This window comes from Schistosoma mansoni, chromosome 6 (genome assembly GCF_000237925.1).
Source record: "Schistosoma mansoni strain Puerto Rico chromosome 6, complete genome".
Classification (NCBI taxonomy): Eukaryota; Metazoa; Platyhelminthes; class Trematoda; order Strigeidida; family Schistosomatidae; genus Schistosoma; species Schistosoma mansoni.
This window is the reverse complement of record NC_031500.1, coordinates 3,771,707-3,843,795: the sequence shown is the minus strand read 5'-3', so window position 1 is coordinate 3,843,795 and position 72,089 is coordinate 3,771,707. Positions and strand designations below refer to the sequence as shown.

Here is a 72,089-nt window from a genome sequence, read left to right as displayed (position 1 = left end):
TTCATTATGAAACACAACTACACAAAGACAACAAACTAACCTGCATTTCGTGTCAATAGGACCCGATAAATTTTTGTTTGTAAACCAGTTAATGAGTGATAGATCAAAATGTCTGCACGTGGTGGTAAATCAGTTAAGACATTTTGTTTAATACGCCGTAAAAGGAATGGACGTAGAATTTTCGCCATATCCTGGTCTGTTTCATCTTCTTGATATTATAAAAAATTAAAAAGAATCCAATATAGTGATACATATATACTACTGAATAAATTACAAAGCAGGATATAATCAATTGAATACCACTAAAGTCAGAGGACAGAACAGAAGTATCCTACATGGTCAAATTAAATCATAGTACATTGACGAAGCCTCAAATGTGTCTACTTTTGAACAGTGTTGAAACTATAGGTTTATTGAGTGGATTTCTTTAGAAATATCAGATTCGAACCCAGGACCTACCAGTCTTGCGCCAGAGCACTTAACCGATAGACCACTGAGCCGGCCGGCATCCACGGTGTTAATGTCTAACTTCAACCAATCCACGAAATTGAGCAACCATTCACCAATGTCATCAGTGAGTTGATATCTCCCGAGAGACCTGGTTGAACTCCACTGGTTACTGCTTCTCACTAGGACTCCAGGAAATACCTTATGGAGCCAGTCACTAGTGAGCACATGATCATTATCAGAAGGGGGTTTTGTGGAGATTTTAGTAATTTTATAGAGTTGAGATCATGAGTCAGTTGAAGCTAGACCACCATGGAAAACCTGGAAGCACTGTACGGCCGTTTCGTCCTATTATGGGACTCCTCAGCATTAGATTAATGGTCGAAGTTATTTATGTGATAAGATTTCATACTGATTGCAGTGATTTAAAAATTTGTATCCTTTGTTTATCTTTATCTTAAATTCTGATCACTGGATTTATTTGCTGTTTTCCACTATGTTACCTCTACTGAAATTAGTAGTATGATTTGATTAAAGCTCCTAGTATCTATTTATTGTTTTTATATTAACAAAAACTTAGTACCTATTCCTCTACTGAAACTAGTAGTGTGATTTGATTAAAGCTCCTAGTATCTATTTATTGTTTTTATATTAACAAAAACTTAGTACCTATTTCTTCAAATTGTTGATACCCGGTCACCAAGTGCCAGGTTTTGTGAGGTTAATTCAAATAGTAGTCTGTTTAACACGTACGCGAACTGAAGTCATAGAAACTTTATTTTACGGAATCTTTTGTGAGGTTAATTCAAATAGTAGTCTGTTTAACACGTACGCGAACTGAAGTCATAGAAACTTTATTTTACGGAATCTAAGGTACATCAATCCGATTCCCTTCAAATTACTCCCCATTTGTGAACAATATGTTTTTTGTATCTTTATCTTCGCTGTCTAGAACATCCATCAAAGCCTTCGAAAAAAGACTTGGATGTATTATTACTTTATACATCATTCTGAACCATTGGACCAATAGAGTCCAATCATGTCAAATATGAAGAAGGTACCCACTGAAGACAATGGAAGATGGTCAGTGGATATCATAAGCTGACTCTTGGTCAAGTGGTCTAGAGGTCAGGCGTTCGTCACGAAAATAGAAGTTCTTGGTTTCATCTTCGATGGTGTGGTCATAGACACATACTCCTGACGAGTGCCATATTAGGACAAAATAGCTATTGAATCCATCTAGGTTTTTAATAGTTATCGGAATCAGATCGGTTCATGTATTCAATAAATCTAAAATGTTTTATTAAAATGATTAGGCTATAGTACTTTATACTATCGAGTCAATGAGGAACAAGAAAAGTTGTAGGGCAAATTTCGAGTAAGAGTTAAGAGCTTATGTTAGGGGGGTTAGATGTACAATAAATCATTTATTTAATTTTACTGTCTCCTGATTGATAAAAACGATTGGCACCTCAACATAGATCATTAGTATACTTTAGATGTAACGTAAGAATTATGCGCGAAAACAATTTTTGTTCAAGGTTTTGTTTGTCTGAAAGATTCATGAATTCCGAAAATAAGATAGTTTTTGGCCATAATTCTTACGGTTACACCTAAAGTATATTAATGACCTATGTTGAGGTGCTCATCGTTTCTATCAATCAGGAGACAGTAAAAGTAAATAAATGACTTATTATACAATGAGTTAGGATTAGAACATCTTTTCTAGGATTCACGTGTTATAGTTGATGTTAGTTTGTGATAAGAAATCAAACTAACATTTAACCCCCCCCCCCGAAACACTAGTTCTTAACTTTTCTTCGAAATTTGTGTTACAACTTTTATTGTTCCTCATTGACTCGATAGTATATAGTACTATAGCCTAATCATTCTAATAAAACATTTTAGATGTATTGAATATATGAACCGATCTGATTCCGATAACTATTAAAAACCTTGGTGGATTGGATAGATATTTTGTCAGAAGTATGCATCCACGACCACACCGTCAAAGGTAAAATCAAGAACCTCTATTCTCGTGACGAACGCCTAACCTTTAGATCACTGGACCAGGAGTCATTTTATGATATCGACTGACTATCTTCCATTGTCTTCAGTGGGTACCTTCTTCATATTTGACATGATTGGACTCTATTGGTGTAATGGTTCAGAAAGACGTATAAAGTAACAATACATCCGACAAGTTTGATTTTCGAAGACTTCGATGGATGTTCTAGACAGCGAAGATAGAGATACAAAAAACATATTGTTCACAAATGGGGAGTAATTTGAAGGGAATCGGATTGATGTACCTTAGATTCCGTAAAATAAAGTTTCTATGACTTCAGTTCGCGTACGTGTTAAACAGACTACTATTTGAATTAACCTCACAAAACCTGGCACTTGGTGACCGGGTATCAACAATTTGAAGAAATAGGTACTAAGTTTTTGTTAATATAAAAACAATAAATAGATACTAGGAGCTTTAATCAAATCACACTACTAGTTTCAGTAGAGGGATTCGATAGCTATTTCGTCCTAATATGGCACTCATTATCAATATGTGTCCATGACCACACCATCGAATATGAAACCACGAACTTCCATTCTTCTGACGAACGTCTAACCTCTAGATCGCTGGACCAGCAGTCAATAACAGATTATATAATAAGAATAAAATTATTATTATTATTTTATAATAAATATACTACTTACTTACTTACTTTTATTTGAATGATTAAAATAATTTATAAACGTAGAACATAAATTTTTATGAAAATAATTTGGTGATATAAAATGTAATAAATTATATAATTCTTCTAAATTATTTTGAATAGGTGTACCAGTTAAGATAAAACGTATTCCTGGACATGTCTACAAGAAAAAAGAAAATAAAAAGAAGAAAGAAAAAAGTGAAAAATTTGATTATAAGCAAAGATAGATAGTGGCTAGCAGTGGAATCCAGTTTGACGCGCGTTTCGTCCTATTTGGGACTCGTCAGCTGTTTGTACATGCATCTCAGAGTTGATGTTCACTCTGGGACTCGAACCCAGTACCTGTCACTTCAAATGCCATCGCGTGCTTGTGTAATGACTGACCAGTTGCAGTCCTAAACATCAATGGGAAGATTCAAACAAACTATACTAAATGAATTTAAGCTTCACCTCATTGCACAAGCAGGCGGCTATCAGGACCCAGTACCTGAGTGGATAACGCGATGGTGTTTGAAGCAAAAGGTACAAAGTTCAAGTCCCAGAGTGAACATCAACTCTGAGATGCAGGTACATCCAGCTAGTGACGAGTCCTAAATAGGACAAAACGCGCGTCAAACTGGATTCCACTGCTAGCCACTATCCATCTTTGCTAATAATGCTCGTGAATTAAGGCTATATCGAGGCAATACGCACAGGATGCACATATGCCAATAAGAGACTGACCAGTTGCAGTCCTAAGCATCAATGGGAAGATTCAAACAAACAATATTAAGTGAATTGAAAAATTTGATGTTGATAATGTTTGTTTTAAATATTCAAATATACAAAGGTATAAAAACAAAAATCTTTAAGAAATTATAGGGGGAAATAAAAGTGCGGGAAAAAAATTAAAACTCTAGTTAGTTTATATCTTTAGACTAAAAAAAATGTAGTTCGAAGATCGTGTCAAATTGTTAAAGCTGGGGTTCGAATTGCACGTATTGTAAGTAGGTGAGAGCTTACAACATATTTTCGGAAAAAAATTTAGGTTAAAGATCAGTACGTCCCTATCGACAAAGGTGGCAGTCACTATAAAATATTTATTTACTTATTTAAACACATAGATATGCGTCACATCAATCATTCGATTTGTGTGACGGTTGTGATACTAACGGGATGCCCAAACCGAGGCAGGTGGTTCTCTTAGGGAGCCACACTCCAAGCCTTTGACCTAGGGGTTTAATCTACAAAACAGTAGAGTAACGTAAGATGTAGTATCATGGTAGTCAGTGACCAACAATAGGTTCATACGCCATTTGGTCCTTCAGGATCCTGGTTCGGAATCAGGGTTTTCCAACTCCCCTAAGTGGATCACCCGTATCCACCAACTCGGTCAAAGCGCCGAACATTCGCTTTTCGTCCTCCCAATTTCGTAAACAACGCCCCCGCAGAAAGAAGGCAGTGGGTAGGACTTCCCTGGCAATGGTTGTATGCACGTGCCCATGTGAGAGCATTTCAAGAGGGAAGTGGAATGTCTGCCAACAGAAGGATGAATTATAGAGAGGATAGGAAGGGTAACAAAGAGAGATTGTAATAACAACAGAATTGAAAGAATCATGAAGCGTGTATAGGACAACTGTATGGTTTTTATATTTTACCAAGGCACTGTGTAATTTCGCATGAAATAATAAATTGATCTTCCCCACCTGAGTTCTCGTTCACATTTATTATTTTATTATTTAAACACATAAATATTGGTAAAAAGGGGCACCAGATACATATGAGCCACAAAAATCTCATTTGATTTGTGTGAGGGCTGTGATACTGCACTGGTGCCAAGACCGAGACAGGTGGTTTTCTTGGGGAGCTACACCCGGAGCCCTTGACCTAAAGGTCTGATTCACAAGACAGTGGAGCATCGTAAGGAGATGTAGTCCTATGGTAGCCGGTGAACAACAATTTATTCATACACCATTTGGTCCCTCAGGATACTGGAGCCCATGTGCACCATTGGTTTGGAACGAGGGTTTCCCAACTCCTCTAGGTGGACTTTCCGTGTCCACCAACCCGGTTAAATTGCCGGATATTCGCTTTTCGTCCTCTCAGTTTCGTAAACAGTAATACCACGAGAAGGCAGTGAGTAGGACTTCCCTGGCAGAGGCTATAAACGCGTGGCGATGTGAGAGCATTTCGAGAGGTAGAGCGGACTCTCCCCACTCTCGGCCGTACCAGGGCATTTGGGGGCTTGTTCACAACAGTTAGACGAAGCAAAACCAAATATATGAATTTTAATGTACTTTATGATAATTGTCTAAATCAGAATTTACCATCTTAATGTAACTTAAAAATTAAACTGACTTGCATAATCAACTCTCAGTTATGCAATTTGTGTTAGAAAATTGTCCAATTACCGAAACCAAGGTAAACAGAATTAGATTTATACGTTGAAACTGAATAGACCAAAATTCAAGCATATCAAATTCAACAATCTAATTAACAGTTCAACATATATATAAGAAGACTTACCTCATTTAACATTGCATATATTTGAGTATTGGAGTTTTTAAGACGATGCCCTTCATCAACAATAACATAGTTCCAATATACTGTTTTAAAAAATGCTTCATCATTAATACAAATCTACTTATCAAGGTAAGTGAAATGAAATAGTTTACCTCATAAGTGGTCAAAAGAACTTTAATCGATTTATTATAATCAGATCGCAAGTTATGACGTGCTACCTTGTCACCGATATAAGTCATGAATGAAATATTAGGAGCAATACTAAGATGTATGAAATGGAAAAACAAAATCTATTCAAACTTTTGAAGTTCACATCTCCAATTTTCTATGACAGAAAGCGGACACACAATCAAAAAGGTAGAGTTAGATTTCCAATTGCTAACAGCTAAAATAAAGCAAATAACCTTTGTATAATCAATAAATTAACCACAATACAAACCTGACATGTTTTACCTAAACCCATTTCATCACATAACAGTCCACCATGACCTTGTGAGTCACAATTTATCAGCCAGTTAATTCCTTGTAGTTGGTATTCACGAATGACGATCCCAGTCAAGCCAAATTCCACAAGTTTTTCGAAGTTAATAGAATAAGTAGGGTTGGCTAAACTTTCACATGATTTTATCAAATGGTCCATTGAAAAGTAAAATTGTGAAAAATCAAGTAGTAGATACTGAAACATGAAATTGACATAAAGGTTACAGAAACCCTATTGGACAAGTTCTAACTACAAGTCTAAGGTGAAAAGAATAAATATAAGTTACAACCAACCTGCGCAAAATACTTTATCAATAAATAATAACACAACCTGACCTGTAACCTTTCTAGAGTTACTACCGGTCTCAAGCTCGGAGAAAAGAGGGTCTGGAATGGGGTTAACAACCCTATCCCCTAAAAAAACGCCAACCAGATAAAGATTTTTTAAACCGATTAAACTCTTCCCTGAGAGTTGAGGGATCTTTATTTAGAAAAATTATGAAACCTTATGGTTACACCCGAGATTCTCTGGACCAACACCACCTCTAAGAACCAGGGCAACAATTAATATAGGTATATGGAATGTTCGGACAATGCAGGAGACCGGGGAGACCAATCAAACAGTCACAGAAATGTAGAGATACAACTTGGAGATTTTTGGAATAAATGAAAACCAATGGACGCAAGTTGGACAGAAAAGATAAATTCGGGAAAAATGCTGATGTGCCCTCGTCATGAAGAAAATACTTTGCACACACAAAGACTTGCACTGATGCTGACCAAAGACGCACGAAAAGCACTTATAGAATGGGAATCTCATGGATTCTGAATCATCAAAACATTCTCCAAAACAATAAACATTATCCAGTATAATGCACCTACCAATAATAGCAATGAAGACAATAAAGATCAGTTTTATGGGAAAATTCAATCGATCGTAGAGAATTGCCTAGGAAACGACCGGACCATCCTGATGGGGAACCTAAACGCCAAAGTCGGAATGGTCAACATCGGATATGGAAATATCATGGGACAACATTGACTGAGAGAAAAAGAACGAGAATGCTGAAAGACTTTCAAATCTCTATGCCTTCAACTAAATGGTTATAAGTGGTAGTATATTCCCCTACAAACGCATACACAAAGCTACATAGGTCTTACCGCGTCATACTACAGAGGACCAGATAGATCATATTTGCATCACTAAAAAGTCCAGAAGGTCAATGGGAAAAATGAGAACCATGAGGGGAGCTGATATAGCTACAGATCACCACCAGGTTGTGGCCATGATGAAACTGAAGCTAGAGAAACACTAGACAGCTGGAGAAACAGCAGTACAAAGGTTCAATACAGCCTTTCTTCGAGTTACTAACAAACTCAACGAATTCAGGATAATCCTCAACAACAGGTTCCAAGCCTTACAGGATCTCCTGAAAGAAGAAACTATGATAGAGGACAATTGGAAAGGGGTCAAAGAAGCAGGAGGTTCTGGGTCGCAAGAAGCATCATCATAAGGAATGGATCTCTATGGGAACTCTGGACATGATTCAAGAAAAGAAGAACGAGAAGACAGTAATTAACAACAGCCGAACAAAAACAGAGAAAGTCAAGGCACAGGTCAAATACACTGAAGCAAACAAGTAAGTGAAGAGGGGAATTAGAACTGTGTGATACGACAAAGAAACTGAGAGGGAAATACAGTAAATCAGAGAGACCATTCAAGGACAAAGAAGGCAAGACAATCACCGAAATTTAGGAACAGAGGAATAGATGGGTGGAACACTTCGAGGAACTGCTGAATAGACCAGCTCCATTGAATCCACCGGATATCGAAGCAGCACACATAGACATCTCTATAGATATCACTTCACCAACGATCGAATAAATCAACATGGCCATCAGACAAATCAAGTGTGAAGAGGTTGCAGGTTCAGACAACATACAAGTAGGGCAATGAAGTAAGAAATAGAAGTGACTGCAAACATACTCCACGTTCTATTCGGGAAGATTTGGGAGGAAGAACAAGTGTCCATAGACTGGAAAGAAGGATACCTCATTGAGACACCAAAGAAGGTTTGAGCAAATGTGAGAACCACACAGGCATCACATTAATCTCAGTACCGAGAAAGATCGACTCACGAGAAGCGGGCTGGTTTTTGGTCTGGTCGAGGATGAATTGGTCATATCTACACTCTCCGCCGAATGTTAGAACACAGTCATACTTGTCATAGGCCAACAATCGTAGTGTTTCTTGAAATAGGAGACACTTTCAACTAGTTGGATAGGATTGTTCTCTGAGATTGCCTATTAAAGAAAGGTGTCCCTGAGAAGTTTATTAACATCTTGAAAGGTTTATCTAATAACACCTCGGGCAGAATGAAAGCATAAAACCACTTCTCTCCATTCAAGCAGTGGGTTAGGTAGGGTTGCAAAATATCACCATTCCTTTTCAACTTTGCCATCAATGACGTTCTGGAAATAACCCTGATGGATGTAGGCAATGGTGGTGTGAATCTGTGGTCTGGCGAAAGAATTTCCAATCCTGAGTATGCGAATGATATTGTCTTACTGTGCGATGATATCCAAGCCATGCAATCTGCACTTAATCTGTGCTGTATCTGGCGTCTCTTTGTACTAATGTTGGTATATAAACAAACAAACATAAATAAATAAAAGAGTACCAAGAAAAGTTTTAAAGAGTGTTATTGAACCGAATTAAATGTTCAGTAGTCACCCAACTTTGAGATCAACAGGTTGAATTCCGTAAGGGTCGGTCATCTATAGACCAAATCATGACACTACGTATCATTGTTGAACAGTCAATTCGATGGGACTCGTCATAATACATCAACCTCATTGACTATGAGAAGTCATTCGATAGAGTTTATAGCAGAACCTTTTCGACAATATGGTGTAACTGAGAAGATCTTCAACATCATACGGAACTCATACGACGAACTACACTGCAAAGTCGTTCATGGAAGACAGCTGGCAGATGCACTTCAAGTAAGAATTGGTGTCAGACAAAGATTCCTACTCTCACCCTTACTCATTCTCCTGGTGTTTGACTGAATTATGAAGACTCCCCACACCTCAAGTGAAGCACAGAATACAGTGAACAACTTGGATAAGGATTGTGGAGATCAAATTGAATTACGAGGCAAGGCCTAACTTGGAATCAAAGCAAGAGGTAAAGAGGCAGACCAAAGAACATATTGAACCAAGAATTGAAAGCAGACATCAGAAGACTAAATAGCAACTGTAAACAACTGGAAAGAGGAGCCTAGTACATAGTACGTCGGAAATTGTTGGTCGGCAGCCTACGCTATATGAGGTGTAACAGGCGTAGGTAAACAATAATACAGTCACGAACCTGAGCCAAAAGCATAGTTCAATCCCAAGTACCAACAACTAAATTGGATTTCATAAGTTAAAAAGCAGACGGACAAAAACATGGAAAATAAGGAAAGTGAAATTATGAGGGTGAAGAGATGAAAGGTAGACTCCATGTTAAATAGTTGCAAATAATTCTAGATTGATTGAACAACCAGTTAAATTATCTTCAAGGTCTCATTGTCTCATATAGGTTGGTTGACAAAATCACAGCGGACTCAAAACCCTTGTTTTGCCTTCAAAAACCTGTCCGACAAGTGATACATGCGAGATACAAGACTGTCATTATTAGGAGAGTAAAATGCACAGAAGAATGAAGTACTGGTCGTGTGTGATGGAATGCTGAGACCATTCGGTGTAATACGCTATCAGCCGAAATAATTGAGACGGGTATCACTTATGTACAATGAATTCTGGGCTCGAATACGAATGGTGGTTTAGAAAAGAAGTAGGTTTGAAGAAAACAACACAGACGTAAACAAAAACACGGCATATGTCGATGAGATCAGTGACATTTGAGTTGAGCAATGTTAGCTGAAATTACACGAAACTTTTGACGTATTTGTGGACAATGAGTGATACCTTAAATGAATTTTACCTTTAATTCCATCTGAATTTGAGGTTCCGACAAACCCATATACAAGTACTTTTTAAACCACATTTCAGCATTTAAAAAACTTCATTAACACTGTAACCGGTGCGATGTCATGTCCAACTAATTTTCATCAACTAAAATTGCATGATTTCTTTCTTAAAAACCGCTTAGTGGATGAACATCGTCAACTCGTTGACTAAAAACTAGCTCAAGGTCGTTCCAACCCTTCAAATCTATGAAACAGCCCTGTTTAGAACCAAGGAAAACCAAATAACAAAGTCTTAACAGCATTTTGATAGTCAATAACAATATTTTTTAAAACGCGAACTCAAGACAATTTGAAAAAAAGAGTTAAAAGTACTATTTACTATATATCTGTAGCTTCGACCCTCAATTTTTAAGTAGACCGCGCATTTTCTGAGCTCTCCCAGTATCCAATAGCTCGAATTCCGACCAAAATGGTTCAAATGGTTGCGTAAAGGACTGAAAATCCTCCCTCGAGAAGATAACTTATATGATAAAAAGGAATTCTTATGCGAACTTACATATTTGGATTAGTTTTTGAATAAACCTAAAGCCCTAATAACGGCCTGTAGCTGTAAATAATTCCCCAAAATCAATAGCCCATCAAGTGTTCGACATTGGATGCTGACCACGTTGTTTAAGTGGACTTGTTTAGCTGAAGGCTTTCGGTCATGCATCCGCACCAGATCACGTTTCAACACAGCGTGGGACACAGCTCCTACGTTTCATTAGCCAGCTTATAGAAAAGGTCCTCGATATATTGGTAACGAATCAAATATATCTTTCCTGCCTCTTCTCGTCTGACTTCTGATTTCTATCTGACTGGGAACGATCGAACATAGAAGGTGCTACTGGTATCCAGTTGTAAAACTAGAATATCCGTTGCATCATCAGGCCTATCGTTATTGGAGTGATGTTATTACATCAAAACGCATCGTTCTTTGAAGAAAATCATTATTAAATACAAATGGATACTCATGATGTAGCATTAAGCTTGTTTTCACTTTCAGATGACCGGGACAAAAGATGAACTGCTATATGATTATTAGAAGTATTCGAATTACTGCACCAACAATGAATTTCTGAAATTGTGCAATTTACAGCAAGTAGAGCTAAGTGAATACAAATTAATGTATTGAATTTTGAATTCGTAATAAGCTGTTCACAACGTACAAACCAAATCATTAGCTCATGCAAATGCAACAACTACACTGTGAGAAAGGTCAACTGTACTTAAGGATGAGTAGTTATTTAATACCTTACAAAAGAACTAATAACTGAAAAATATTCGGCTACACTAATTTTTTGAAAGGATTCGTAGGTAAATTGAATCAAATGATCTTATTGGTCATGATGAAGCCAACCACTATTTTTTAAGAAAGGATGTAAGATTACAAACCGTTGAATGTTCAAATTTTGTTTATAGTTAAATTGTATGCGAACAAAACAGCTATTGAAAAAACATCCGTCCGCTGACTGTTACACGTTCTGACTGAGTTGCAGATTGAAACGAATTTCAACAATGAAATAGCCTACCCTTAAGTACACGGTATTGCCACTGGAATAAAGGACAACTAAAAAAATAGTAATCTCCCTTTACAAGCATCAAAGTGTCCAGAACAGTTGAATCATATCGAGTTTGAGATTTCGATCATTAAAAATAGTCTGCGTAACATTTTTGGCAGCTCACTATTGTCCTAATCACGATAAAGAAAATATCGATTTGTACTGAACTGCTCTGAAACATCAGTTTTACTCTCAGTAAGTTCACTTACTCTTAATCTGAATCCTGTTTCCATTTCCTTGGATTAGGGATTAGAGTCAGTTTACTGTTACCATAACAAACTTATCGGGTAAATAAGCTTGACCTTAGTCTCGCAAGGACGGTTCTAAAATTGCAAATGATTTGATCGAGGAGATCACAATTGCACTGTTAATATTGAGTGACCGATGGTAAACTAGAAAAACAAAACAACTCTCGTACTCATGATTGGCGTAAGTGAGTGAAAAATACTCCAAAGATGACTGATGGCAATACAGACTATTTGAGTCTATCGTTGGTTTGGTGCAGATGGTCGCCATGTTAGACGATGTCTTCTTTATGCTTAAAATCGGTGTTTGCTAAGAATAAACGATTGTCTGAGCACAGTTGCAACAGACTAATAAACGAAACGGCAATTAAAAGTCAAGTGTAAGCTAGATAATCTCGGAAAAAGACAGAACTCGTACCTGCTCTCTGCCCAGGCGTTTAGAACGAGTGGAACAGTTTATCTGGCCTTCAGCTACTCTACAGTTAATCACCATGCTCAGACAGTCTAAATGGAACATTGAAGTTAGCTCCGTACTTGTTGGCACCTGACCGCCGGAGACGGATATCCATGGGATAAGTCGAGGTGAAGCATTTTTAGGGTCGACCTTTTGTAACCACACCCCTCCTAGTGGGGAGTCAGCACTAGTGTCATGCTGGTTGTCCGAAGGGAACATTTTACTGCCATCACACCCCTGTACAGTCAACAGTACGACTTCGCCTTCGAATTAGCTGCGTTTAGCCTTACCGCTCTTCAACCGACCTGTCTGGCATGGTAGGAACGATTGTTCGAGCCAGTATAGCTCGGTTGGTTCATTACGATAAGCAAGCCCGACAGCCACGTCAAGGTAGTATCAACAGCCAGGTGAAACATTTGGCTGTTGACAAGAATCAACTTTAATGAGATCAGTCGGAGAGTGGGCGATGACGAATAGAGATCGTATCTCACACCAACTTCACCTCACTGATGCATTTTCTAATCTAACAACATATAAGTGACTACTCACGGAGATTCAATCGACTAGCGCTGCCTCAACTCTAGCGCTTAATGCAACACTAAAGCCAGTAGGCATGTGGCCATGGAGGGGAGCGGACTCTCCCTATCCTTGGTCGTACCATGATAACTTGGGTTTCCTGAACTATAACTAGGACTAGATATAGTTAGCGGATTCGAATGGCAAACAACTGAATCATCACCAGGAAGCACGAGCACCCACCTAGTTTAAAGTTAAAATGATTAGATGGTTAAGCAAGATACTTGCATAACTGTTTCGAAACGTCTTTTTTATTTACTTAGTTCCTTATACCACTGCTGATGTCTATTATGGGATTCGTCATGAAGTTAACAACCCTATCCCCTAAAAAAACGCCAACCAGATAAAGATTTTTTAAACCGATTAAACTCTTCCCTGAGAGTTGAGGGATCTTTATTTAGAAAAATTATGAAACCTTATGGTTACACCCGAGATTCTCTGGACCAACACCACCTCTAAGAACCAGGGCAACAATTAATATAGGTATATGGAATGTTCGGACAATGCAGGAGACCGGGGAGACCAATCAAACAGTCACAAAAATGTAGAGATACAACTTGGAGATTTTTGGAATAAATGAAAACCAATGGACGCAAGTTGGACAGAAAAGATAAATTCGGGAAAAATGCTGATGTGCCCTCGTCATGAAGAAAATACTTTGCACACACAAAGACTTGCACTGATGCTGACCAAAGACGCACGAAAAGCACTTATAGAATGGGAATCTCATGGATTCTGAATCATCAAAACATTCTTCAAAACAATAAACATTATCCAGTATAATGCACCTACCAATAATAGCAATGAAGACATTAAAGATCAGTTTTATGGGAAAATTCAATCGATCGTAGAGAATTGCCTAGGAAACGACCGGACCATCCTGATGGGGAACCTAAACGCCAAAGTCGGAATGGTCAACATCGGATATGGAAATATCATGGGACAACATTGACTGAGAGAAAAAGAACGAGAATGCTGAAAGACTTTCAAATCTCTATGCCTTCAACTAAATGGTTATAAGTGGTAGTATATTCCCCTACAAACGCATACACAAAGCTACATAGGTCTTACCGCGTCATACTACAGAGGACCAGATAGATCATATTTGCATCACTAAAAAGTTCAGAAGGTCAATGGGAAAAATGAGAACCATGAGGGGAGCTGATATAGCTACAGATCACCACCAGGTTGTGGCCATGATGAAACTGAAGCTAGAGAAACACTAGACAGCTGGAGAAACAGCAGTACAAAGGTTCAATACAGCCTTTCTTCGAGTTACTAACAAACTCAACGAATTCAGGATAATCCTCAACAACAGGTTCCAAGCCTTACAGGATCTCCTGAAAGAAGAAACTACGATAGAGGACAATTGGAAAGGGGTCAAAGAAGCAGGAGGTTCTGGGTCGCAAGAAGCATCATCATAAGGAATGGATCTCTATGGGAACTCTGGACATGATTCAAGAAAAGAAGAACGAGAAGACAGTAATTAACAACAGCCGAACAAAAACAGAGAAAGTCAAGGCACAGGTCAAATACACTGAAGCAAACAAGTAAGTGAAGAGGGGAATTAGAACTGTGTGATACGACAAAGAAACTGAGAGGGAAATACAGTAAATCAGAGAGACCATTCAAGGACAAAGAAGGCAAGACAATCACCGAAATTTAGGAACAGAGGAATAGATGGGTGGAACACTTCGAGGAACTGCTGAATAGACCAGCTACATAGCGCTGCCTCAACTCTAGCGCTTAATGCAACACTAAAGCCAGTAGGCATGTGGCCATGGAGGGGAGCGGACTCTCCCTATCCTTGGTCGTACCATGATAACTTGGGTTTCCTGAACTATAACTAGGACTAGATATAGTTAGCGGATTCGAATGGCAAACAACTGAATCATCACCAGGAAGCACGAGCACCCACCTAGTTTAAAGTTAAAATGATTAGATGGTTTAGCAAGATACTTGCATAACTGTTTCGAAACGTCTTTTTTATTTACCTAGTTCCTTATACCACTGCCGATGTCTATTATGGGATTCTTCATGAAGTAATTCCAACACATTGTGCTAACGTGGAATGTCGAAAATGTTGATTATAACTAACTTACTACAATGGTATCACAGTCTAAATACAATGTTATCGAACAGAAAGAAAACATTTATGGAGGTAAACGGGCATTTTGTAGACTGCAACATAAGTGCAATGCAATGGAGAGACAAAAAATATCCTAAACCAGGACTACTCTCGCTTGGATTCAACTAAAATATTTTGGGGAAAAAATGGATACAAACCTAAACTGATGACGATAACGTCCGGCAAGTGACGATTAAAACTCACAAACACAACAACTAAGGATGCATCTAAAAAGATCCACAAACATAATGAAAGACATGTAAACTTCGATCAAGTGCTATTTTCGATCCTAAGAATGTATTTGTTAGAATAGTGAATGAATAAATGAACAGAAAATTGTTGATAAAAACCACCGACCTTTTCATCCTTAAAGCATGTGGTGGTACCGTCAACATTGTGAAGTTATGCCATTGTCTTTTAACATGCAAAATAGTCAATGAATAAAGAAGCAACTAAAAACAGAAATTAATACATTGCAATTTAATAGGTACATACATTTCATTTTGTGTGAGAAATGAATCAACAGTAATTCAGTGCGCAAATAGATTATTGTTACATTAAAGATGGAGGGGGGAAAGTAAATAGTATCTTGGAGAAAAAGAGCATTCAGTCACTTGAAATGTAATGTTAGACTTAGTAACAGAATCACAAACGGTAATGGAATATGCAATTCGGATATTGTAACGTTTATACTTTTAAAAATGATAACATGTAAAGAGAGAAGGCATGAAGAGTTATTTATTTATTTGGTATTGGTGTAAGTAAAAAAAATAAGAATAGAACAATGAGAACTGCAAAAATACAGAGAACAAGGATTGATGATACATATAAGACAATAATCCGCAAACGCTTTCAATGTTTTACAGGCATACAAATTACCAGCAACCGTGTGTGTTTGACATGGTGCAACAACAGTGTAACACAATAGGAGTGTTTTGAAAACACGAAAAGTCTTCTCAATGTTTGATATGCTTATAACCACATACAAACTGTAAAAAGGAAGCATTTCACAATCCTATTTTATGGTATCACAGTAAATCTTTGACAAAAAATCTAACCAACAAAAATGTTGTTGACTAGATTACCTTCATCACCTTGTGGAATCGGTGAACGGACAGTCGGATACATTTGAAACATGATTGATTCAGTGAAAATTGTTAAACATTTCATATTATTTATGTTATTGATTTGTGTCAATAAAATGAGTTAGAAACTATAATTTATGATTTCGTTGTAAATTAGTGCTTAATTCTTCTTCTTGTCGTAGATCACGGCGCCATAATGTCACTTTATCTGTGAAAATAGGAAAAACAAACAAACAAAACAATTTTCTGATAAGATAATCGAGAATGAACAATGATGATAAACAGAGATGATATGATAATTTCCAGGTACTGAATTGCTTTTTTGTCTCCTTAAAACAATGTCATCAACCATGTCTGATACTTTAATTTCGCATATAACACCAGTTGTATATAAAGACATATTATTGACTAATAGTTATCATATTCTGATTTGAGTTATTTACTTATTTATTTGAACACATAAATATTGGTAAAAAGAGGCACCAGATATATATGCGCCACACAAATCTCATTTGATTTGTGTGGGGGCTGTGATACTGTCCAGATGCCTGGACTGAAGTAGGTGGTTTCTCTAGGGGACCGCACCCGGAGCCTTTGATCTAAAGGCCGGTGACCAATGATTGGTTCATACGTCATTTGTTCGTTCTGGATCCTGGAGCCTATGTGCACTATTGGTTTGGAATCAGGGTTTCCCAACTCCCCTAGGTGAACTTTCCGTTTCCACCAACCCGGTTAAAGCGCTGGACATTCACCTTTCGTCCTCTCAGTTTCGTAAACACCCTCGCTACGAGAAGGCAGTGAATAGGACTTCCCTGGCAGAGGCTATATATGCGTGGCCATATGAGAGCATTTCGAGAAAGAGAGCGGATTCTTCTCACTCTTGACCGTACGATGGCAATTGTTAGATCAGAACCATATAAATCCACTAAATGAAAAAAATGTATATTATAACGATTGAAAGTTTCTGTTCCACTTGAGGGAGAGAAATACTACATCAGAACTAGTGAGTGATGAAATTATCAAATTTGAATAAGATTTGATAAGATGTGTAATTTAGTTTTCAGACAGTCAACATAAAAGAGTTTGGATTTCTCCCATTAGTTGATATCACATCAACTGCATTGAATCAGTCTTTATTTAGTCACATTAACGAAAATTCTGAAAAATGTTGCTGAAAAACAATAGGTTATTTAAATAGTAATGTTATATCCTGGTGAAGACATAAGTACAGGTAACTTCCGGGACCTATTAATCTATCTATCTATATATATATATTCTTATTGTTTAACTATTGAGTAATAAGATTATGTGATATCTATATTCATCTCATTGTAAGCTTCCTTTTGACCTATGAATTATTATTACATGAATTACTGTCCCTAAATTATATTCAGTTTATTGGTTATTGTATCCCACCGTTCACAGCCACATTTGGCTTGATCTTGTACGAATATTATTTTCTATTTTATGGTGCGATAAGGTCTATCTGTCTGATATATAAACCAAGTATGCTTGAAATAAATGATTCGCGTAGCAGAAGCTGTTATTGGTGTTCTGCATTCAACTGGAAGGGTTAGGCGGATAAAGGACCAATAAGGACACTAGACTGCTTGTATCGGTCGAACGTCATTGATTTGGCACAGTGTTATAATCAGACAAGTCGTATTCCGATTGGTGGACAAGTCACGTGATCAAAAGCCGGACATAAAATCATAACGAATTGGATACGGCCTTCTTATTTTACAGTCATATCAAGTAACATAGACGACAAACTGATTACCGATGAGTAAATGTTGTTATATTTTTTGAACTGGATTGTGTAGTTGTGATACTGAAGGGTGACTGATGAAAATAAGATGTAACTGCCGAAAAAACTTGAACAGATAGACACAGCTAGTTGACTACTTAATCTGTGATTTTCTTTCTTCTTATTAATTTCAATTCGGAACTAACTCACTGAGTGTAAACTGCTTGTAACTGTGCTGAGTAAAGTATTGTCTCGTTTATATTTTGATTCTCTATATTTGATCGCAAATCGCGCATCTAATAGATCAAGAGCCTAGCCTGTTCACAGACTATTAATCGAAATATCTAGTCCACGGATAGTAGAATCTCAGTCATAAGCTCTATTATTGAGGTAAACAGAATTTATCTTAATTCAACAGTTATATCAAAAGCATTTATCAAAGTTTTAGACATTATTAACGTCAACTACAAATACAATAAGAACATCAAAAAAGACCACCCAGCTGAACTGAAAATGACAGTAATAAAATTAAGGATAATAACAAATAGATGATTAACAATATATTAACTTGCCTTTTAAAGAGGATAAAACTTTAATTTGTTTGCCAAGTAGATATTCTAAACGAGCACTGTATTCTGTTTTAGAGGAAAAGAATAAAGGATGGAGTAAGAGTAACAATTGATTTTACAATATAACACAACCAATAACAAAAACGGTCAACAGTAAAGCAAAGAAATGAATAATAATGGTCTATTTATAACGGTACAACGAACATGTTATGCCCCGATAACAATAGTGAATGGTAACGTTGGGATCCATTTATGGACCAATATTATGCATATAATTTTTATTGTATATTTGCTAATTAATTAAACTATTATACGATTTACCATTCCTGAGTTATACCCAGTCTATTAATTACTGCTCCCCCTGTTCACAGCCAGATTTGGCTAAACTCTTGTACAAATGCTATATTTTCTATTTTATTGGTTCGATGTGGTCAGTCTGTTTGATATATAAACTCAGTATGTTTGAAATATAATGATTCACACCGCAGAGGCTGTTCTGGACTTAACTGGCTGAGCTAGGCAGAAGCAGAACCGATAAGTATTGCTCGTACGGTTTTCTTGTGTCACTGTTCCAATCGATAATTCACTGCTCTCTGACTGGCGGTTTTATCACGTCATACATTAACTGGGCATCCATTCAGCAACAAGACATAACAGAACAGAACATGAACCAGTAAGAAAATGACAATTTTATATAATCTAACCAAAAGTAGGCAAACAGATATTGGTGAAATATGAACAAAATTAATTAATGGTTCTACAAGGGTGACATCAAATTTATATCACGGGCAGTAATGAATGGAAAAAATAAAAAATAAAATTCGAGACGCGAGAAAATTTTGAAAAAAGTTGATAATGGTATCATTACAGTATCAAGGTAGTGGTTAAAATTTGTGGTTAATGTGGATGATTTTGGTGTTATTTTGTTTGCTGAACTCGACAATGTTGTTCAGAAGAACAATGAAAGATTCATGACTAAATTACCTACTTAAAAGAGAACTAAACTACACTGACATTATAGCAATGTGACTGTACATCTAACAGTGGTTGTTTACGAGCTTGTCATCAGACAGTAAGATTACCGTTCTTACTGATTAGACTTAAACTCTTGAAAAATTTATGTGATTGCGAATTACAAAACGGTTATGCGAAGGCTAAAGTGAGATGACATAGAAAATATTAAACTTGAAACAACAAAGTAGCTCAAAAGCCAGAGTTTTGAGGACTTCTATGGATATTTCAAACAACAGAAACGAAGATTGAACAAGTAATATTTTCACAAACGCGAATACATTCTGAACACAGATGTCTCCTAAATCTCGTGAAATAAAGTTTAGATCATGACAGTTCACGTATTTATTGAACTGATTCACAGTTGACAAAAAATGAGTAATAAACGACGACCATTGAAAACGAAGATGCAGTAACTAGTCGTTTCGTCCTAACCCAAGAGATCTCAATCTGCGGTCGTGCAGTAATACAGATTGATAGAAGTTAGAAACGTAAACCACTGGGTGACGACTCAATGGTAAAGTGAGGTGTCCACCACAAGAGGCCTGAGTTCAATTGCTGGTGGAGTTGTGGTGTATGCTACTTATGTTGATAGACATAAGTAATATGTAACACAAATTGGAAGTGGAAAACCTAGCAGCACAGGATTGGAATGATCGAATCGAAAACAATGGGAACAAAGAGTAATTGTTATGGCAATGAAGGAACGATAAAGTTTGAGACAATTGCTGGATGATTTGTAAATGAAGCATTGAACGTACGATTTCCAAACTTTACAAAAGAACTCAGTAATTTTGTATCAAAATACAACTTGGTTATCCCCGTCTGCGTTCTTGTTCACAACAGGGTCACCCGATAGATGTACATAGCTGATGGACGAAAAATCCATCTAGTACTTCCTGATTTTCAATCGTTGTCCAAGTTCTGTGAAGTATGTTATAGAAAACAGCAATCTCCACAAAAAATCAATGTAATGGAATACACACATTTTAAAAATCTACAACATAAAACTAACCTTCAGCATCGAATTCCACTTGATTTGATATCTTGTATAAAGAATAATGCTCCTTAGTCCAATCGCTCATGGACTATAAAAGCAAAATTTAAAAAAAAAATTTGTTTGAAAATACTGATGGTAATTTCAATAAAAAAGTGAAACAAAGCTTAGACAAATAATGAGTAAATCACTTGAGTGCGTAAAACTCTTATCTTGAAATTCTCATCAGTCTTGTTAGGTTTGGTAGCAGACGAAATTTCAGTGTAATTCAGAAAGTTCGGATGCCTAACCACCATTTGACATGATTGGTGATATCAGCTGGTGTAGAAGAAAGAAAGTTAGGGTTGACCAACTCAAAAAGTGGCATTAGTCCATAAATTTAATGACCACTGGTCGAAGTCATGTTTATAGATACCGACCACCAGATTAGGTCCAGAGAGATAACCGAGACCGGTGGTTGGTGATGTTGCGTGACGTGGCAAAGATGGATTAACTCGTTATCCTTCTCTAGATCTTGAGTTTTAGTATTCCTTTACACATACCTTTTCCTTCTAATTATTTCAGAACATATCTCAAAATTTAGTCTCAATCACTATTATTACTGCTACATTATTTTTATTTCTTCCGTATTGATTGCGCTAACTTGCCATGGTAACTTGAGCCGAAGTACATATATATCAGGTTCTACGCTGATTATGACTGACTTTTGCGTCCCTGAACCGATGATAGGAAGTTGGGCAGTGAAAACCATCGATTGATTTGGAGTACAACCATAAACAGGAAGAGACGAAGAAGTTTGAAATATAATAAATTATGGAATAAACCAGTGACTGTGTGTGATGATAAGAATTCGACTTCACGGAAGATAAAGCTCAATATATGAAGTAAAATAGCTAAGACTTAATCCAAGTGCATCGAAGCACGATATTTCCCTTGTCAGCTGCTTCATTCACCTACACTTAACAAGTGAGTCGACACAGATTAAACAGTTGAAAAGGGTGCTTCTTGTAGAATCCCAACTCACTGAACTCCTTGACTACTGATATCCCTTACTGACCATTGAAAGGTAGCAGGAAACCAGCTTTATGCCGATTCCTTAAAACCATTTAAATGTATATATCCATATAGAACCATTTTTTAAACAAAAGTTAAGATTTGTAAACAACGGAGGCAAATCAAGATTGCTTACATGACAAACAGCTTTGTGATCATCACAAATTTCTTCTTCCATGCGTTCAATCTGATCAATAACTTCATGAAAATGAAGAACTTCTTCAGGTACTTCACCTTCCTATTGAAGAGAGCAAAATGAAGTACAAACAACACCTACAAAGGTAGATTTACAATTTACTAAGATTACTAGTAAATAATTAGTATTATGAAATGTACACTAATTCAATCACATTGTACTAAAGTTGGTACATAATGAGTAACACACAATATGGAATCCATTGATTACTTTATCTTCACATTACAAGGAAAAGATGATTTCATGAAGCTAATTATAGTAGTAATGATAGCTGCCTCACATTTAATGTCACATGATGATTGATTGTAGTCAACAATTCTCAGCAAAAAGTATATGTAATACTTAACCTAATCAGGTTAATATTCATTCAACTTTACTATTTAAAAGGTGTGTGTGTGTAAAAAGACTTTAACAACAGTTCTGTTTAAATGATATTCCTTTACATTGAATAATTGATATAGAGCATGCACGTCGTCACATCATCACTGATGATTCCAGAAGATTATGAGAAGCAGTATTTAGAAAAGGATCTTTGAACAATATCAAGCAAAAGAACAGGTTTGTTAAGGAGGTGTGTTTATTTTCTAACATGTTAAGTGGGAAAATTACAGGATACATACATTTTCAAATTAGTAAACAAATATGAAATAGAGCAAATCTTAAACAAAAACTTACATTAGCTGATCGAAGCATAGCTAAATCACCATCACCGCCAGCAATTGAATTGACATGATTGTTTGTCAATGTATCATTCTGCCAGTTGTTATTACTAAAATCATTATTATTGGATGAAAGGTAATAATTTTTCGACAAGATATTTCCGCTTGTTCCTATAATTTATTTTTGTGGAGAGAAAAAGAGATAACACATTACTAAGTTGACAAACTCACCTATATTAGTATTTGGAGGATTCCGAAAGTTGATTTGTGGAGTCACTGTGCTTCCAGCAACAGTACAGTTTGAACTACGAGATGATAACTGTGGTTGATTTGTGTTACCAGTTGCCGGTAGATCAGTATTACTGTTACCTATAAAGAATATTTTAGTCAAATAAAAAAGAACGTAAGATACCCAATAAGAAATGTAATAATTCCTGATGAAATGTAAGCCTTTAAGTATGTACACAAATAAGAACACACATCTTGACTGAGGGGTGCTTGTTAAACATCAAAATTCTGAGAATAAATAGTCGAGCTCCACCAACTAGGCATTATAATCATTGAAATAAGATTTCAAGCCTGAACATTAATTGGATGATACATGATACACTGAAAGCACAAGTGATTACTTACAAACAATAACAGTAGATAGAAGAACTATCTACATGTCAGTTAGTAAGTTAACAGTAACAGAAATGCTTCAAAAGTGGTCACTTGCTCACTGGTTAAATCAAGTCAACTTTCAACTAATACGTGATAGGTTTGAAAATCACCTACTGCGATGCGCTTACTTCAGTTCAGGCTAGCCGATGATTAATGTTGCTCAAACCTCAGACATAGTGTCTGTCTTAAAGATATGTTAAAGAAACTGGTATTTCGCAATAATGTTAAATAACTTGTAATTAAAAGAACTTTTAAACAAAAACAAAACATACTTGCTGACAAAGTTCCTGGTCCAAGTTCTTTCACCCTAAAAATAAAATATATTGCAAGGAACTTTTTAAAAATAGCTAAATGGATATATATATTAAAACAAGGTGGTGACAATTCTTTGACGACAGTAAATCACATAAACATACGTACACACAGAGCATGAGAAGAATCTTACCGATCAGCGTAACGTAGTGTATTTAATGTATGTTCACAGCTGGACATACCAGGTGATATCATAGCAATCATACACGTTCGAGAACGATCTCCAATAAATGAATCACGTAGTACTTGAGTTAATTTACTTGCACGAAAAGGTAGATGTGCACCACGCCGACCAAGAGCACGAATGCATTCCTACACACGTAAAAAAAGAGAAGAAACATTTCCAGCAAAAACACTTTTCGTTGAAATAAAATGTTTCATATGAATTTTCACTAAACAAACATATCGAAGTGATCTGTAAAACCTAACAAAACATTCTTGTTGACTCATACATTCATGTTATACAGTCACATTATTCAGCTGATCATTTAGACGTTTATTGTATGAGCTTGATAGTAACGAGAGCTTACCATTGATCATTTTAGTCAAATTTGAAGTACTAACTTCAAGCTTACAGTCTCTCCTAATACTCCCACACTAACCATGAGAATACGTACAACACAATACATAACATAAATACAGAAAGCAACGAATCACGCGAAAATTTGTTCATGTGGTCATGTAATAGTGATTAGTCAAGAAGATAAGGAAGGAGCGTTCAATCAAAGGTATTGATTAGTATTAGAAAGATACACTGATTAAGTTCCCTTAATAACAAAAACCAACTCTGTTAGTAATGAGGGAGTATTACGAGTACACATATCAAACAAATCCTACATAATAGATATGAGAAAAGGCATAGAATGGAGTCCATAAACATCTTTGTTTGTAACGAATGCAGTTAAGTACCATTCGAATCAATCAATGAGAGTAGTGTATGTAAACCAATTAAGATAACACATGAGATATTTACAACAAGTTGGCTTCAAGTATTATGAATTGATACAAGTAGATCAACTGAATTGAGCAACTTTATCCATCAAGAAGAGATAATGAATAAAACAAAACGAATCATGTACAACCAAGAAAAAACAGGAAGAACAATGGAATAATATGTAATTTGGTAGGGACTGTGTGAGAAAACCTTTTACATAATAAGTATCGCAAAACAAATTTTGAATAATATATGTCAAAGGATAGCGCCGCCTGAAGCCCTTCTAAGGTTATTCCGTCTCAAGTCCGGATAACAGAGGAGAGTTGTGTATGAGATTAGTTGTCCCATCCCGTAAGAAAGAACCTTACTAAAAGAAAGAGTGTTAACCAGATAAATGTAATGTATCCTACTCAGTTGATCGTCTCTATTTAAGATAGTTTCAAATATAGACATGATGATATTCATGTAAGCAACTAATAATCATATCCGACTCAGTGGTCTACGCGTTATGTTCGAATGTGACTGAAGGTCCTGGGTTATATTTTCTGATGCGGGGTCGTCGATCCCTACTACTGACGAGTTCCATGGCAGAACGCAAAGATCACCCAGCGCTGTCAGGTTCCTAACTGTGGTGATTTGCCGACAAGTGCTAGATAACACTTATGTGATAAATTGATGAATGTCCTACGAATATTCTCAAGATAATACTCATATCTTATACCTCAAACACAAAAGGTGTTCTTAACTTACTTTTAAAGCTAAAAGACTTTTATTAATTTCAGCACCTTCCATTCGAGTATGTCGATCAGAACTACTTGTATCCACACCACGTTCATTACCCGCCAAATCGATAAGTGAGAATTTACCATGAATTTTTCCCGTAGATTGTTTTTTTAAAATCAACTAAATTTAAAGTAGGCAGTGAAAAAATTTTATTTACACAATCACATGACAATTAAAAAGACAATAATTATTGAAGACTTTACAGTCAGTTTGTCATAAATCTTTCGACTTCGGTTTATACAAATAACTACTGTAAATCGAATCCAGGTTATTAAGGTGTTATTTTGAATGTATACACATATGATTCTACAAATCGAGATTGATACGGAATATATTTTCTCAGACTTGTACATTACTGGAAGATTCTTAAGCCCATTAAGTCAGTCAGTACATATGGGCATTGGTTCAAGTTGTCACACAACATTAGCACAATGAGATGGACTTTTCCAGATAAATCTTAGAGAAGTAACAGTAATAAAAGCACCAGTGGTAGAAACGACTAGGTATCGAAGAAAAAAGTATAGACAAATTCTGAGACTCACGATGTAAAATAGAGAGTGAATGTATCTACACCAGTGAAACAGAATCTCAGCTATATAATACATCATTAACCACTCATCGTGATTGTTGTATAGATCCCAACTAGATAGTCTGTACCAACTAACACGGCTCAGTCCAACAATCAGTGTCTCTATGGACTGGTGCCACGTCTATGATCAAATGCTAGCAACCTACAAATCTTCATTAAGATCACTGAACCTACAGTTTATTGTTTTGATTATCATTATTAGGCTATTACAAATGATGAGCATTTTATCGATCAGTTACAATCAAAGTGGACATTGCAAAAAGCTTGTATTATGTAAACAGACATAAACTACACTAATTCTGAATTGTAATGAGGTCAGTTGGATGTGAGATAAACTTGAAGCCTTATGTGATGTTACAAAAATGTGTACCCGGAATTGAACAAATCTGTGATCAAAAAGTTTACAGCCATACCTCAAGATTGAAAATTTCAGTTTAAGTTATTTTTTGCTTACAGCAAGTTAATGTGAATCGGTAGCAACTGATACTACAGAGTTCCACAGTTCTATAATAATAAAGTTTCTATTGCTTGGGAATAGACATGATATATATATATATATATATATATATATATATATATATATATATATATATATATGCCCCCAAAGGCCCTAGTACGGCCGAGAATGGGGAGAGTTAGCTCTCCCTCTCCAAATGCTATCACACGGCCACGCGAATATATAGCCTCTCCCAGGGAAGTCCTACTCACTGCCTTCTCGTGGCGGGGGTGTTGTTTACGAAATTGAGAGGACGAAAAGCGAATGTCCGATGCTTTAACCGGGTTGGTGGACGCTCTCCATGTCCACATAGGGGACTTGGAAAACCCTCGTTCCAAACCAATGGTGCACATCGGCTCCAGTATCCTGAGGGAACAAATGGCGTATGAACCAATCGTTGGTCACCGGCTATCATGAGACTGCATCTTCTTACGATGCTCCACTGCCTTGTGGGTTAGACCTTTGGGTCATAGGCTCGTAGTGTGCCCCCCTAAGAAAACCACCCGCTTCAGTTTGGGCACCTGAGCAGTATCACAGTCCTCACACAAATCAAATGAGATTTTTGTGGCGCATATATATCTGGTGCCCTATTTGTATTAATATATATATATACAACAAGAAAAGAGAGAAAACTATGAAATCCTAATATGCTTTACTTGAAAGACAGCATGGGAACGACTAGAATGTTGATTAGCTGATGTTTGACCACTAGTTCGAATATGTGCACCATGTTGTAGAAGTTTTAAAACACAATCAACTGAATTCACTTCTTCTTCACGTAATCCAACTATTTGTACTTGACCTTTAGCATCTTCCAGAACTCGAAGTTTGGCTTTTTTATTTAACAAATCAAAAACCTATTCATAGGAGTTTGAGTGAAAGTAAACAAAAAAGACAATTATTTGATATGAACATTTATTATATCCTAACGAAGAATAAATGAATGGTAACTGCTAGGAACTATTAATAGACTATTATCACGTATATTCTTATTGGATAACTATTAAGTAACCAGACTACATATATTTACCATTCTCATATTATAAATAAGCTTTCACTTGACCTATTGGATATTGCGATATGACTTACCATTCTTAAGTTATTTCCAATTTATTAGTTACAGTCTCTCACACTTACAACCACTTTTGGCTTGATATTGTATAATTGTTACTTTTTATTTTATGGTGTGATCTACTTGTGGATAAACTATGTATGTCCGAAATCCATGATTCATACAGTGGAGGCTGAGATTGTGTCCTGAACTCAAACAGACAGGGCTAAGGAAGAAGAACCAATAACGACTCAGAGTTGACTCTATGTTGCTCGTGCTGGTTAACGCTTCACAGGTTTGACACATGGCCAAGATCGTATAAGTCGATGTTCTGTTTGGCAGTCTCATCACATGATAATTGACGGGCTATACGACATAACAAAACTAGAAAATCCTCTCCTCCCCCATAGCCTAATACTTAAAACGAGTTTTTTATGAGTACTGCAATTCATAATTAAATTAAATACGAAGAAAAACTGATTTTATCTCCCACAATAGGACGAAACGGCTGTCTAGTGTTTCTAGGTTTTCCGTGATGGTCTAGCTTTAAGTGATTCATGATCTTAACTATTAAAATATAGGTCCCTTTATTGATCATGGTGAATTCTAATGTAATTAAATTCTGTTAGTGAAGTGTGATATATATTCATGGGATGGAAGGATTGAAACAACAAAATATAAAAACAAAGATGAAAGCAACACAAAATAAATTAATCATAGAACACAAAAACACTTGTTACTTATCAATGTTTGACTTATATATTCTTAAAACAGTGAAGTGCATTATCCTTTTTTTTAAGAGATAAGCTCATATATATATGAGGTGAAACATTTGAACTAAGAAATAGTTTTTGTAGTTGTCAACGGATTTTAAGGTCATCAGATTATAGTTCATTCATTTGTACGTAACACCAATAGGTGGTAATTAATTGTATAAACATTTCATATCATAAACATTCAAATATATACCCATTTTAATTATGCTTTTTGTAAACACACACACACACACATAAAAGGCAATTTAAGCCGTTCATTCAATCTATAGATAAGAGTTGTATGCAAAACAGTTACAACTGTATCCTATCCTTGCATAGTCTTCTTATCATTCTCTTACATGAATGATCTACTTGTTATTTCTTTTTCATGACCTCCATAGGTCATAATAATGAAATAGTGTATAACTTTGCGATGATTATTTTGTTTTACTTTCACTAGTCGCATGGTAGTATTGTACAGAAATCAAAATGTCAAAGGTAGAGAGAGACAGAGAAAGAAGGTAACAAGAATATTAACATTAATAATAATCCAAATTAAAAGGAAAACCAAAATATCCAGAGTAACACTGGTAACATCACTGTTTATGAAATAACTTCGTACACAAATTGAGTGGGCTATAAAGGCACAAGACCACGAATACAGCTCTTTATTGATGGGTCGGTGAAAAAAGACAGATTTTCTTGTTCAGTTTATTTGGGCCCGTGAGATTGGACCGCAAGACAGGAAAGTAGTTGTATTGATCTAGTCTGAATACTAACTAGCTCGCCTTGACTGTCTACCTAATACCATTGGCACGATAAATGTGAGATAACAGCCGAGAATAACATTAAACAACCATTAGTCCAGAATTCAGTTTCCAACACTGACTTGCCCGATAGCCAGAATAGAAGACAACTCAACAACCAAACAACCTCTAAGTATACAGTTCGAATTTATGAATTACTCATACCATAAAATTGGGCAAAATCCCAACCACATATTAACATAATTAAGAAATTACAATGTGGGTACAGCCACGCCGTAAGAGGAAGAGGATTAAGTGATGGGTTCTAGAGGTAAAACATAAAAATTTCTGTATCTAACAAAAGCTTACAAGTAGGGGAATACCAAAATACAATAGTTTTTAGTAATTGTACAATACAAATATAAACAATAACCTCAAACAGGAATGTTCCGAACGTTCATCATTGCTTAATATTTATCCCAACATAGTAATGTATGGTAACTGCAAGAATACTATGCACGAATTTATTTCCCCCTAAATGTAAAATACTCCGAGAATGATCTACAAACTCATTTATCTACTGAAGGGTCGGTATACTACGTAGTCCGCTCTACTTCAGGCCCATGAAACGTAACCTCTAAATGTATAGGAGACCAATGAATTACTAGAATTTGATAACACCTTTGAAATATTTCTCCCGTACAGTGAAATAATTGGAGTATTAAAATGAGATGGCATGTTGGTTGATAACACCATGACTCACCATCAATTGGAGTGGCTGGGACATCTGTTACATATTCACAAGCATCGCCTACTTCGACACAAAATGATAACTTTTGTAAAGCAGATTGCCAAAAGCAAAAGGTAGTTAAGTCAAGATGCGATATCAATACATGAAGTCGTCAATTGTTAATTTCAATCGTGTTGATAGATGTAAACTACAAGGTAGAGGTTCCCACACGATAACTCTGATCAATGGTAGGTAAAATAGCTTGAAATCGGTTGCGGAGGTCCATTCATTAATCACCATGCAAATCTTGAGTCTAGACATTAAAACTATTGTATCCTGCCCGACTCCGTAGTCTAGCAGTTAAGAGTTCGCACGCGAGATTGGAGATCCTGGATTCGATTGCCCATGATGGGGTCGTAGACGTGCACTGCTGAGTCCCGAAGTAGGACGAAACGGCTGTCCAGTGCTTCCATGTTTTTAATGATGGTTTAGTTAAGATCAAGTCATGATTTGAAAACCGCGAAAATCCTACAATCTCTACAAACCCCCTATTAGCGGGATATAGATTGGATTAAAGCATGTTTCGTTCACGATTGCGTTGGCGCACGCTGATTGGCGAATTCTTATCCAGTTAGCGCTAGTCGATACTTGGAGAACACTCTAGAATCAATCTTCTCATGTAAAAACTTTGAAAATACTAACTTATCTCTTATTGTGCTTCTTACTTCCATCTACCCTTGTTATTCGGAATATAATTTCTTTCCTGTTCAACCGGGTTCTGATTTAGGGACTTGTCGAGTGAAATGGTGTCCGAGAAAACTAAGCAATAGGAATAACTGGGTCGTAATAAGCGAAATTCATAACACGCTCCCCCCCCTATACTAATAACAATCATGTGTTCACTGGTGACTAGCTTTGAAATTCAATTCCCGAAGTTCTAGTGAAAAGCTGTGACCAGTAAAGTTCAAACAGATCTTTTGCTAAGCCTTTCAGACTATACCTGACGATATTATTTTTCCTATCCTTTCATCGTCCGTCTTGTCCATTTCCTATCATTATGTCAGAGTGGTCTGGCAGCCTCGGCCAATATATATTTACAGCAAGTTAACACTGATTATGAATGACTGATTAAATGTAAATGAGGTGTATGAACAAGTATGCATATTATGAAAATAATGAAAAAAGCATGGAATGAATAACTCATACTTATTAAAAATAGTTTTAACAATAACAATAATAAGAGACACATACTTTCCCGCTGTATATTTCAAAAAATGTTGCAACAATTCGAAGATTCTCATTCCTATACGTAGTTGTATTCAAATTGAAGACATCAGCAGCTGAATACAAATAAAACAAAATAATCATTAAGGACTGTTATCTATGTAAATAATTAGGAGGGAATAATAACAAAGAAGATTTGTGGTTCATCATTGTGGTTGCATACATTGTGCATGGATCGGCTTTATATATTATAGAAATACAATTATAAGAATGAAGTCATCAATGTGTACCTGTAACATTGAATAGACAGATGCTCCCTGGCAGATTTGGTCTCATATCAACAGCCTTCATAGTCATGGACATAACCACTGAACTGTTTGAGCAGCGAGTGGCAACCTGTAGGACTGAGGAATATTTACAACTGGTTGATCACTGAGTAGTTACCAATGTCATGTATGTCAAGTCCTTCTTATAGAAGATTGAATTCCATAGAACAAGTCGCTATGCGGCCACTAGTCTTAGTGACTCGATATCATGTCTACTGGGTTGCACGTCAGCACGAAACCTAGGACAAGTAGGGTTTTCTGTCAACAGCCTCCATTTGCTACCTAGAATCTCAATACAGTGTACGAGATGTCACTTAGACTAGTAGGCACATTGCAACTTAATTGATAGAATTCAATCAGCGTAAAGAAAGAATTTATGTGCATGACACTGGTTATCACTCAGTGATCAATCAACTGTAAATGGAAATATACTCTGTTTATTTTACCTACGTAATTATGCATGTTAACCGCAAGTGTTCATGCACTTATCATGAAACCAATTACCTAAAAATCCACGTAGAAGGACCATCCTTATCTGTTTTGGTTTTGATAAATGAAAAGTAAATGAAAAGAAACTTAAGCGTCAAATATATGTAACCCTTCATCATGCCTCCCAGAAAATCTACTTCTACAATTATTATGGTGGGCTTGGCAGAGTATTGCAGAAACCCACTGAGTGCCATCACAGTTACGAAATCCTTGCAAAATTTTTTTGGAAAATGATAGAAGGCCAATTTGCCATCAAGTGAAATAAACAGTCTAACTATTGACTAAGGTGATTACCATTGAAACTCATAAAACCCTTCAGAAAAATATTCACCAAGTATAATTAAGATGATTATCAATGTGAATAGTCAGAAGTTTACCTGCTAAGGCATAAATTCCATTAGAACAATTTTGTTGACCACGAGCATGGAATTCGCCACCCATTGTATGTGTTTTTCCAGATCCTGTTTGGCCATAAGCAAAGCATGTGGCCATACCACGTTGAAATATACATTCCACTAAGGGTTTCGCAGTATACCGATACACCTGTATGATATGTAAGCAAATAGAAATAGTTAATTACTCTAATTACATAAGTCTTTTTATTCTTCCCATCACACAAATCTCATTTCATACACATTAGGTCCGTTGAACATGTTTTGTGTTATTTCCAAAATAAACATGTGAATAATCTAATAAGATAAAAATTCATCTAACCATGCATCACAAGGCAAGGAATAACCTGGAATCCTGAAATGAAACGGAAAAGAGAAAGGTCAAAGAACACATAGCGTCGGGATTCGGAAGCAGACATGGAAAGGATGAATAACAACTGGAAACAAGTGGAAAGAGTTGATCAGGACAGAATTGGATGGAGAGTGGTGGACGGCCTACTCTCATCAACGAGGGGTAACAGGAGTAAATAAATGAATGTATTGTGTGAATTTGAAAGCGGTTAGTAGCTTACTCTGACTTAAGCATCAAAGCTGACAACACACAAGAAAATAAAAGCAGTCATTTTTACTAAGGACAGTGAACTATTGAAAACATATGCAATGTAACAACAAGAAAAATTACTCACAGTTAAAATGTCATTTGAAATATTTCCCTACGTGTTTGAAACTCTTATGTAAAGTGAAGCGTTTTAAGGAAATAAATGGAATCAGAGTTCGTTTACAGTATTATGATGAGTGGACAAGTAACTGTGAACTTCAGTTTTTTTTCTACAATGCTAGAGCAAAAGGGTTTACATAAGTGACTAAAAAATAGCGGCAGGCAATCAAGTACACATTTGTGTTATCTATGTGGCGCATATACATCTGGTGCCCCCTTGTACCAATATTTATGTGTTCAAATAAAAAAATAAATAGTGTTATCAGTAAATGATAGCTGATGATGACCAGAAACATGAGTGATTTTTACAAAACTGCAGAAGGCGGTTCCCACTAATTGAACGACTCTTCTTTGTCGCTAGACACATGAACTATCTACTGAAATCCCCAACTAATACAATATCTGTCGAACGCGCTTTGATAATATTTTATTATTGATGGGATCCATTCTTCAGTTCATTTAAGCTGCAATCTGTCGACGTATAGACGAAAACTGTGAAAAGATAATCTCCTATACGTCTAATTGATTGAATACAACTGTTGTGAATGAGAACACAGGTGAGGACAACCAACTATGTATTTAGCACAAATTACAACGTTACTTGGTAAAATACAAAAACCATGCTATGATACACTATTTGCAAAATGTTCTTCAATTGCCTCAGGCTTCATTGTTCCTGGATTTTCACACAAATTGCTTTTTATTTCTGTTCTTCTCTTCTTGATCTTCTCAATCTTCTGCTGTCAGATATTCTATTCCTTACTCACCATATATACTACTTATGTTGATATCAGTAGCTCACACCACACTCGTCCCCCCTTTTAATAAGCTGTTCTCGCAATCTTTCTGATCGGCGTACCATTGTCTCCTTTGGTGCTGTTCGTGACTCGTGCTCATGATGTTCTTGAAACCATCTCTGTAGTTGACTGGCATTTACACGCTTCTGCTTGTCTTCTCTCCGGATCGTGTAAACTGGGCCGCGTCTCTCCGTGATAATGTACGGTCCCTCCCATTTCGGGATCAGCTTTCCTGACCCTGGTCCTCCTTCAGTGTTAGCTCTCCGTTCTCTACACTTTACCAGGTCCCCCACTCTAAAAGGCTTCCACGCTCTTCTCTGCTGTTCCGCCTTCTTGATGTCTGATATTTGTTTCTTTTTCACGTTCTTTATTGCCTCCGTCCTCTCTTTCCTTAATCTTGTTGCTGTCCACTTCTGCTGCTGTGGCCACGTTTTACTATGCATTGGAAGTCGTGGCTGTCTACCATACATAAGTAGGAAAGGTGATTTCTTGGTTGTTCCTTGGATGGAGGCACGATGCGCCAGCAAAATTAGTGGTAACTCTTTCTCCCAATTCCCTCCTTTAGATGCTAACCATTCCTTTAATGTCCGGTTGTTTCTTTCCGTAAGCCCGTTCGTCTGAGGGTGATACGGTGTAGTTCGTATCCTCTTGATGCCGAACTGCTTTAAACGGGCCTTAAACTCGTCACTTTCAAAACAGGGACCCTGGTCGGTTAGTATCATCTTCGGTACTCCATGACCCGCTACAATGTGCCGGATTATTACTTCGGTCACTGTTTTCGCCCGCTGGTCGGCAATCGGTACAGCGTCGACCCATCGTGTAGCATGTTCCGTCATTACTAGTAAGTATCGGTTGCCGCTATCCGTCTGTGGAAATGGTCCCATCACATCTACCGACCATAGATCACCGACTGCGGTTACTGGGACCGACTGCAATGGCGGTTGCATGTATCTATCGCTTTTCATTAATTGGCACTGCTGGCACGTCAACACATATTGGGCCACATCGTCTCTCATGCCTGGCCAGTATGCACTTTGCCGTAGTAAATTTGTCGTTCTTGCGATACCTGTGTGCGCTACCTGATGGCATTCGTGTATCATCTTACGCCGCCAGTCTTTCGGGATCACAGCCACCCAATTTTTGTCATCATCCTGCCAGACCAGAGCTCCATATGTGTTCACTTTCAGTCTTTCCTTTTGCCGAAGCAACATTATTACCTCCTTGTCCATTGCTCGTTTGTCAACATCTGCCCCCTCTCTTATCACTCTGATTACCTCTCGAAGTTTAGGATCAGATTTCTGTTGCCGGACGAGTTCTAGTGGGTCTCCCTCTATACTGTTCACTGCGTATGCTGTCAATGGAAGCTCGGCTTCCATGTCTGGTCTTGACAGGTAGTCCGCCATTACATTTTCCTTCCCTGGAACATGCCCGATACTGAAGTCATACTCCTGCAGACGTATCATCCATCGCGCCAACTTCCCACGTGGGTCTCGTGCTGTTTGTAGCCACTGCAGAGGTTTATGGTCAGTCTCGATGTGAAATCGTCTACCTAACAGATATGGTCTCCACTTGTCTACTGCCCACACAATCGCTAAACACTCCTTTTCGATCGTTGAATACTTCTGTTCCGCAGGCGTGAGAACGCGACTTGCGTATTCCACCACTCTATTAGACTGACTTAAAACGGCACCTATACCATGGTCACTTGCGTCTGTTGTCACTGTAAACGGTTTCTCCAGTTCGGGCAGTCTTAGCGTCATCTGGCGGTCGTCCAGCACGTTTTTGATTTGATTAAACGTTTGTTGGGCGGTTTCAGTCCACGAAAATTTAGTGTTACTCAACAACTTATAAAGGGGTGCTGCTATTTCGTTGAAATTCTTGATGAACCGACTGTAGAACGCCGCCCTTCCCAGGAACTGTCTCAATTTCCTTTTCGAATTCGGTACTGCAACGTTCTTTATAGTCAGAATTTTCTCCGGCAGTGGTTTTATTTCTCCATTTCCCACTTTATGCCCCAACAACGTGATGCTACTTTTAGCCATCTGTGACTTGTCCTTATTAATTCGAAGTCCGAATTCTTCAATTCGCTTTAAGACCGCTTCCACATGCTTGACATGATCTGTTTCTGTCTGGCTGTATACAACTACATCGTCGCCATACACTTCGACATTATCTAGATCCCTGAGCAGTAGCGACATTAATCTTCTGAACGTAAATGGTGCACCCGCCAATCCAAACGGCATTCGTCTAAATTGATATTGTTTATCACGTATGGTAAATGCTGTTTTGCTTCGATCGCTCTCTTTTATAGGCAGCTGCCAATAACCTGACCGCAAATCCAACACTGTAAACACTGTGGCATTCTGCAGCCGATCTAATGTTTCCACTACTGTTGGCATTGCACACGGCTTTAGTTCTGTTATATTATTCAGTTCTCTAAAATCAACACAAAATCTATATTTCCCATTCGGTTTCTTTACCAAGAGTACCGGTGAGCTATATGGGCTGTCCGCCTCCTCAATTATTCCTTCTTTCAGCATCTCTTGGACCTGTCGATTTACTTCAGCCTCTAAGTGCACAGGGACACGACGTGTTGTGAATATACTTCCTCCATCGTTCTTTATCGGGATTTCGTGCTTTACTTTGTCGCAAAATCCGTACGGTTCTCCTTCTCCAGTGAACAGCTTCGCATACTTTTTGCACAACTCGGTGATGTTTGGTTTCTTCGTCGGAACGGCTGTTGCCACTCTAACCTCAGCCACCTCGCTACTTTCATGTATTGGGAATGAACCGTACTTCGTGACCACCTTACCGCTTCTTAGGTCAACTATGGCTTTTACTTCTCTTAGGAAATCTGCTCCTAATATTGGTCTCGACAGGTTTGCGGTTACCACGAACGGGAAACTTATCGCCGAACCATCCACTTTTACGATACTGTTAGACACGCCTAATACCTCTAACATATGCCCTCCTATAGTGTGAACTGCGACTTTACACGGCTTGAATCTCTTACATTGCTCTTTACCTATTAACGAAACTGCTGCCCCTGTATCGATTAGGCACACTAAATCTAGTTCATTTACGTTCACTCTTGCATAGACTGCCCCTCTATCTACTAATGCAACAACCCCCAGATCCCTAGAGTAAGAAGGAAACACGTAACGTCTAAAATATCTCCGTTTTCGTCGTGTTGGACAGTTTATCTTCCAGTGTCCTGTCCCTCCACATGCGAAACACTTATCATTCCTTTTACGAATCACTCGTAATGCCGCAATCTCGTGCTGCAGTTCTTCAATCTTCTTCTCAATGCTGCTTATCTCCTGACTTTCGCACGCGACCGGAGCTACTGTTCGTGTCATCAACTGCCGCGTCACCTTTGCAAGCTCACTGATATCCATAGGTTGCGCGGCGTGTACCAGTCTCAGCTGCTGGGAAACGGCAACTGGCACGCTCTCGATAAACTGCGACGCCAACAACTGTGCCTCCGACTCCTCATCCAGATTTGGCAGCGCGCGACGCAGCAACTTGGTAAGCTCGACGGCCAGCACCAGCGGATCACCATCGATCGGCAACTTCGCCACTCGGAACTTCTGCAGTGCTTCTTCTCTGTCCACTGGGCTATCGAACTCCACGATCAACCTCTCCGTGACTGCCTCCCATGTCGTCTTACCGCCCGCACCATCCAGGCTGTCATATACAGCTTTCGCTCTGCCTCTCAGCAGCGTCCCCAGCACCACCGTCTTCGCCTTCGGCTCCTTCACTCCCACCAGCTCCGCCACGGCTTCGAACTCCTTCAGGAAGCTCATCACATCTCCGTCCTCAAATTCCTTCGGCCATGGGATCTTCATCCTTGGAGGCAGCGACACCAAATGTTGTGAATGAGAACACAGGTGAGGACAACCAACTATGTATTTAGCACAAATTACAACGTTACTTGGTAAAATACAAAAACCATGCTATGATACACTATTTGCAAAATGTTCTTCAATTGCCTCAGGCTTCATTGTTCCTGGATTTTCACACAAATTGCTTTTTATTTCTGTTCTTCTCTTCTTGATCTTCTCAGTCTTCTGCTGTCAGATATTCTATTCCTTACTCACCATATATACTACTTATGTTGATATCAGTAGCTCACACCACACAACTACCATTAATGATGAGACGAATATGACAGTGGTTACTACTATCCAATGATTAATCAATTTAAAAAATCATTCGTGAAGACTTTTGTTGTATTCACGAGTATGGAGTTGCCTAACGAACTCCAAGACAATGATTAATAATACTAATTGAAAATACTAAGAATACAGAACTTACAAGTTCATTATCCGATGTATCATCAAATGCATAATCAAAACGGAATTGTTGATTTTCAAGATATTTCGTTAGATCAACTTTAGTTTTTGGTTCATGGACAAGTACATGTTGTTTATTCGGGACTGTGATCACATCGATTTCACGACGACCAAGTTCTATTAAGATTATAAATAAAAAAATTGAGAGAACTACTTTATTTTTACAATCAACAGTGCAATCAGTTTCAAAATAATAGAATTGTGTCTCGTACACAGAACTCTCGATATATTGACAGTCTAACTAACTCCAAAGCTTTAACAGTTTCGATACTTGAACTTTGAAGTTTTGGAAGCATTGACAGGCGGTACTATAATCAGTCATAAACTTGGTAATAACTCAATCACACTTCGGAAAAGCATCACGTGTTTCTTTGGACAGTATCAGAGCAACTCACTGAGTGTGATGAGTATTTGCCTCTACGTGCCGGGAGTACAACAGCATCTCTCCAGTATCTAACCTTTAATATCTAGCTTGAGTCCAATGCGTTTCGGTGATACAGAGTCAGTCAGTCAGCTACAACGTAGGACCAGGCACATATATGCATCGGTCCAAGTTGCCATACCTCGTTAGCACAACAAGATCAACACCGGATTCATAGTAGTTAATTTAGTGGTGGTGGTAGTATATAAATAAATACAAAGTACAGCCAAGTTGTATCTCTTTATGTCCGTTGCTATTTGACTGGTCCTCCCGGTCTCCCACATTGCTCCATGAATCTATGAAAATTGTTGCTCTGGTTTTTAGAAGGAGCATCGGTCTTGTGACTTCCGAAGAATCTCGGTTTTCATCATGAGGCGTCATTATTCTTCCTTCAACTCCCAGGGCAGAGTTTAAATGGTTTGACTTGTTTAATCTGGTTGGCGTCTTTTAAGCAAGATTTTTCTACGGGATTGAGTTGCAGACCCCATGCCCAACCCTACTCCATTACCCAGGCTTAAGACCGGCAGTAACTCTAGAAAAGCTACAGGCGGAGTTCTATAATCATTAATACATATAATTTTGGGAAGAAAATCTTAAATATGAGGGATACGATGTATTGGATCCTGACTTATGACAATATATATAAAGTAAACAATGGCTGTGCTTCAAAAAGTATCTTTGGTTGTACAAAATGAATGTGAAGGCTTGAAGTATTAACAAAACATTGAGTCATAAAGACAGACATACGTACGGTCACATTTTATAAGTCCTTCGCAATACTGATCATATTAAACATGGATGGAAATGAATAATGATCGAATGATAATTCACGTGTTTTTAAAGATAAAACAGTAAAACTTACCTTTTTTGTTCATAGGACGTTTACGTACACAAACGCATATTTGATGATCTTCTATTAAATCTGTATTGGTTAAGGGTCTGTATTCCAATGTATTTCTATATTCACTAAAAATTAAAAGTAAAAACTATACCTTATGAGCTTAGTTATCTACTTGGCATCAGATTAATCATCTTTTTTTCAATGTTCAATAAAAGTAAAATATCCAGCATTATCAAGTACCTTTCTGTTGACTTAGTGGGTGAACATGATTTTTATTGGGGGTTTTATTTCAATTATCTAAAGCTGTGAACACATGCATTCTATGAACACACCACTGTAGAGTATCTCAACTTGGAAGTTAGGCCCGGAAGTGAAATCGTCAGTGAAAACTATGCTCTTATATTCAATATTTACCAAATATATGAACTGAAAAAAAGGCTTGAAAATGCTAGATATCGCACATGTAGTAAACATTGAAAAATGGATACGCTACAAATTTAAGGACACATATACTATTACAATATTGAACGATATACAAAGTGAGATTGATATGAAGAATACTACAACTAGCAAGAATACAAGTGAACGTAGAAGATAAATAGATAGAGAGGCAAAAGGACATACGGATGAATGGTGGTGAATTAACAGCTAATTATTGTCAAACAACTTTTACAGGATGTCAGAATTTGATCCCAAAAGTTTGAAAATTATAGTCAAACTAATAAGCAGTACTTTTTGCTTTCAGTACTTCAATTAACTGACAACAACTCGTAATGAAACAATATTGATGTGTGATACTATGATGATATGAATGGTAAAATGACAACATATTGACGGTAATTAGTAGGACAAACACAAATACAACACAACACTTACTGGATCATCATATGAAACTCATAACTAGGATTGGTTGGGTCTAAATCAATTTGATCACGAACTGCTTTCTGGGCAGCACGTCGTTCTTCACGTCGCTGTTGTATTCGCTCAATTTCTTTCACACAATTAGACTTGCGTAGAGTTCCGCTGCCACCAGCGGCACCAGCGTTAATACCAGGAGCAGTAGTAGTCGAACTTGTATTCAGTGCAGACAATGTGCTATTTACAGTAAGTGCACCTAAATTAGAATTTGCGCGACCTAAGTTGAAAGTAATAACCAAATAACTATTAGGCAACTCTACACTGAGAGCGTATTGATGTCAAACTGTTTCAATGTGGAAAAGTAAACACATATGTACAAGATAGCACCCAAAGATCAAATAGCATGTATACCGAATTCACATACACAAGCATAATGTGAAAATTACAAGATGTGACGTGTACCGGCGCTAAACACTTGTTGCTGGAACATTTAAAACCAAAATCAGATGGAGATTTTATCAGGACGCTTTTTTCAAGAATCCAATCAAACTCTGTCGCTGGCCGATGTTATAAAATATTGATTCCCTGCCTATCAAAAACTGTCTTCAAAACCGTCAGTTGTTGGTGAAACGACATAGCAAACTGGGTAATTTAAGTCCCACTAAGAGTTATCATTTCAAAAAAATATCTATTAACTAATTGCATTTTTCTTATTTACTTGAAAGCATTTTGATTTAGATGATTTTGAAATTTCTTACTTATTATAACATTTCAAATGCTAACTTTTCACCCCGTCTGGTAACAAATCAACACCTTGTATTTTCCCTCTACATTACAACTAGATTGACAGTAACAAGTTGTACTTCATAATTTTAGCGTCATAGTGTTCGCTGGGTGTTGGTTGTGTATAGTAACCGATATGACAATACAACCAATTTGATACAATATAGAAATAACTGAGATAACCAAATTGGTGATTTTCTTTAAGAAATTAATGCTTAAATCTCAATTGGATTGATGTCAGAAAATAATACTCCTAAGTTAACTGATCGGACACATAATATTGAGGAATTAGAACTCTTATTAATGTACTAAGTATTACTCCATAATAAAGTAACCACGAGCTATTTATCAGATAAAAAAACGACCAATGGGAATGAAGACAATCCAAGTGATTAATGACTCTTCATTTCATACAGTAATTCTTACTGAGTATACGATTTGCACTGTGCATCAACGTTCATCAAAACTTAACCATGCTCATGTTTGTAAATGTGCAAAAAAGTTAATGAGAAGTTATAATTTGACATGCTCTTTTTTTTATTTCAATGTTTCGTACCTATTAGACGGCGAGAAGCATCACCTGCATAGCCACGGTTCCCATTGATTATTCCTGATTGAAGGTTATCTTCAGTTACATCACCGATATCCTGTTCCATCCGTTCAGTGAGTAAAGTATTAGTTTCAGGTTCCCGTGACATACTGGTCACATGATTATAATCATTGTGGTCCAGTTGAACAGATTCAGATGGTTCCAAATCTTCATCCATTGGCTCATCAGAAATTGTACGATGCTGATGTACATTATAACGGGATCCTAATTATATGAATGTAAAACATAGGAGTGATATAAACAGATACAAAGGTAAAATAAAATGTCATATGTGGATACCTGTATAGGTTGTTATATATCATAGATGAGGAGAAATTGAGTTTTTAAAAAAAGACAAAAAGTGGATACACTTGCTCCAGTGCGACTAGTTTTGAGTTATGTCACCCAGAGCTTATAATTACAGATGGTAATTAATTTGTGGACCTCAACCTTTTTCTGACCCACCCTAGAGCAAGCAAGTCAGAATAGCTGGCGAGTAGATACGTATGGCACATGTCCCAATTATCTCAGTCGATCAAGATTTACAGCTTCACTAACCGACTGGATGTCACTACCTAGTACTCCACATTTAACCTTAGCATTATGTACCCGAGGATTTCAACTGAAGCTAGGAGTGCTTCTAAAATACTAACCAACCGTAAAGTTAAAAAATGAGCTGAAATTTATGTTTTAACTACTAACTAATAATCAGATACATATCTCACTTATGTCATAAGTTAGCAGAAGTTAAGTGGGCTTTTATTATCAGTCTCGTGATGTTATTAGCTACTAATTTACAATCAACTAGCACTTTATATATTTTACTCAAATATAAAATGTTGATTAGTTGACTTGTTTGTCATTTAACCTGCACAAATTTATAAAACAATCTGAGCATAAACAATATCGACTTCACACACATTAGACAAACCTATATTTCGTAGTAATAAGGTGAAATAATAATGAGAGCATGACTAATAACATTGTGTATTAAATGTTTCATTGGTAGGTGTATAATATGTAGGCAATACAAATGGTAAAGATTTTTAAGAATAAAAAGACTAATACCTTCACAGGAATGATACACAATGATAAAGAATAAAACATTACAATGTCAGTGAGATAGGATTTACATTTATTAACAATGTATGTCTAGTATTCATTGAATCACATGTATTCAAGCGTGAGAAATAGGAAAGACTTGTAGTGTAGATTTGCGTCGAATGAAACCTTGACTAAAATTCTTTTATAAATTTCCGAGATGATAATTTCGTGGAGCATGCTATGGTAGTACTTTTCAACAGTAAATCCATATTTATTTAAGTATAGGGTTGTACGTTTAAACGCCTATACTCCTAAATCAATTTGAGTTATTGAGTAGTCAGTCAGTCACAACGTAGAACTTCGTACGTACTTACATCAGTCCGAGTTGCCATACCACATTAGTACAGAGATGAAGTTGTCGATTCAAAAGTTACTGAGTAACAGTTTACAACTGAAAGATGAGTACATAAGTCTGTACTTGGTTAATGAGTTGCATCAATCAGTCAACTAATTAGTTACTTAGATTCTTCACAACTATTTCCCTAATTCTAAATCTTATTGAATGAATTTAATGTGCATACGTCAATAACAAATAACCACTGTTAATTTCAAGTCACTTATAAAATAAGCCTAACTGTATGTTGTCAGCATGAATTAAACGAATTTACTTTTTTTCCAATTAATCACAAAGTACTCTAAATTCCTAGGTAACATAGTAACTGAAAAAAAGAAACTGACACTTCAGACACTAGTAACATCTATTGTAATGTCTTAAATAAGGAGGCTTAATACAGAAAGCTATTGTGTTAATCATAAGGTAATAAATACTTGTGACAAAAGTTCCAGCAGTCAAAATAAGCTAGGTTAATAATAATACGACGAGAGATTTGTCGAAGGATATTGGTTGGACATGTAAAATTAGATATTCAAATAACGGAAAGAAACCAGTGAGTATAAAATGAGTATTTGCGATCACCGAAATCATCGAAGGGAAGGTGAATGGAACTAAAATATTTTTATTATTTTAAATTATATCACTTAATGTACCCGACGATTAATTGTCAACATCTAAACACGAAAAGTATTCATCTCTCCATGCCCTCAAATGCCTTGGTATGGCCGAGAGTGGGGAGAGTCAGCTCTCCTCGAAATGCTCTCATATGGCCACGCGTATATAGTCTCTGCCACGGAAGTCCTACCCACTGCCTTCTCGCACCACGGATGTTTACGAAATTGAGAGGACGAAAAGCGAATGTCCGGTGCTTTAACCTGGTTGGTGGACACGGTGAGTCCACCTAGGGGAGTTGGAAAACCCTGATTCCAAACCAATGGTGCACATCGGCTCCATGATCCTGAGGGAACAAACGGCGTATGATTTAATCGTTGGTCACCGGCTACCATGGGACTGTATCTCCTCACGATGCTCCACTGCCTTGTTTATTCATTTATTTATTTAAACACATAAATATTGGTACAAAAAGCACCAGATAAATATGCGCCTCACAAATCTCATTTGATTTGTGTGAGGGCTGAGATACTGCCCAGGTGCCCAAACTGAAGCAGGTGGTTTTCTTAGGGGGCCACACCCCGAGCCTTTGACCTAAAAGTCTGATCCACAAGGCAGTGGAGCATCATAAGGAGATGCAGTCCCATGGTAGCCGGTGACCAACAATAGGTTCACACGCCATTCGTTCCATCAGGATACTGGAGCCGATGTGCACCATTGGTTTGGAATCAGGGTTTTCCAAGTCCCCTATGTGGGCATGGAGAGCGTCCACCAACCCGGTTAAAGTGCCGGACATTCGCTTTTCGTCCTCTCAATTTCGTGAACAACACCCCCGCCACGAGAAGGCAGTGAGTAGGACTTCCCTGGCAGAGGCTATATATTCGCGTGGCCATGTGAGAGCATTTCGAGAAGGAGAGCGGACTCTCCCCACTCTCGGCCGTACCATGGCATTTGGGGGCAAACCTTTAGGTCAAAGGCTCGGGTCGTGGCTCGCTTAGAAAACCACCTGCTTCAGTTTGAGCACCTGGGCAGTATCACAGCCCTCAAACAAATCAAATGAGATTTGTGTGGCGCATATATATTTGGTGCCCCCCTGTACCAATATTTATGTTTAAATAAATAAATAAATTCATCTCTCCATACGACTATAAGATGTGCCCTAGTTCTATTCATCATAACATTTTTATTATTGTAATTACGTTTCGTAGCCATAATTTTTCACATCATGGATTTACAGTACAATAAAACATCAAGAACTAATAATTATTAGTTAAACAATACACCAGCTTTTGCCTGTAACATTGTAGTCCTTCAAAGTTAGGTGAAAAATAGTAAGGAATTTCATACTTGTTCACAAAATTTAGTAAAGCGTTTACAATCATTTGTTATATTACATCTAGTAGTATGATCTACGTACACATCTGCATACAGTAGATGAAGCCATCAGCAACCGTCTGACAGAAGAGAACATTTGTATTCAACAGAAATCTGTACGCCTATTTTCGTTACGTCGGCCTATAATTTCCTCTAACAGTTTATCCAACAAACCAAAGAGACTTACAAGTGATGTGCTATTAAATTTACTCCTTTTGTATCCATACAACTTTTGCTTTTCTTCGTTCAATACCTATTTTTCAAATAATTCATCATCGATCTCGCCACCAATGGTGCAGACTGCATAGCAGTCTATTTTGTATCGTCTAAAACAGCGAAACATGGTCTATGGACATAAGATATATGCAGGTCATAAACCTCCATAGATTGTAGTTGGGACATATGTGACACATGCCTAGCCACTCTCTACCCCGAGGTGCAGTGCTGGCTAATAGTTAGTTGAAGAAAGCTGGGGGGTGATTAAATCAAGATAAAGCATCAGAAAATCCCCGATTACTAATTTGACCCATATCAGAATATGCAGACTACCGGTTGAGGCCGACGCAATACTCTAACGCATGGTGGCATAGTTGCATTTATCCTCTACTTTTCTCTAAATTGTCAATTCAGTGTTATCCCTGATGTGTCACCATATAACCTCATTTCTTCCGTATGAGTTATGTTTCTCATGGATAGATTCCCATCACTATTGATATTATTTATCACTACATGGTTTTGCATTGTGACGATTTCCCGCGGTGCTGACAGAGTGAAACAACTTGAACAGACGTCTACTTGTATCAGGTCTCACTTTGATAATAACTGAATAACATGTAAATCAGCTTAAAGACATAACACAAACCAACTGATAATAATTCTTAGTTAAATTTACTCTTTCTGTGCAATTGGTTTTCTTTACGAATTTCAATAAAGCCAAAACAAAAATTAAGATAGAAGCAGTAGCAATAAAGAAACTCATACCTGATTTGTGTTCTGAAAGAGACAGTAATCAACTTATTCCTAGCATGGTAAATTGTTGTTATTATTATTATTGTGATTATTTTACTGGTGTATATTTTGTTGTGAGGTTTTTGCTAAGCTAATTCTTATTTTACATAAACAAAGACCATCCTTTCATCCATCGGTTTTCTCATTCACTTAATTCTCTAAACTTATGTAAACTATTCGAATCCTGTCCAATCATTACGCAACCCATCCGATTGATTCTTAATTCTAGACAATTACTAACTCATATCTGATTGCCTTCTGTATCTATTTTTACATGATTTGAGTCTGAAGTAAACTCTTCACGACATCTATGACTATCACAGAATTCATCTGTTTCCTGACTTCATTTAATCAGTGCAAAATGTAACTAGAGCATCTTAGGAGCGCTTAACATGCCAGATTCTAAGGAATTACAGTTTATACACACATCTCCACAATTTAATAGAGATACCGTCATTCTATGGCTTTTAGGTCTTTAAACTGATGATTTTAGTTAAGCCTCTCAATCGTACAAAAGTATAAGTGATCACTAGGCTCCCACACAAAACTAAATTAACATAAACTTGTGACTACATCGTGAAATAAGATTGAGACCAGATAAACTACTCTGTAAGGCTTTATTTCTTTCATACATGGAATTACCCAACAAACAAACTTCAAATTATTCCCAAAATCATGCTTGTAAGAAAAAAAACAAACCTTCATTGTGAGTGTGACTAATATCCACAGAATTATGTACCGGGAGAGAAGCTTGAAGCCGAGAAGAGCTATTTGTACGGTCATCATAGGCTGATATTGTTGTAGAGCGAGTGGGAACATGGCCAGTAGGCACACGAGACGATGGAACAGGAACACGTGTTGATGGAGCAATCAAACGAGATTGATTACCAGATGAGTAGTCTATTTGAGTGGCGTTAACTTTGTTACTGGGTGGAGCGAGAACAGCGGCAGAAGCCACCACGGGAACAGAATTTTGAGACTGCCGTATATCGGTAGGTAAATTGACTCCGGGACGGTGTGAAGAATTCGGAACTTCTTTAACTAAATTGTTTCGACTGATATCAACAGTCCCACAAACATTATCAGTGATGGGCTAAAAATTTAATTTGCAGTTGATATGGAAAAAATTAACTTTACTACCAATTCAAAATTCGTTAAGGTATAAATTTATGCTGAAATTGTATATACCAATACATCTATACTTAAATTATTTGCTTAGCATAACTGCTAATTAATGTATGATCCTTCCCAATCCCACTATAATACAATCAGTAATACGACTTCTAATGTAAAAAAAACAAGGTTACACGCTGCGCATTAGCTCGGCTATATAATTGACAAGAACGAACCCAACAACATAAAACAGCTCACAACCGTATTTAGATTTTATCTTCAATAACACTAATCAAGCCCCTCGACAATTAAGAAAACGGGAGAAAGCAGGAGCAAGTGCACGTGACATAGCAAAAAAGGTAGAATTTGTAATGTAAGGGTGCCCTTGAGAATCGACCAGCTATACCCTCCCAGAGACGAACCATAATCAAGATTACTTCCTGTGGGTAAGATAGGATCAACTACTGACGGGTTACAATAACCTAAGTGAACTTATGGGTTTTATTACGAAAATGATAATCCAAAAGTTGTACGTAGATGTTTATTTTTGGGGAGGGGGCTTACAGACATCATACAATCGTATTTCTTTCATTAAACTAGACACTATAAGAATTTGTAACCGAGAGAAAAATCTTTGAGCTAGTAGATCTTGTTTCACTGCATGACACCTGATTTCGATAATATTGTTAAATAAAACTTGCCCCACAGTGATACATACGTTATTGCTATTACATCCCATCCAGAGGCCGGTACCCACCAAATATGAAAATCATCTACAGGTTGACATCCGGGAGTCGCTGAAAACGGACGAATTCGACTAATACAAGTACTACCAAAGTACCTGAAAATTTCGATCGAGCAAATACTATGTAATTGACTTTTATTGTTAAAATATGCAATCGGTGCAAAACCTTACATAAAAATGACTTACACATGAATATCTTAAATTCGGGTTCAATTGAAGTATTGCTTCCAATTCTATCTGAACAAAGAAAGAGAACAAAACCAGGAAATCGGATGACTGTAAAAATTATTTACATAATCAATTTTATTAACAATAATAAAATGAAGGACTGAGAAGGTAATCACTAGTGTGGATTTTTACTTCCATGTAGTGCGAATAACATATTTATATATACTTAAACGGCTCAACAGGATTCCATCATTCTTTTCAATATGACTTTTTCATGTCAAGTCTTCAGGTGATCTTATACACTACAAACCTCAATTAGTTTGCTATCGGCGTTATCAAAGCAGACCGTAGACATTTTTAGAGCAATATGAACATCATCTTAATAGCAATCGACAAGTGACGTTTAAATCCCCGTGTTTGCGGATCAGCATATATACAGGTGGTCGTCGATTACTGTATCTAAATAGATTAGTAGACGGATAGCTAAACTCTTAGACTACTGCCCTCACTAGGAAACCTTTCGAACTTGCCCTGATCTGCATTACTTAATTTGAAATCACTCTCAAATTAATTGATTATTAGGATAACGGTTAGTAAAACTTAGAACTATGTCAAAGTCCATAAATTTTAAAAGACTCACTATCAAAGGGCTTAGGATTTAAGCAGAGATCTTAGACTTGCAAAATCGTCAGTGACATAAATGTACGTGCAATCAGCATCAGTGGCTGGAGATTGAATGGAATGATTTAGAATCCGTCACAATGGCCCAGTCCCATTCACTCGTTATGTTCATCTCGCTTTAAATTCAAGTATTCTTTCATACATACATTTACACTAACTTTTCGAACTAGATTCTCACTGCTTATCCGTTTTCATTTTCGCTGCTACTAAATTATTTTGACCTCTTGTTATTCATTTTGTTCACTTCATTGGGTCGTGCTAATATGGTACAGTAACTTGGGCCAACACGTACCTGTACCAGGTCATGCTGGTGTCTACGTTAACAATGACTCACTGACTGCCCAGTATTATTCGTCATTGATTATGTACTTAAAAATACAGGAAATCGAGAACTTGCAAACAGCTATCTTCAATGAATCAACTCTAGTTATGATAAAAGTTTGTAAAATCACTATCCATTTACGAAGAAACAGATAACAGTTAACAGCAATATAAAAGAGAACATCACGTCAGTTAATGTTGTACTAACCTCCTTTCCTTTAGCTTCTCCTTTTTCATACCATTCTACTGTCACACTTTTAGTGTTGGGATTAATACCACTTACAATAGCCGAATGTACACGACCTAGACACAAGAAAGTCGTGAAAACAATACCTGTAAAAATCTTTACACATGAGGCGTGTTTAGACAAAAGAATATACACAATTCATGAGTTACGTACAGTGAAGAAAAATAACAACACATAATAACTCATTAGTCAACTAATTTTTTAGATGATAAACTGGATAGAACCTCAAATTCAGCATCATTACAAATAGCCAGCCAGGTTGACCACGACACACGTCATGATGCATTTCAACTTTAAAATTGTTTGAAGGAATAATACTTGGTCATCCATCAAGTTACTTCATAAAACCAGTATGACACACATTACCTCCATTCACACATTATTGGCTTACAACCTGAGTTGAAAGTAGGAGCGTTCGGCATAATATGTACGTAGAAAACCCTTGTCTCACCACTACCCACTGAAATATTTCAGTTATGAATAAAGCCAGAACAATAAATGAGGCCGAATAAGAAGTTGTCTAACTTCGTGATTTCTCTTCAGTTTTGAATTCATGTTTGTAGAATATAATACTAAGTAATAAGCACTAGTCAACAGTTGTTGTCCTAGCTACATTGAAATTCATAAAGATAACTAGATGTATCTTTGAGCTAAGTTAGAATTTGGTAAGATGTAGATTACCGAATGAACAAAAACCTGCACAATGAATAACTGATGGTTCCTGAGAGTCAGTGATATTACAGATCGAAACCACTTTTCTGTATATAAACAATAATGGGAACGTGATGGGTGTTATCTAGACGAAGCTTGGTCAGAGGCAACAACCAGTTGCGCAATCTGGGTATAATTTAAGCCTGACACTCGTAAGCTGGAAATGGTTTGCTCCACTGATATAGAGTGCCAGTTTACAAGCTTGGGGTTGGAAATTATTTCCAAGAAACTACAGAAAACACTCCAACGAGAATGTAAAGATAACTGGATAAGCGAGTTCATGATCTCGGCAATGCAGCACCTCCACTAATAACTCACAAAAATACTACCTAGCATGTTACCAGGAAACTTATTTGAAATATTTCAACCGACTTAGAAGTAATACATAATTTGGAATCAATGAAGCATTACCTCGAAAACTCTATGAACGACATTCTAAACTCATATTTTCCTAGATTTCTCAGAGGTAGATATTCAAACATCTTAAACATTTACACATTATTTTACAAGTCCCGAAGATACTGGACATACAATCCTCTCGTTTCAATAGTTAGAACTATTTACTATATCCGATATGGACGAATTATTTATGAGCACAATTCTTCACACTAGTCAGACTTGATATACTCACCATCTGTTCTCTGTATATCTACATTTATCCCAACAGCTAGAATGCCACCATCATAATCCGCCATATTTCATCGGTGCATAAGACCCCAAGGATTAAGAGACCCCCTCAAATCCATTCAAACTCGAGCTAAGTTACGCAAAGTCCAGATCAGTACAACAAGACACGATGCCATGGTGACTACTTAGTAAGTACCAGAAATACACTTTATTGTTGACTGTTTGAGAAATGCATCGAAGAAATCCCAAACTTATGGTCGTAGTTACTAAATGTACAGTGGCGCGACTTTTGAAACTAATGGTCGTAACGACGCATGCTTTTATTAGTGTTATGATCTAGTGACCTGGCTCGTTATTTTACTGTACTTATCAATGAGAATCATGTGTCTTTATCTTCAAGAGTGATATTTCTTCCGCGCCACGAATAATTTCACTGTATAAAGCAGTCAAAGTCCTTGACTCATTGGTACTCTGTACACGCATCTTTAGGGGTTGAAAATCCTAACCGGTAATTGCTATCGTTTGTATGCATAGATTTAGGGGTACTTTTTATCCAGGTTATGATATTGGACAAATTCAGCGGTCAAGTCTCTGTGGGAAGAAATGCGAAATTTGTCATAGGATCACAGCCTCAAGTTTCCAGTACATAAAGTCACTACCATGCCTCCAATATAGTGTGTGCTTACAAGAATTTAGCCAGTTATCAAGGTTGCTTTAAGGCTTACATACAACGAAAGTGCAGTTCGTGTCAGGTATAAACCACGAGGTGTGACTTTAGATGTCAACTCATAGCTCACATCACTCTCGTCCAGCTTAAGTATACCTCAACCATCCAAATAGATTACCTACGTTGGTAATTAACAGAGGTTTCCTCTCTTGAGAATTTCCACGGACACATTTGTGTTTACAGATAAGATTGTTGAAAAGCTTACCATTGAGACTTATAATACTAATTTCTTTATCACATACTATAGTCGCAGATTACACTTTAACCCAAGAAATACGAAAAAACGAATTGACACCAAGGTTAGGTATGTAAAGAGACAGATCCAACTTATGTAGTTTTATTTGGTATCGGTCCTCAAGAGCTGTCTGTAGACGTGGGAAATATGGTAGCGGTATAGGTAATTATTCAATTAAGAATGTGACGTGATCCTCCATTTTTCTAGGCCCTCTCGAAGGTTTAATGCTATTCCACAGTCACAATAAGTCCATTTGCAATATAGCGCAAGCAATATGTATCATCTGAATAACACTAATCTGAAAACTTTGCTAGCAGAAGGGGTATTGGATGATCTGTCTCTCTTGGATTCTAATCCCTATGTTATCGGTACTGGAAGCACTGATGAAGTATAGTGTGCGCTATCTACTGCGAGTTAATCCAGACCACGTAAACACCAAGAGCTTCCACCCAATCTAAAATAGTTAAAACTAAAACTAATTACAAACAACTAAATCACTAATTTTATTTTGCTGTAACAGTCAGTTTGAGATGTAATACGAAGCTAACTGATGAAAATAAACTATTAGCGAATGTATTTAAATGGAAGAAATGTCCACGAATTCCTGCTTCTGCATTGATTCCAAGCATCGTATTTACTATTTCTTTCTGTTGAACAACTGTCATTCATGTATATACAAGGACCTTTGGACCACTTTCTCCGTAGCGCTCTCAAAACTTGTTTGGTACAGAAATGGCATGGTTTTTCTTCTTTGCCTGCCAAACAAGATTATAGGAGTAGTAGATGTTCTAAATGAAAAGCTGACACTATCACAAGCCTCGCACGCTGGGGCGGAAAAAGCTGTTGTGAATGACATTGCCACTCCGGTCTTTCTGGTTTGTTTGAAAATACCGAAACTTCATATGATCTCGTCCATTCATTAATTTTAGCCAGTCCTGTTTACGTTGTGCTTGGTTCATCAGAACCTGCTGTTTCACGATTGAGGCCGAGCGGTGAAGTAAATACTTAGCAGAATGACTATGTCCTCACTGTAGCACCAAATTGAAGAACATTTCTAGTTCATTCTGCTTCATTCATGTATTATGTGTGCAAGTACTTACGACTCAAGGTTGTACGGAGAAACTGCGCCCTTGGACGTGTCACTGCATATCAGCAGACGGTAAAAGAAACATAGAAATTGTCTTCTACAGTCCGTATATTGGCTGTTTGCAGCCCATCAACTACAACTATTGCCCACGAAAGTCACACGTTCTGGAAAATAGAAAGGCCTTATTGCAAAACGCTTAAGTTATTGACAGTTCTTTAGTTTTCGTGGATAGGGTGCGGGTCCGTAAATGTATAGTGCATCCATCTCCCTATACTCAATGTGTGTGCAATATTTCGCATGTTTGCATTCATTCGAGAAGTGGATATTGCATATAAGAGCATGATTTACATTGGAAATTTCGTTTCCATCCCTAACTTTCTGTTTATTTGTTTCTTTCACCCGGAAAGTTGGAATTCGCTGCGGCGGTGTGTTCATGAACGACATATGCTGATAGCTTTGTGTAATTGAATGAAGTACTGAAAGAGAAATACACTCTTATCTGCAGCGGTGATACACTAAATGAGGGTACAATGTTCGCGAACGCTTGATATTTAATTTTTTAGTGAGCACTGGACAAGGATGTTTATCCATACACGGTTTTGAATCAACTTACGCATCACTCCTCAAGAGATTAACTTGTGATTTAAATATTCATCAGCTACGTTGTGTAGATTGGTCTGGTTAAGGAATTTCCGAAGTACACATTACCACTATATTGTGCGTCTCCGATTATTGAGACAAAACGAATAACAGGGCAGGATACATGAATTTAGTGAACAACAATTAATAATTTACTCAAAACGAATAAAGGCCACATATACAAATAGTTTACTCACAACTACACTGTTATAAAATCTGTTTGGTGACTGTTGAGAAGTCCCACAATAGGACGACATGACCGTCCAACGCTTCCAGGTTTTCCATGGTAGTCTAGCTTCAATTAACTCATGATTTCAACTATAAAATAATGACTAGTCAACGTCTCTCTATCATATATTGCTTGTGCTGACGCCAATGCAGTGCTCCTCGGGAACGTCAAGATTACGAAATTTGAGGTGATGGAATTTAGTAAGATCAAACGAGGTTTACTGATATCTATACGGCTACTTAAGAGAAGATAGGATGAATCATCTGGCACGAAAGCATGACCATAACGTCTTGGTCGTTCAATAATCACGCTGTTAGTCGTCTCAGTGGATCTAACACTTTTTTGGAAAGCTGAAAGGAATCACAGCTGCGGAGAATTTTCCTGGCCATCTTTTTGAATAACCAGTCTGGAAAACCCCTTCTGAAACTACGACTGGTCGTTTTACGGTTAGTGGAACGTGGACGACCAAGTGAGGCTGATTTAAGGTAATTTTAGCAATACAGACCAACGGCCCAAGCCCTATTTAGTATAGCACTAATACAGGCTTTTCCATTCTTTATCTTAATCAGAAAAAGAGCTAGTCACTAGAATTTCAAAAATAATCCACTAAGAAATTTAGGGTCAATATCGACTTTCTAAACTCCGTATGATCTCTTGCTTCTATTGGCTTGATCTGTACATTATCTGAACCTTGTGAAAATAACACTTGTTATTTATTTTACCGCATTCACCAGTATGATTTAGGGTATTATACTTGTAGACTATCAGTAGAGTTCGAAAAGACTCTGGCGAGACGTAAAACGGACTCAGCCTGTAAAGCAACCGTCAATAGGACTGGTATGAAGCAAGTCAATACAGTCAGCTGTTAGATCCTGTTGATGCACTTGCTGTGATGGAAAATAAGACATGTAGCAAAAATATTACATCTCTCTTCCCTGAAAAAACTAAACCCTACCGGAACTATTTGTGAAGGAAAAGTATGTATTTATTTAGATGACACAATTTAGACAGGATAAAATACTGTCGCGACTAGATTTTTTTATTTGGTCTGAAGGCAGAAAGTGATTCAGAACTTTAGTAAATGTTTAAAGATGCTATGGATATTCAGCACTTAACAACGCTTTCATCCGCTAGTCAAACTAGATGTCAGAAATGAAGGAGTTCGAAAATATATTCAGGAAATTGTTGATATTTCGGAAAGCGTATGGTCTAAGCTAGTTAGCAGTTGCAAGGGATGTGTAGCACAGCGTGCACAGTCGTGACTTCGTGCGGATGCATGACCGAGCTCCTTAGCCTAGGGTGTACCAAGTAAAAGTGATGTGGTCAGTGTTGATGTAGAAGACTTACAAAGTTATTTGTTTCTGTAATTTATTTACTTTACAAGTTGAAATAAAAAGCAGTGCAAATGAATAAATAAACATCATTGTTATTTGATAAAAAAGTCTTAGGACTAATTTTTATTACATTCCTTCTGTTACAATGCTTATTTGAGTTGCACTCAACGATTAGATCATGAAACAGGTTTTTGTGCGTAATTTATGCTGCAGGATATTATAATAAAAAGTGTACTCAAGAAGTGCAAAATACCTCAACAAAGCCTCTCACCCACTAAAACGAAATAAAATCCCTCTGAAGTGTTTTGTTGGATAATTTTGTTATTTTCTGTAGAGATTCACAAACAATAATGATTCTGAAATAGGTTAACCTGAATGTGATGTTACATTCAAATTATTGAATACAAACAGCATGAAATTAACTTTGATAGAAGCTGAAAGCTTACATCAACTGATACCCTTCGAAAGAGTCCATTGTGTTATCATCAACAAGTTTAGTAGATCTAGACCTAGATCAGCAATACATGATCAATGCTAAATGCCAAAGCACTTGGTTAATGTAGTACTTTCATCTTCATAATAGCAGTCCATGTCAATGTTCAGCGATATGATACGAAAGCAATCCATTGTTAAAAATTCTGTGTTCGCTAAAATGGTTTGTCCCCTCATGTTATGTTTGTTTTCGTCTTGTAATCTGTCATTGTGACTTTAAATTGTAGAAAACCCACTACCCATTGTGTTAAGTATGTTATGTGTATAGAGTGAAATCTTCCTTAAAACAGCTTACAAAAGATTCACAATTTGACAAGCCAGTCTTATAAGCCGACAAAGGTTAAACCCATCAGTAATGGTAAACTGAAAACATTAGGCTTTAGTTTGCAAAGAACGGTAAAAATCTTGCTATTAACTTAACACCAGGAAAGGACGCTTACTGCGCTATCATGCTGTCCGCACTGCAACAAAGTCCTCTTGCTTGTCAGAAATAAAGAGAGAGGTTAGAGAAAATAGATATTCTTTGGTGGATATAAATATTTTCAAACATAGATTCCGACTCTAAAATTTGAGACAGAAGTAATGGCACCTGGTGAGAAGTCTCTCATACCCCTCAATGTCCCTATGGTTAGAGAGTCGATAGGAAATGGAGGAACATTTTAATAACTAAGAGATGTGGGAGAAGTGATGCAGTACACCAACCTCTCCAAGATACCGTGGTGGTATTGGTTCCCAACCGCATAATCTTCGAAGTTGAACATGTAATTAGTGAGATCAACATTCGATATGTGACACTAACAGAAGAGAGTGTCAGGAATGGCGAGCGTGGGAATAATCGGCCTACATGGCATGGATTGGCCATCCAGGCGTGGCCACTATATTGTTCAATCTTTCTCATACCAAAAATATTATTCTGTCCCGATCCGAGAAGTGTTTTCTCAGAAGTGCTAAACATCATATTGCTGACTGTCACGATAGGACGAGTTAGTGTAGATAATCGTGCGACTCCTATATAAGATCTTACAGGTCAAATAGTCACATCCTAGCCAATCTGCAATTTGGGGATTAGATCTATTATTACAGGGGCATAGACAAATGTAATAATTTTAACCTAGACTGCAATACCACAATACCATCTAAAGTAAGTGAAATGATTATTTCACATAGAGAAACCCACCCTCACTGAGGACGTTGAGCTCAGTAATGTATACAAAGGATCGGAGAAATCATCGTAAATTCATACATATGACTGATTCCCTTCTTGATGTTATAAAAGTTACTGACCTTAACTTTAGCGCTAGATAAAACACAAGTACTTTGATTGCAATGCATTCTATAAACAGTTTACTATTAGTTCTTAGTGAGGATGAAACACCTGTTGAAAATATAGATCCGTTATCTTAGCGCACAAACGGGATCCAGATATAAAATGTAGCACAGACGCATATACTTATTCAGTGTTTTTTAGTTTATTGAATGCTTTTTGATGAGGTCTAACCTGTGATAGATGCCTAAAATTATCCTTGGGGTGTTGTGTATATAACAAATAAGGATCCAGAAATAAATTTTGAGTCAACATGACCCGAGTTTTCTAAGAGGAAAGAAGTGATGTTATCTCACATTGAAGTATTTATTGTTTGAATGACAGAGTGATCATACTATCAACATATTAATTCATAGTACAGGATAACCATTACTTCTCTTACCTTTCAGTAGGAGAGACAAAGTTCCTAATATTCTCGTGATCTAAAGTTGATGTTGATGTAAATTGAAGGTGTAAAGTTATTTTTATGTTACATAAGTTACTATTAAAAATTTACATGGAATCTCTAAACATCATGAGTGACGTTGGAACGCATTAACACATAGCCCTTTACAACTTGTACCAAGCTCTCGTTATTATTGTAGATCACCAACGTAGATGGTTTCCGTCAAGTGGTCGGGGGCCTACTCAAGTTAGACGTGAATGGTGTGAAGAACCAGGTAACTTTGAAGTCGCACCTCGCGGTCAGTATCTAACGTGTATTACACCTTCAACGTATCGAAGTACCATGGCTGCTTTGAAGACTGTATAACACAAAGGGTGTGACTACGTAGATATATTAGTAAGAATGAGTACAGAGATGTTAGTGAGACCACCATTGTATGGACCAGACCATGGCGTACAATTAACTGATGCGCGTTTGTTGTCCTTGACTTTAACAGGGATCGATGTTCTGTTCGATATTCAGTGACTCAACTGCCGGATTATTTGGCTAGGGCTTAATGACATTTCACTGCTCCTATATTATCAACTGTTTTTCCAAATGAAAATCGGTTGAATTTACGAATAACACTAGCGTCAAGTTTACTTATAAAGTAATCAGGAAAACACTTAGTTATGAATGAATAGCTACTTCAACCGCAACCAAAATTAATCCTTATTTAGCCAGCAACAATCTAAAGTATTTCCTTTAACTTGGTTAGTGCAGTTCACCAAATGCGGCTTCATATTAATCGTTTAGCTGACATGCCTTATGAGATTTATGTACTTACACCATACAGAATGAACTGAAAAACGGTTTAAAAACCTGAAGTGTTAGCATCAAAGAACACGGAATACGCAGTAGTACTATTGTAGTGAACAAAAATACGACTGGGGACAGTCGAATGTATTTAAGCAAACATTACAGACTATCTCAGTAAATTCTAATAACCATACAATGGACAGTTAATATGCAAATTAACAACCAATAGTCTCCATCTTTGCTGTTTCTTCTTTAATTCCATTGCTCATGCATTTTCCAAACGATTGCGCTTCATTTCAGTTCTTTTCTCATCGGTCTTCTGCCAAAATACAATCTATGTCTGACCAACACCATATACTACTTATATGGATATAAGTAGACCACACCACACTATACGTACTTATTAAATGACGTTTCCAATCTGTTCAAATTGTATTCTAGCACCTGAGGATTAACTATCGACTAAAAACTGGGAAAGACTTCATATTTGAATATATCGCCTCTGAATATACAGGAACAGATTGTAATTATTCACAAAGAATTTATCACCTTTTTGAAAACAGCACATCCTTTACATCCAAGATGGAAATCGGAGTCTGTGTAGTTCAGTCTATGTCCTCTTTGGAGATTAATCAAACATATTTCAGACTCAAAACGGTAGGTAACTTCTATGTTATCTAGAATGTTATAATCGACTTCAGAGCAAACGATTAGGATTAGAACGGATGAACCTGGATCACTGAAGCCTATTTGATCGAAGTAACTATCATGTGCACTCAGGTCATCAATATCCTGGATATTAACCAAATGCTTGGCAACTTTCTTTAATGACTTTTCTATTGATCTTTGAAGATCATTTACATGATAAGGATAACCCCCTACAGATTGCTATCACGTCTTTTTCTGACACAAAAACCTCCCTAAAGTAATTTTTCTGGTTTCTTTGGTCATACTGATATGTGGGTGAGGATGATACTGACTGGTTGTTTGATTTGTCAGATTAGTAGGTAGTCTGACAGGTACTGGATGAGTTATATATTCTCTTACCCTTATTATTACTGGGATGTGTCGGATTGTTGTTGTTTTAGGAAGCGAACTGAATTTTAGTCTCCAAAAGATTGACAAAGTTTTCTGCTCAAACACTAGGATAACGAGATCTAGGAGCAGTAAAGGGACTTCGTGAATTTGAAATAATATAATAAAATAGTACTGATCCCAATAAGTCTAGAACTTCAACAAAACTATCAAGAAGTCGAATTCGAAGTACTCACAATGGAATGGTTTCGTATTATTACGATATGTTTAAACACAACATAAAATATTTAACTATACATTAAATACATTAGTTATTCACTACATATTTTCACTTTCCAAATATATGAGAACCAAATTCAGCAAAACCATTTCTTGAATGTAGTAGAGAACGGGGTACCTAGCCTGTCGTTCGCCCTGATGGTGTTCTCGTTACTTTCGGGTTGCCTGATCTGCTAAGGGTGATGGGACGGTGCATGACGGCATTGTTGTGTGCTAGGTTCAGAGAAAACGTTTTGCTACATCCATGCGAATCCACCCCGTTATTGTCCCTATTGTCTAGTAGAGAAAGTTCCATTATGAGCATTCCTAAATTGTTTAACTCAAGTACAGACGATACATTTTTATAGACTAGAAACTTGAATGTTATGTGTTAATAAATTTAATTTCTAATTTTAATAGTTGAGATCATGAGTCAATTTAAGTTAAACCACCATGAAAAACCTGGAAGCACTGGACGGCTGTTTCGTCCTATTGTGATACTCCACAACAGTGAGCATCCTCGACCCGCCTCGCAAGATTCAAACGCAGGACGTATTAGCTTCGCGCGCGAGCACTTAACCTCTAGACCTCTAGACAGATATTGATCAGTGAATGACATTGATAACAATGTACTGTTGAAATAATTTACAACTTAAATGTATGTTAAAGTGAAATTTGTTGAAATATTAGAAGACTAATATAAGGAATTCTTTACTGAAACAAAACTAATATGGTTGTTCTTTGACATGACTGCTTACACGCCCCGTTCCTCTTTCTTTTCGTAGTCGATTAGATTTTGAAAATCTCGACATCTGAGAAGAAGCACGGAATACAAAAGATAGCTCGGAATCATTCAGAAGATTCGAACTTCTCAGATAACATGGCTCTTCTACCCCATACACACGAAAAAGTACAGATGAAAACAACGACTGTAGCAGCAGTCTCTACATCAGTAGGCCTCAACATACACAAAGAGAAAAGCAACATCCTCAAATACAACAAGGAGAAAGTCAAGGCAATCACACTTGATGGAGAAACTCTAGAAGAGGTGGAATCTTTTACGAACCTGGGAAGCATCATTGATGAATATGGAGGATCTGATGCAGACGTAAAGGCGAGGATTGACAAAGCAAGGGTGGCATTCTTATAGTTGAAGAACATATAAAACTCAAAACAACTGTCAACTAATATCAAAGTCACAATCCTCAATACGAACGTCAAGAAAGTTCTACTGTATGGAGCTGAAAAGTGAAGAACTACTACAACCACTATCAACATAGTACAAGTATTTATAAACGGTTGTCTACACAAGATGCTCAATATCCGTTGATCGGATACCATCAGCAACATCCTACTATGGGAGAGGAGAAACCATCTTCCAGCTGAAGAGGAAATTACGAAAAGACGTTGGAAGTGTATCGGACAAGCATTACGGGAATCATCAAACTGCATCACAAGGCAAGGGCTAACCTGGAATCCTGAAAGGAAACGGAAAAGCGAAAGGCTAAAGAACACATAGCGTTGGAATTCGGAAACAGACATGGAAAGGATGAATAGCATCTTGAGACATTTTATGTTACTTCTCAGTTATAAGATTTGTTGGAAGTCAACATCGGATCATCAAATGTTACAACTTGCGGTAATTTCCGAATACCAACTCTAGGGATATTTTTCAAATATGAAACTATATCCATGCAACCAGGCAACTGTTACAATGTACCCCTAAAGCTGTGGGAGACAGATAAAAGTTAGGAGCTCAAGAAAATGCTTGATATTCAAGAAGTTCAATTTGAAGTACATTAGCTTCGTATATATAATAACAAACATGACTTTGGGACAGATTATGGTGTACGCTACTGATGTCGACAAATATAAGTAGTATGTATCATCAATTAAAGTGAAATATCTGGTAGCAGAAGGTTAAGAAGATCGAAGGAAAGAGAACAAGAACAGAGAATGATTGGTGTGGAATCGAAAGAATAATGAACTTTGAGACGATTGACTGATATTTTGTAAATGAAGTATTTACTTTATGGTTCTCAGATTTTATCATAACGTTCCGTTATTCTGTGTTCAAATAGATTTGATTGTCCCCACTTGTGTTCTTGTTCTCTACAAGATAACAAATCAGCAAGCCTAAGGTGTGCACAACCAATTAAACGGAAATAGAGATAGGAAAGGTGTTGATGCGGTTATCCATACAAGCATGAACCAGTATTTACGGAAAAAAACTAGACAACTTGAGGTTCTTCTAGCTACTAACCATTAATGAAGTTTGTCTATTGTCAATAACTGACCTTAGCTCAGTAATAAAAATAATATGACGTCTAGAAACGATATGTTTTTGAAAACAAAAAGAACTTAATTCTCCATGGGTTACTAGGCTAATGTGTTTATCCAAAAAAAAGTCAAATCTGTTGGGAGTTTATCGAAAACCAACTTCAGGTAGACAACCATTGAAAACTAAGAAGCATTAGATAACTATACTATCACAATACAGTTTGTAATGACAATCTCATCTACCATTCACCCAAACTTGTGATAACAAAAGATAAACGTAAGGAAATATGAGTGTAGTCAACATTTGCTCAATTTAATGCTTTCCCTACACTTGATATAATCAAGAACCCAACAACATGTTTATCAATGAGAACCTCAAAGAAGTATTAGGATCTACTGTTGTGAAATTACAGAACATCTTCATGAATTATGAGAACCATACGTTGAATACTTCATTTGCAAATTTCAAGCAGTTGTCATTCAAATTCTGTATGATTCTTCCTTTCTATTCTCGTCAACTTGATCTTCTTAGCCTTCTACTGCCAGGTTTTCCACTTCCGATTGGTGTTATTTACTACTTATATCTGTCGACATAAGTAGCATACACCATACTACGACTGTAGTTTAACCTTGCCGCCAAGTTATATCAGATAACCAACACACTTTCCTATCAACATACAACAGTATCTACAGATTAGACTGTGTTGATTTTAAAGCATTTTATATCGGTAAGTCTTCTTGTAAATCTCCATTTGTGCCTAATAATCTTGTAGAACGTGAAATCCTACAGATCAAATCAGCAATAGTTGTGTATGTCAAATTCACCAATCATGAAGCTGGTGTTAGAACTTTCTACATAATTGGAAAAAAAAACGATTTCCCCAATTATAAATCCTACTAGGTTTTACCTTTGACCTAAATAATATGATCAGACCTATTTGTATAATCAGAAAGGGGTTTTGTGGATACTATTGTAATTGAATAGATGAATTCATGAGTCAATTAAAGTTAGATCACTGTGGGAAACCTGGAAGCACTGGATGGCCGTTTTGTCTTAGTACGGGACTCCCCCTTGATTTTACTGTGAACATCCACTATCCAGTATGCGGGGTTCGAACACAGGACCTATCAGTCTCGCATGCGAACGCTTAACCTGTAGATCACTAAGCTAGCATCCAACAGTGTTAATGTCTAACTTCAACCAATCCACGATATTGCGTCAGCGTCTGAATTGTTCTTTGTACTATTAAAACTTGTGTTAATTTGGAAAAATCTATTTATTCACTGAAGAGGAATCCTAACCATAGTTACGAAACGTCAAAAATTCAATTCTTTTACCCATCAGGTTAATACTAATGTATGTTATTACTATTTTGATTGTCATGAGAAATAAACGGTTTTTTTTCAGAATGATTATGTAGATTACGAAATGAGGTCAGCACATACACACGCACACACACATAAAGTCAATGTTTTAAATTAAATTTCTGACATAAATCATATCCTGGTTAAACTAACATTTATTCATACAATGTCAACTTATCAATAAGATAAATGTAAATGTATACAGCTTATCAGAAGTACTGTAGTGCAATGCATCGCTAATCTTTCACCTTACTAACTTACTTACGCCCGTTACCCCTCGTGGAGAAGCATGGGCCAATCATCAGCATTCTCCATCCAACCCTGTCCTGGGCAATCCTTTCCAGTTCTTTCCAGTTGTTATTCATTCTTTTCATAGCTGCTTCTATTTCCCGGCCTAATGTGTTCTTTGGCCTTCCTCATTTCCGCTTCCCTTCCGGATTCCAAGTTAGGGATTGCCTCGTGATGCAGTTTGGTGATTTCCTTAATGTATGTCCTATAAACTTTCAACTACTTTTCCTAATTTCCTCTTCAGCTGGAAGCTGTTTTGTCCTCTCCCATAAAACTCTGTTACTGATAGTATCCGGCCACTGAATGTTGAGTATTTTACGTAAACAATTGTTTATAAATACTTGTACCTTCTTGACGATGGTTGTAGTAGTTCTCCACGTTTCAGCTCCGTACGATGGGACACTTTTGAAGTTCGTATTAAAGATTCTGACCTTGAAATTGGTTGAGAGTTGTTTTGAGTTCCATATGTTCTTCAATTGTAAAAATGCTGCCCTTGCTTTGCCGATCGTTGCCTTCACATCTGCGTCCGATCCTCCCTGTTTATCAATGATGCTTCCAAAGTACGTGAACGTTTCCATCTTTTCCAGAGTTTCTTCATCAAATGTGATTGGGTTGGAGTTCTCCTTGTTGTATTTGAGAATCTTGCTTTTTCCTTTATGTATGTTGAGGTCTATTGATGTAGAGGCTGCTGCTACATTTGCTGTCTTCGTCTGTATTTGTTCGTGTGTATGAGATAGGAGGGCTAGGCTATCTGCGAAGTCCAAATAATCTTTCACCTCGATGACCGTTATAATACAAATCTTAATGGTTCATGTAATCAGAAGGCAAAAAGAAACTGCAACTACAGTTTATTATCAAATAACGCAGGCACAGTATTCACATATGCCAATAAGAGATTGATCAATTGTAGTCCTAAACATCAATGTAAAGATTCAAACAAACAATACCAAATGAATTTAAACTTCACCCTATTGCAAAAGCAAGTGGCTATCAGGACTTAGTAGGTAAGTGGATAGTATAATGATGTTTGAAGTGAACAGTAATGGGTTTGAGTCCCGGAGTGAACATCAACTCTGGGATGTAGGCAAATACAAATTACGAGTTCCAAATAGGATGAAACGTGCATCCTGGTTTCCACTGCTAACCGCTATTTATCTGAATTTTACAGTTTTAATAATTGAACTATGAAAAGGAAGAAGGACAAATTATTGTAAAGTGTTTAGGATTAAGAGGAAAATTTCGAGTTTAAAACTGTTTTCTTTTATTTGTATTAGCTTCAAGTGTAAATTTACCTGGGTCTTTGATAACTCTCCTCTCAGTAGGATTTCTACGTACTAGGAATATGTTGGATATATATTTATATATGCACGTTTCAAGCTATTTGGAACTCGTCATTTGGATTTGTCTACATCCCAGAGTTGATGTTCATTTTGGGACTTGAACCCATTACCGTTTACTTCAAACATCATCACATTATCCAATTAGCTATTGAGCCCTGATAGCCACTTGCTTATGAAATAGGGTGAAGTTTAAATTCACTTGGTATCGTTTAGTTGAATCTTCCCATTGATGTTTAGCACTGCAATTGATCAGTCTCTCTCTTATTGGCATATGTGAATGCTGTGCGTATTGTCTCAATATAGTCTTAATTCACAAACATTATAAGCAAAGATGCATAAAAGCTAGCAGTGGAATCCAGGATGAATGTTTCATCTTATTTGGGTCTCGTCAGTTGGATGTACCTGCATCTCAGAATTGATGTTCACTCCAAGACTCAAACCTATTACCGTTCACTTCAAACATCCTGATATACTAATAAGAGATTGATCAATTAATCAGTCCTAAACATTGATGAGAAGATTCAAGTAAACAATCCCAATGAAATCCAAACTTTAGGTTTGCATTAGTTCAAGTATTCATCCAATGTTTTGTTTTGTTTTTTTCTTCTTCTTCAACTATATACTACTCAAAGATAGTAAATATCGCTTATAATTAGTTGGATACTAAAATTAAATCAGACAATGGAAATACCAAAAAAGAAAAAAACAAACAAACAAGCAAAGGTAACAAATATATCAAGATCACTATCCTATTCAGTCGAAAATAATGAACTATGAATAAAGACTCTATCTCTTTACTATAGTCCATATCACTTAATGTATTTATATATACATATAGAAACTAATATTAACAATCTTCAATCTAAATCAGTCATAAAGAATATGAAGGTTCTAAAAGTGAGATGGCGAAAAAAAATACAAAAAACAAACCATAAGCGGCTAAAACTTCACTTCTTAATGGATTAGTCGGTTTGAAAAAAAAAGAAAAAAAAGGAAAAAAAGAAAAGAAAAACAACAACAACAAGAACAACAACTGAGATCTATATATATATCCAGTTTTATTTTTAGGTTGAATCTGAAATTAAGACTGGACAACCTATGATAATCTACCGAAATTTCAATCATATTTATTATTATGAATTCGATGATAAGATCATCTATTCGTACCTTTTGTGTATTATTATTATGGTTTTTTGAATGGTGATTAAAGTGTATTCAAAGTAGCCTTATTAACTAATAATATATCTATAAGGAAACAATCATCAAAATGACACTTAATCACTTGTTATCACTATGCTCATTTCCCCCACCCCACCCCACCCCCCTATCTCTCTATGTATATATATGTACTCAGATACATGGTTTAAAAATATCTATTATAGTCGAATGATTGTCTAGACTTGAAATACATATTCATTAGATCTGTGAATATTTTTAATTTATACCGACTTTTAATTCCTTTTTTTTTCTAATTCTAAAATAATGGCACCATAATGATGAGGTGTTTTTTCTTTTTCTATCTCCCCCTGCCTCCCTCACTCCCTCCCTCCATCCCTTTTTTTTCTCCGTTTTTTTTCTTTTTTTTTTGTAACCATCTTCATCGGTAAATACATACTATAATATAAGACAATTAATTTATTAAATATGATAATGAAACGAAGAAAAAAAAACAAAAAAAAATATTTTTTTTTGTTTTTTAAAAAGAGATTATTCATAATTAAAAGTGACATTTACCGCCTCCTCAAGTCTATTTTATATACAGATTTTTCAATCAGATTTAAATATATACAAATAGAATCCACAAGTTTTTTTTATTTGAAATGAAACTGAATAGTAACACTAATAGTAATAATAATAGTGAGTGTCTGAGTAAAATCAGTCGGTGATATATACCTTGATGCCTCCGAATACCCTGATATGACCGAGGATTGGAAGAGTTCACTGTCTCTTTAGAAATGTGAATGTTCAGAGTTAGAGATGAAGGATCCACTTATGGGGAATTGGAAAACCATTGTAGTACCGTGCTTCTTTAATCAATCACCTCGATAACCGTTATAATACAAATCTTAACGGTGCATAATATCAGAAGGCAAAGAGAAGCGGCAACTACACCATCATTTCAAACGAATGGTGTATATGGACTTTAGGATCCTAAAGGAACAAATGGCATATGAACCAATTGTTGGTCACCGGCTACCATGAGATTACATCTCTCTATGACCACTTATAACATGGATATTCTAAAAACATATGAAAGTTCTATCTATTATATTGTGATTCGGTAGATAGTATTCAACATTACATTGATTACTATTCAGTGATCGACAGATTTTAGTGTTTAGAAAGATTGAATCCACAAGTTTATTTATTTGAAATGAAACTGAATAGTAACACTAATAATAATAAGCGTCTGAGTAAAATCAGTCGGTGATATATACCTTGATGCCTCCGAATAACTTGATATGGCCGAGGGTTGGAAGAGTTCGCTGTCCCTTTAGAAATGAAAATATTCAGCGCTATAAACAGGTTGATGGAGATGAAGGATGTACTTATGGGGAATCGGAAAACCATCATTTCAAACAAATGGTTTACACGGACTTCACGATCCTGAAGGAACAAATGGCGTATGAACCAATTGTTGGTCACCGGCTACCATGAGACTACATCTCTTAACGTTTCTCACTGCCTTGTGAATCAGACCTTTGGGTCGAAGGCTCCGGTTGTGGCCCCCTAATAAAATCACCTGCTTCAGTTTGGGCACCTGGCTAGTATCACAGCACACTCACAAATCAAGTGGCTTGTGTGGCACTTATGTATTTCGGTAGCCCTTAGTATCAATATTTATGTATTCAGATAAATAAATAAATAGTACACCTCGATATGAACAGTTTCAAAAACCCTTTTGAAAATATTATTATAATCGCAGTTAAAAGCATAATTCAATGTAAGCTATGACAAATTAGAAGGGGTTTTGTGGAGATTTCAGTTGAAATCCTGAGTCAGTTGAAGCTAGATAACTATGGAAAACCTGGAAGCACTGGACGGGCGTTTCGTCCGTAAACTGAAAAGACTTCGTAAATTGAAATTAAATTTCTAAACTCACACACACACACAAAATTAATCCACAGTCTGGAGAAGGTGTTCGTCAATGCAGATAATAGTGTAGTCTCTGAGCTACTACCATGATAATGAAAGCAAGTCCAAGAAAACTGGTACTCTTCTTTATCAATAAGAAAATATCGCATTTATGTGATTTCATACGTTTTTTAATCATCAATTCACTTATCAAATCATACAGAAATATAACCAATAAATAGATCAGCTAACTCCGCCTGCAGCTCTTCCAGAGTTACTACCGATCCCAAGCCCAGGTAAAGGAGGAGGGTTGAGCATGGGGTTAACGACACGATCCCGTAGAAAACAAACTCGCTAAAAATAAACGCTAACTCAGTAAATAGGTCAGCTCAATTTATTGAACTTTTGACACCTTTTAAGAATGTTTTGAACAATTAAAAAGAAGATTACTTACTTACTTACTTACTTACACCTGTTACTCTCAATGGAGCATAGGCCAAAGATCAGCATTCTCCAAACCACTCTGTCCTGAGCCTTCCTTTATACTTCTATCGAATTTTTTTCATTCTTCTCATGTCTGTCTCCATTTCTCGGTGTAATGTGTTCTTGGGTCTTTCTCTTCTCCTTTGGCCCTCAGGATTACATGTAAGGGCTTGCCTTGTGACGCAGTTGGGTGCTTTCTTCAATGTGTGTCCTACCCACTTCTAGATAGATGATATGTTTCCAGTTTTTGTAAAAATAAAATTTTTATTATCTTAATTCTTATATATATTGCATAGACTATGTATCTATAATTTGAATAATAAATACCGATATTTCTATATACAGATGAAAACAACTAATGTAGCAGCAGTCTCTACATCAGTAGGCTTCAACATACACGAAGAGAAAAGAAACATCCTCAAATACAATATGGAGAACTCAATGCCAATCACACTTGATGGCGAAACTTTGGAACACGTGGAAAGTCTCACATATCTGGGATGAGTTTGGAAAATGATCGTTTTATGCGGCCAATATAAATTGCCCAATATGACCTAGCCTTTCTACCCCATACACGTGAACAAATACAAATGGAGACAACTAATGTAGCAGCAGTCTCTACGTCAGTAGGCCTCAACGTACACAAAGAAAAAAGCAACATCCTCAAACACAACATGGAGAACGCCATGTCAATCACACTTGATGGCGAAACTCTAGAAGAGGTGGAATCTTTCACGTATCTGGAAAGAATCATTGATGAATGTAGAGGACCTGATGCAGAAGTAAAGGTGAGGATTGATAAAGCAAGGATAGTATTCCTGCAATTGAAGAACATATGAAACTCAAAACAACTATCAACCAATATCAAAGTCACAATCTTCAATACGAAAGTCAACACAGTTCTACTGTATGGAGCTGAAACGTGAAGAACTACTACACCCATCATCAACAAGGCACAAGTATTTATAAATAGTTGTCTACACAAGATACTCAATATCTATTGGTCGGATATCATCAACAACAGCCTACTATGGGAGAGGACGAACCAGCTTCCAGTTGAAGAGGAAATTACAAAAAGATGTTGGAAATGGATAGGACATACATTACGGAAATCACCAAACTGCACCACAAGGCAAGCGCTAACTTAGAATCTGGAAGAGAAGCGGAAAAGAGAATGGCCAAAGAACACATAGCATCGGGATTTAGAAGAAGACATGTAAAGGATGAATAACAGCTGGAAACAAATGGAAAGTATTGACCAGGACAGCGTTGGATGTAGAGTGGTGATGGACGGTCTATACTCCTCCACGAGGGGTAACAGGAGTAAGTAATAAAACTAAACGAGTAAAACTATACATTATTAACTATTATTATTATCCCTATGAATAGAGTATACATTCACAATAATACCAATGATTACTAATTCATATACATCTCTTTCAAATGTGTTCATCATTCCTTTTTTATTTAATTGTTTTCCATTGAATCCAATATGAATGGTACTTTATCAGACAATGAATGTATAGAAAAAGGGAACTAGAAATATTACCGTCTGTCTAGAAAAATTTTAAAAAAAACTTAATCACAACACATGTACCAAAAAAGAAAAAAACATATCGAGATTTCATATACTACTATTATTACTACTATTATTAGTAGTATTAGTGTTAGTATTATTGCTATTATTATCATTACTATTATTACTATTACTATTATTATTATTACTATTATTACTACTATTACTAGTAGTAGTAGTATTAGTATTACTACTATTACTATTATCATTATTATTATGGAAAATGTCCAGACATAGGTTAATCATAAGATAATTTCAGACGTGTAACAATCACCAATGTAATCAATTGTAACTGAAACAATTAAATAGGACTTTCTCTCTCTCTCTCTTTCCCTCTCCCTCTCTCTCTCTCTCTCTGTGTAAAATCATACATAGTAACTAGACAATATTTGTTTGTATTAATACTAAATTACTAACTAATCATTATAATTTGTACATTTGGAAATGTATAAATGATTGGCTTTAAACTGATTGTTAAAAAAAATACAATAATAATGAGATATTTCTTGGAGTTCTAGTGAGAAGCAGTAACCAGTGGAGTTCAACCATGTCTGTTGGAAGATTTCAACTTACTGAAAACATTGGTGAATGGTTACTCAACTTCGTGGATTGCTTGAAGTTAGATATTAACACCGTTGGATGCCGGCCAGCTCAGTGGTCTATCGGTAAAGTGCTCTGGCGCGAGACTGGTAGGTCCTGGGTTTGAAACTCGCGAGACGAGATCGTGGACGCGCATTGTTGAGGAGTCCCACAATAGGACGAAACGGCCGTTCAGTGCTTCCAGGTTTTCCATGATGTTCTAGCTTCAATCGACTCATGATCTTAACTATACATAATTTTTGATAGTTAAGATCATGAGTTCATTGAAGCTAGATCATTTTGAAAAACTTGAAAGCATTAGACGGCTGTTTCATTCTATTATAGGACTCCTCCATGATAATGTACATCCATGATTCCGTTTCATGAAATTTGAACTCAGGACTTATCAGTCTGACAAAAATGTAATTGATAGAGTATAGATTGTCTAATTTAATTTACTACATATAGATACATGACTCAGGATCGGTCACAATGGAGTAGATGTACACACTCTCTGTCTTCCCTTAAACTGTGAGATTAAAGTTGCTTCATACCTTCGTTTCTTCCTGTACTATACACTTATATACAATCTTTCTTTTATATATTAACACCATTAAATGAATTACTTCTATGAATTTGCTGTTCACCCTGTTGTGCTAGTGAGGTTATGGTAATTTGGACTGATGTATATATGTGCCTGGTCCTACGTTGTAGCTGACTGACTGACTGACATGGATACATCTATTATCTTTGTGTACCTCCAAGTCATGTATTATATAGTATTTGATTTGAAAATAGGATAGAAGTTATATTTTAGATAGAGTTAATAGTGGGATATTTAATACACGTGTTGTTTCATTTGGGACTAATCAGTTGGATTTACTTTCATCCTAGTGTTGTCATTCACAAAGAGATTCGAACCCATAGCCTGTCACTTCACATCTAAAAACAACGTAGATGAATTCTCCTAACAAGCATGTATGTCAATAGAGATAAATCAATTATAGTCTTGAACATCAACATTGAAAGCCATTGTGAATAGTAATAACTGTATAGATTATTCGAGTGTTTTAGTCAAATGGAGTTTAACTAAGATAACATAACATAACATGTGAAACATTCCACCTTTTCCAGAGTTTCTCCATCAAGTGTGATTGTGTTGGTGTTCTCCTTATTGTAGTTGGGGATGTTGCTTTTCTTTTTGTATATGTTGAGACCTACTGATTTAGAGACTGCTGCTACATTAGTTGTCTTCATCTGCATATGTCAATGACCCTACAACAAAACTTATTTTTTACAGACTTTTAATGATAAAACATAAATTCAGTATGGGGTTATGGAAATTGTAGTAATTTTAATAGTTGAATTCAAGAGTCGACGTAAGCTATTGAAAACCTAGAAGCACTAGAAGGTCGTTCCGTCATATTATGGGACTCCTCCTTGGCAATGTGCATCCACAATCCTACACATGAGACTCGAACCTAGGACCTCCGATCTCGGGCGTCAAACATAATCTTTTCAATAAGTTGTCATAAGAATATTCCATTACATAATTTATCGTTGACTGATCTTATCCCTATTCATAACAGAAGTTAGGCTCTCCAACTCCTTAGACGTTTGACTTGTAAAGAGCTATTTTATTCAACTCATCTTCTCAGTAAAAATAATCTTCATGAATTTCTGGAGAATGTTTCTTAATTATCATCAAAATTTTACCTTAGCTCATTTCATCTATTCATTGGACAGATCATATATAAGTGATTTACAAAGTATTGTTTGATTAAACTCAAACAGTTCTAAGGTCAAACTAATACTTTTCTCATTCAATAGGCTAGTTCTGTGGTGTGGTCTACTTATATCCATATAACTAGTATATAGTGATGGTCGGACATAGAATGTATTTTGACAGAAGATCGATAAGGAATAAACAGAAATGAAGTGCAGTCGGTACGAAAATGCATGAACAATGAAATTAGAGAAGATGGATTGATATTTACAGAAGGAACAGTGAAGATTGAGACAATCGATTGTTATTTTGCAAATTAACTATTTACTGTATGGTTATCAGAATTTAGTGAGATAGTCTGTAATTTGTGCTTAAATGCATTCGATTGTCTCCACCCGTGTTCTTGGTCACTACGGTTCCACCTATACGCTTATAGTCACCTATATAAGAAAAACTCTTGACAACATGATATACAGAATACAAATGGTTGCGCTTT

At 36.7% G+C, this 72,089-nt stretch overlaps 2 protein-coding genes across 2 annotated transcripts in view; both read right to left on the bottom strand.

The window, feature by feature from the left end:
* Nucleotides 1-10,538, bottom strand: part of Smp_123320 (putative helicase) — a 45,813-nt gene extending 35,275 nt beyond the window's left edge. Inside the window, exons 1-7 of the mRNA XM_018797990.1 lie at nt 10,500-10,538; nt 6,103-6,339; nt 5,964-6,067; nt 5,816-5,924; nt 5,667-5,780; nt 3,171-3,321; nt 41-196 (exon numbers count right to left, since the gene is read on the bottom strand). Of these exons, the coding sequence (XP_018652976.1) occupies nt 41-196; nt 3,171-3,321; nt 5,667-5,780; nt 5,816-5,924; nt 5,964-6,067; nt 6,103-6,303 (835 nt within the window). The 5' untranslated portion in view covers nt 6,304-6,339; nt 10,500-10,538. The remainder of the gene's footprint in view (nt 1-40; nt 197-3,170; nt 3,322-5,666; nt 5,781-5,815; nt 5,925-5,963; nt 6,068-6,102; nt 6,340-10,499) is intronic.
* A 4,861-nt stretch (nt 10,539-15,399) lies between these two features.
* Nucleotides 15,400-50,599, bottom strand: Smp_002280 (putative kif-2). The gene is made up of 20 exons (XM_018797989.1): nt 50,343-50,599; nt 48,962-49,056; nt 47,770-47,820; nt 46,425-46,818; nt 41,261-41,518; nt 39,940-40,198; nt 39,085-39,188; nt 37,764-37,918; nt 31,917-32,082; nt 30,752-30,840; nt 26,875-27,075; nt 25,101-25,253; nt 23,550-23,728; nt 23,377-23,411; nt 22,673-22,810; nt 22,458-22,612; nt 21,723-21,824; nt 20,552-20,624; nt 18,514-18,591; nt 15,400-16,417 (listed from the first exon to the last, which is right to left on the bottom strand). Exons 1-20 carry the CDS (start codon nt 50,404-50,406, stop codon nt 16,338-16,340), a joined length of 2,829 nt encoding a protein of 942 aa, XP_018652975.1. The 5' UTR covers nt 50,407-50,599; the 3' UTR covers nt 15,400-16,337.
* Nucleotides 50,600-72,089: the final 21,490 nt, after the last annotated feature.

What these genes read in the sequence shown, in the direction of transcription:
- Smp_002280 (XM_018797989.1), bottom strand. Translation starts at nt 50,406, where the DNA reads ATGGCGGATTATGATGGTGGCATTCTAGCTGTTGGGATAAATGTAGAT. An exon ending in TGCTTCTCGCCGTCTAATAG is followed by an intron (nt 40,199 to 41,260) that starts GTACGAAACATT and finishes CTTTCAACTTAG; the next exon opens with GTCGCGCAAATTCTAATTTA. An exon ending in GAGTTTCATATGATGATCCA is followed by an intron (nt 39,189 to 39,939) that starts GTAAGTGTTGTG and finishes TTTAATTTTTAG; the next exon opens with TGAATATAGAAATACATTGG.